Source organism: Bombus flavifrons, chromosome 12 (genome assembly GCF_040668555.2).
Source record: "Bombus flavifrons isolate JBK064 chromosome 12, iyBomFlav1_principal, whole genome shotgun sequence".
Taxonomy (NCBI): domain Eukaryota; kingdom Metazoa; phylum Arthropoda; class Insecta; order Hymenoptera; family Apidae; genus Bombus; species Bombus flavifrons.
The window spans coordinates 2,746,437-2,807,384 of NC_138453.1; the positions used below are offsets into that span (position 1 = coordinate 2,746,437).

Below are 60,948 nucleotides of genomic sequence, written 5' to 3' on the forward strand. Positions count from 1 at the left end.
CACATCCTTTATAGCTGGCTGGGTGGTTTCCGTTACAATTGTAACATCTAAGTTCCTCAATTTTTCCTGTGTATGGGCAGTGTTTTGTTAAATGGTTTTTTGCACATTTAACACATGCTGGGCTTCTATTGCAATAGTTTTTTGTGTGTCCGTATTGTTGGCACCGCATGCATTGAGGTATTTCTTTTTTGTAGCGTGGTGGTTCCACTGTTACTATAGTGTTTAGGATTTTTTTGACCTCGTATATTGCTTTATTGTTAGTTCCCGGTTCTAGTTCAATTAGGAGTAATGGTAGTGGTTGTTTGGTGTCATACCTGGTCATATTATTGATTTTTCTTGTTATGTGTCCTATTTTTTTTAGTTCCTCACTTAATTTTTCTAAGTTGGTTTTTGGATGTAGTCCTCTTATGACTACTTTGTAGCTCCTTTCTGTTTTGAGCTGGTACGTGTGGTATATGGCATTTTTCTCCTTAAGTTCTTTTATTACCTTTCTATAGCTTTCTGGGGAGTTTGTTTGGATTTTTACCTGTTCCAGTTTTACTTGTTTCATTATGTAATTTTCCTTCCCAGCTATGTTGTTTAATCTATCAATAAGCGGGTCTATTATTTGCGCCTCGACAAATATTGGTGGTGGTTTTGTAACGTGTGTTGGTTGAGTTGTGATTTTGCTTGTTGGGTCATCGTCAATTTCTTCCGTTAGCGAGCTGAAGGAATTTCTTAATGGTAATTCTTGCAGCCATCGCTGCTTTCCTGATTCTATATTACCTATAACTTTTCTTTTTTTATTATAGGTCGCCACCTTCCAGCTTCCATCCTGTTGTGTTGTTTCTTTGTTCGTTTTCATTTCCACTTCAGTTGTATCTGAGCAGTCCTGATCTTGATTTATTTGTTGACTTGGCTTTGTTGTGTCTGTTGTTTTGTTTATATAATATTGTTCGTCTTTATTAATTATCTTTATTGGTGTAACTTTCATTTTGTTTTTCTTTATAGTCTTCTTAATGAAAAACGCAGGTTTCCAACATTTAGCTATGGGCGTAGCCGTTCGTGTATTTATTTTAGTCACTTTTCGCACTTTTATGACGCACTATACCACCGCTGCTTCACGTCCTCTCAGCTCGGCTGCTCGGGCAGAACGCGTGGTACATACTGTATAATCAAGATAAAAATTTATCGCATTAAATTCATCGGGTTGAATATTTATAACTTTTTGCATATTTCACTTTCGTTTCCGCTTTATGGCTAAAATGAATCTTTGCTTGTGTCACGACCGGCTCAGTTCAAAACCGGAAATAAAGATGTGGCGGCACTCGGCAACAATATACAGGGTGGTTGGTAACTGGTGGTACAAGCGAAAAGGGGGTGATTCTACGCGAAAAAAGAAGTCGAAAATATAGAATAAAAATTTTTTTTTTAATTTTTTTAAATTTTTCAATCGAGACAACGATCTACAGTGAGATCCACTATAACGAGACGTGATAAAGTGCACGCGTACAGAGCGAAAATTCAAAGTCGATTTTCTCAAAAACAAAGCCTCAAACGAAAAATTTTTATTTTATATTTTCGACTTTTTTTCGCGTAGAATCACTCCCTTTCCGCTTGTACCACCAGTTACCAACTACCCTGTATATCGCCGAAGCGAAATGCTTAATGAACCATCAATATCCCAACGGTGCCTCTGTCACGTAAAATCGATACTTGGGTTGTAAGAGAAAAGAAAGCTGAGTCGTAACCCAACTATTAATTTCCTTTTATCGAACTTTATTATAATTTTGGCACTTACAACAGTAGAATAACGCTGAACCGAAAAAGGGGGTGTTGTACAAGAACAGCAACTAGAACAAGAACTGCCCGAACTGGGTGAAGTCTCGGTTTATATACGTTTCGGTTTTAGGATTTTGAGGGGCTAGGTGTAGGTTATGATGTAGAAAAGTGTCCGAAGGTCGGGGGTCGATATCCTATCTCTGATATGAATTAAGGTGCGTCACAGCTTTGGTGTATGCTATGATGACGATAAGGTGGTGATGTGTCCAAAGGAGTCCGAAGTTCGGCGGTTGATGTTTTATCCCTGATGTAGATTGAGATGTGAATGATGTCACACCTCCGCCGAATGTTCGAGAAGAAGGCGTGCGTGGCAACAGTCGCGGACGCCTAACAAACTCGAGGACAGTGAGGCTATTGAGGGGTGACAAAAGAAAAATAATCGAATCCGATCGGAAGTCGAGTTGCAAGAGTCAGTCTTGAAAAGTCACGCTTAGAGCTCGGAAGCAAATTGTAAACCAAGTGTTACAAAAAAAAGTAAAATTCCTCTTTTATTTTTCATCTTAAATTTGTTTTTTTTTATTTTTTTGTGTTATTTTACGTGACACGTGCATGTTTCGACCACTCGCGGAGAGACGCTATCGCGAGGAAGCACGTCAACGGGAGTCGTAAATTCCCGTTACGATTAGATAATCGACGCCATGAAATGATCGATCCCCTATTTCGGTTAGGATAATAGAGGTGGTTTAATTGAGTAGTTACACTGAATTGACAGGAATAACTTAATGTTTATTCCAACAACTTTGTAGAGAGATGATTACACTGATGCGTATGTACAAGTTAAGTAAGTAATTGTTTTAAGTATAGAAGCCCGATAGTGACATGTTGACTTTTCTAGCGGTGTAGAAGAAGTAATTGACTTGACCCCCCCCCCCCCCGATGTCGCAGAAGAAGTAAGGTAAAGTGACGATGCTGTTGTCACGACCGGCACACTTCAAATCCGATGGACTGACGATGGAGATAAAGATGTGGCGGCACTCAACGACAATGTATATCGCTGAAGTGCCTAATGAACCATCAACATTCCAACGGTCCTTCCACCGAAGGTTCTAGAAGAAAGAGCACGTGGCAACGGTCGCGGACGCCTAGCAAATGCTTGGACGGTGGGGATGTTGAGGGATGACAAAAGAAAGTAATTGGATCCGATCGAAAGTCAGATTGTAAGAGCTTCAGTCTTGGAAAGTCACGCCTAGACTTCGGAAGTGGATTGTAAAGTGGATTGTTGTTAGAAAAAATAAAGTTTCTTTTTTTTATTTTTTCACCTCAAATTTCTTTTTTATTTTTTTGTTATTTTACGTGACACTGTATCAGAGAAAAGCTTGTCGTTGGTGTGTCTAACGCAAGGGACCATCAGATTTCTTGATGACAATTTTGGTTAGGAAAGTGAGGGCAGTAGATATTGCTTCTGATTGGATAAAAGAAGGTTGGTGGACTAGGACGGGCCTTAGCCGCCCTTGATAGAATGTTGCTGGTGGGAAGCATCATACGTGAGAAAAACTAACTTTCCCGTGTCAAGCCGTAGTAGACAATACTCTTTAGAAGGCGATTTAGAAAAGGGATATTTGTTCAGTCTGAAGGATCTTAGCTAGTAAATTACTGAGATTTATGATGGGTCCTTGAGACTATTGAGGGTACGCAGTGAGGACGAGCGGACACCTGGTTACCATCTTGCCCGCGATGTGTGGCCTGGTCTAGGTAGAGTGTCGCTCGACGTAACAGTGCATGTTTCCAACCCTTCTGGTCATCTGAAACAAAAAATCCAACGGATTCTTAATCAGTAAAGATGTCGCTATCGCTTCTACCTCGGAGAAGTAAACAATTTTTTTCATAAAATGGTGGCCGTTTGAAAAAAAGTTTTTCACGTTTTTTTTAACAGTTTCAAATTTTTTAAAAATAGTAAAAATTACAATTTTTGACTTTAATCTGCTAAGCGATATAAAGGGATATATAGGGAAGGTTCACATAAAATTTCAAATAAATCGGTTCTTGAAAGCTTGAAAAAAGTATTTCTGCTCCATACAATGGACCTTCCTCCACTTCAAAATGTTCACTCTCTGAAGTTCTTTCATGTAGTCGAGCAGTTCTGGCTTCCTTTGAAGCACCCGAAGCTCGGATTTCAGAACGTTCGGTCCGAGTTTCGTCCCGTTCTGGACCAATCGTAATTCCCATAACGTCCAATATTTTTAAAATGTGTATAAAACCTTCATTAAAAATACTAACAGCGAGAAAAGTAGCAATTTCAATGATCCGCGTTCCTGCATGAATGTGTTTCGGAGCAAACGTCCTTATCAAAGAATTTAACGATTCGTTATTATTCTGAGTTTCAGAACCCAAACATCGTTCTAATAAGGTATTTGCAGACAAACTTACATCCTCGACGGAGCAGGGGATAGTGTTGAGAGGGCTGGTCCCTCCCAATGCCCGAACCAAGGGACGACTCCCTCAGGCAGGAGAAGACGCAGGAGTGCTCCGACAGCAATTCGAAAGAGGTCCCGGGGCATTCCAACTGAGCGTCGGACGGTCCACCGTGGGGTTTTAGTCGGTATAGTACGACACTACCCCGCCGCTTCCAAGAGCGGGGGGAGAGGGGTGTCCATGAGGCTTTCCCCACGTATAAAAAAAAAGACAAACTTTCATGCATTCGCAACGTCTACCATCTATTGTTCGATTTGTTCCGGTTGGACCAGTTTACTTACCGCGTCACCAAAATCATTGTAACTCTGTAAATAATTGGAATTTTGAAAGATCCCTTTGAGGATATACTATTGAATGTCTAAATTTTGAAAATATAAAAAAAATATTCGATTTTTTCAAATTTCTAGACTAAAATACCCCCTTAATGGAATACATGATTGATTTTAATGCAAAGCTCAAGGATTACTTGTGTGACGGCACTCGACCCTGGAAATTTCCAACGGCTTCGCGACACAAAGCGCTATACCTTCAAAGCGTAAGGCCGACAGGTCTTATGTACCACCGATATCCCTACGGTTCTTTCACCGAATATTCGGAAGAATGCATACGCGGCAACCGTCGCGGACGTCTAATAAACGCGCGCGTAGTGAGGATATCGAGGGGCAACAAAGGAAAGAATCTGTTTGGTTTTGAACCAAAAGATTTATTCTGCCCCGAGCTGCGAAGTGCGAAAGGTTAAGCGAAGCCAACACAATCAGAGAAACGGGTTATTGACTCTTGATGGTTAGTGTTAATTGTTATTTGTTATTAATCGTTGTTAATCGTTAATCGTGGTTAATCGTTATTTGCTGTTAATTGTTAAGAGCTTAATAAACGTTATTGTTGAAAATCAAGAGTATTTCTTGTGGGCACCTTCACCGACGATCGCCTCACTTGTACTAAAAATTCTGTTGCGATTCTCCTAGTAGCTATTAACCTTTAATTTGGTCTATCCTTTGGTTCTTTATATGTATATTTTAGCACTTTTATAGGATCAGAATTTAATGTAGTTTCATTCGTTTTCAATCCATCTCTTTAAATATAGCACGATATGATTCTCTTAATGGAATATGCTATATTTATTGGAAGAACTTTTTTATAAAAATAATATTAAATTTTAAGCTTTCATGATGGTAAAATGTATTGAAACAAATTCCAGGTCTGTCCTGAAGAAATAGAATGCAATGTTCATGAAACGTCGTATAACGCGCAACGTATAAGTGCAACATTGACATGAATGTTCCCGCGAAATCAATAACATGACACTGTAATTGAATAATTTAAGTTTGTTAATCAAGAAAATTTATTTTGTGCAACAATTTGCACAAGGAAGATGAAAAAGTATTACGTAACGATAAGTTTACAAATGCAAAGTAAGGGAATCGTTATTATCTTTAGTCCTCCAATTCTTATACCTCAGATTATGATACAATCAAAGAAGCGTTAATTCATATCTCTATTGACATAAAACAACAGGTTTCAGGGCGTTATTTTGAAATATATGTAAAAACATTTATTGGTAGTTTTATTGTAGTAATTACAAATTTTTTGTACGATATTTTTTTAGTACACTCACAATATGTATCAACATACAATATGTCCACGTAGTATCCCAAAACAAACACTTGCTAGTAGTATTAGTTTTTAAATATTAAAAAAAGATATTATTAGATATGTAATATGTTACGAGCACTTTGAGCAGTGCGAGAGGCCGACAAGCTAGTATTTTATGGAAGTATTTAATGCAATGTATGGAAGTATTTTATGAAATACGGTTCCAATATATTATCAAGTATGCGAAACGGACCTCGCACGAGATCAGAAAGCCGCTAGGATTACTGTTTATAAGGATAAACTGGATGCGAAATCAGGGTCTCTAGATATTTAGAGATGTACGGAAAACATGCACGGACGAGCATGATACTAGGTCAGCGAAACGCAGGAGTTTAAAACTTTGTGAACGAACCCAATGCGAAATCGGGGAAATGTTAGTACAGACTTTGTAACTCTGATTAATGAAAGTTGACACGATTTGAGCGATAAAATCGTGTCGTGTGAGGACGCTCAGTCAGATTGTACGGATTGCTGCTTGAATGTTAGGATTTAAAATAAGTTAAATCGAATTCATACCAGAACACAAATATATATATTCTCATTAAGAGACAGTTGCAAAATTGAGTATATATAGATGTAAAATATTACCTAGATGTTCGGTTTTGACGTACTGGCAATGCAAGGACTAAGAGCAGTGTCAAATGTTTGTTTCTAAAAGGATTAATTCTAAAAGAATTTTTATCCCGATCTCACTATACTGCCTTTTAACAAATGTGTTAGTTACACATAGACTTTTTGTGATGTTCTGTCCGTGAAGCATAATTCCCCAGATAAGCAGCATATAAACATAATATACTATATAAGCATATAGTATAAAAATCCGAAAATTTCATAGTGAGATAGGTCGTGAGTTTACCATTTATTCTGCGTTTGCGTATGAGAAAGAATTAATTCCTTCAAACTTTCTGGGAAATGGTGCTCTCCGGTGTCCACATGACGCGGCGGTCGCCTCAATCGCAGCTTTGTCTCTCGCATGGTTTAAAATATCGTTTAAACTGACTGACAATTGGGCCCAGACATGTACCGCAGACAATCCGCATCTGTCTTTCATAAAAAATCTACAGATAACGGAATACAAAATTTCAGTCCAAAGACAGTCCGCAGATAAAAATCTAGTTCACGTTGTCGGAAAAAATCCGAAGATAACAAATTGCTTCCGCAAAATGTAAGTCCGCAGAGAAGTATTTCGAATACGATTCTTGCACTTCTCCCTATTTTCGAGCCAACTTTTTGTAACAAAATTTCGATATCGCTTTCCAATCTCTACAGAATTCCACCACTCCTCGTCAAAGAGATAGCCCAGATGTGCTATGTTTAATTTCTCAATGACGCGTGTAAAGTTTTTCGTCTGTAACGTATAATATCAAAACATTATGAGCTCAGAATATGCGATTCGATGAAAATAATTAAAAGTATTATGAGTGTGTAGCAAAAAAAAATTGTTTTATTTTAAGAATGAAATGATAGTACATGTACAATAAGAAGATAATAATCAACATAAATTGTAACTAGCAATAATTACTTATCAAACGTATATACTTATTTAATAATGGGTACATCCCTCTTTATTTTCTATTACATCTATTGTACGATTTGCTATCGATTTATATAGTTTCTGGATGTAATTTTGACTTCACGTATCCCATTCGTGTACAATTGCATTTTTTAATTCTTGTACGTGTTGATACTACCTTCCATTCGCGTATACGCCGTGAACAAATTCTGCCCAGCAATTTTCAATAATATTAAGTTCCGGGGAGCGTGCAGGCCACGACAAAATAGATATATTATTTTCATTAAAGTATGATTGGACCAATCTTGATGTGTGTACAGGTGCATTATCTTGTTGAAAGATGTAATCAGGTCTAGGAATGCGTTCTGCATGATTATTTATTTGTTCTTTGAATAAATTTATGTATCGGACACTATTCATTCTCCCAACGATGAACTTGATACTTGTCTTGCCGAAATAACCGATGCCGGTGTCACGTAGAATAAAAAGAAATTTAAAAAAAGAAACTTTTTTTTCTGGTTTACAATACACTTCAGAACTCTAGGCGTGACTGTTCAAGACTGATTTGGATGATTTTAGGGGGAGTATTTAAATTCTTTTATTCGTGGGAGTGAGAAAAGACTTCGATCGTATTTATCATATACTTCTGAGAACGGATAGAGTGACCGAATGTTATCCCGATGGTCACTCATGCTAAGGCGCTTGGATTTTCGCTATCTTATCGCTTTGTTTAGTCGGATTTCATCTGTGACACCGGCCCAAACCATCACGCTGCCTCCTCCTATTTGTCGTCGAATTGCTGACATTGTCTCTTGTTTTGTATCATAAAAATAATATTGGAACCCATCATAACCATTCAAGCTGAATATTTTTCGTCTGAAAATAGTACCCTTCTCCATTTCTTTTTCCAATGCATTCTTTCTTTTGCAAAGCGTAAACGTTCTGCTTTGTGTTTCGTTGTTAACGAAGTTTTCTTTTTCAATTTTAGCCTCTTAATATCTTTGTAGGATAGTAAAACTCGACGAATACTTGAAACACTGGCGCTAACACTAGATTTTTCTAGAATAATGACGACGGCCGACTAGTACTTTTCTTTTTGTCATAATCTACAACAGTTTTTAAGAAATTATGTATTGCTTTACGACTTCATCTTATTACCTTCGATATTTTTGCTACTGATAACTGTTGCTATTTTAGTTCAAGAATTTCCTTTTTTTCAGACTCGTTTAATTTTATTCGTAGATAGATCATGAACTAATGAGCAATTTCTAAACATATTAACAGAGTGTGCTATTATTTCGTACTTAAAATAAAACAATGTTTTTTGTTACTATACACTAAACCTCATAATATTTGTAATTATTTTCAACGAACCGCATATTCTGAGCTTCTAATGTTTTGATATTATACGTTACAGACGAAAAACTTTGTACGCGTCATTGAGAAATTAAGGATAGCATACCTGGACTATCTCTTTGACGAGGAGTGTAATTCCAGGAGCGTCTTCTAGACTTACGTCTGCAAAAACATTTTTTCCATACTCATGGCTATTATAGATTGCGGGTTCCTATATGAGCTTATAATTTTGAGAATATAATTAAAAAATATCGATTCAGCAAAAAATTGTTTTACTTGCCAAGTATTATGAGAAACATTACGCTTTATATACTTCACATATTTTTTCATATTATGTGCATTCTGTGCAATTTTATACTTTCGAATTTCCTATAAATGCATAAAGATTCAGTCTACTGACAACCTTCTGTTAAAAACCTAGCTCTTTATAATCGTTTAATAGTTTTCTCCTTCTCTTTAAGCAAATTAAAAAATATATAATATGCTCCATAAAGCGATCTCACTCAAAGGTACGGCTGAAGACCTTAATTAAATGTGGGCACTAAGAATATTCTTGAGATTACGAGCTCGGGCGTACGTGAAGAAAGTGGGGCGGTTTTTAGCCCTATTCGGAAGCACTGTTTGCAGACAGTCTACATATATTATCCGCTAACAGTTGTCAACTTCTGTTTTTTAGATGTTTTATGAAAAAGAGTTTCACAAGTGTGGATGTAGAAAGATATTCTCCATCCGTATTGACTGTACATATAAATATGTTTTGTGGACTTTGTATAATAATGTAAATTCAAAACATAATTTATGTTTATCATTTTCTTGACACTGTAACGGGAAAGCTAATCAGGCAACATAAAATACGTACTTTTTTTTTAAAAACAACTGAAAACAATTAGAAAATAAAAGAAACAATTGAAAATGGGTATTGAAATTGATATCAAACTAGAATGCATTCGAATCTACAGTGGCTACAAAAAGTATTGGCACACCATTGTACTTATTATAGCATTTAAGTACTAATTCAATAGGTCTAAATATTTAAATTTCATATAGTTCAATGGTATCCTTAATAGACTACTAAAAATTTATACTGTAAAAATTAAATGTAAGATTTGAAAAAAGCGCTTTATTGGAATAAAGGGTGCGTACCAATAATTTGTGTACCCATTATATAAATTATTAACTTACTTATCTCATAAAATAGAAAAAAGATGATACTTATAGGTACGTATTGGAATTGGAGAGTTGAAACAATGTCATGGTATATTTTCATGCCATAGATATACTATGAAATACATTCTTCTTAATTCAGAACTAAAAATATACGTGCTTCAATCGTGTTATTATTAGTGCGTTGCAACTTTGCTCCGACGTTTCATGAACGCTCCAGTTCATTTCTTCAGACTAGATCTGAAAATGAAAGTTTCAGATCTTGATGTCATTACTTGTACCCTTACCGTGTATATACGCTAGCAGCAGAAAGTAAGTTGGCACCGCTTTATAAATTGCTATTTCTTGAATAACAATTGGCAATGAAAATTATTTTAGAGGTAGTTCTGTCATACGACATAATACGTTATTACAAAATTTTCCAGCGCTATAACGACAAGCTATTATAATTATACCGACACGATTCTAAAAATGATAGGCTTTGTTAGATATTTAGTACAAGTCTGTATATATTTTGCAGAGAGCACAAAGGAATTTAAATAATCATCCACGATATTGTAGTATTATAAAAGGAGTTTAATTTTAGATCGGTCAAAAATAGGAAAAACTGTGTATGTCGTCTTTCTGTGTTTCGTTTACATTTAAGAGCGCCTATGTGACTAAAGTCACTTAGTTCTTGCAGAGGTATGAGAAAAACGATAAACAGCGTTGAAACAAAAGACGGTTTCGGTTTTCAAAGATAGTGTGTTGCTAAGGGCAGTGCTAATCGAGTCGAGAGAGAGAAAGAGAGAGAGAGAGAGAGAGAGAGTACTGTATTCGTTGTGACGAATATGGCATTTAGTTTCGATTAAACAAACGTCGTTTTCTGTCCTATTATTATTTGCTAATAATAAATTGTAAGTAATCGAGAAAAATTTATATCTTAAATTTCCGATACTGCAATATTGAACACTACAAACATAAATAGATAAACTCTAGAGCAACATACATATTCCATTAAAAACATATATATTCTGTGTTGTACTCATTTTCACGAGGTTTCTTATTAAAGTCCAAATTTTTTTATTGGTTGTTATGATTTCAGTTCTATTCCTATTCAGTTCAATTATTACTCCTTCCTATGCCGTGGCTGATAACACTTATTCCATCCACAACGTTCTTGTCGATGTAAAGGGACTATCGGAGATAAATACGTCGGTGCATAATCCATTCTATATAGTTCTTGCACACGGTTAACTTTATAAAGGCATAGACCTTCTTGACGTATTATTCTTCTCGCCGATTCGTGTAAAATCCCTATTTGACGAGATATTCTTCGCAAACACATTAATGGGTACATACGTCCATAAACGATAACGTGCTCTTCCTTACGCTAATGGATACGAGGAGCGTCGAGTGAGATATTAGAGTCACAATTGTGGATCGCTGAACCCTTTGGAAATCATGACGATCTGGAACTCGATGCTGCGATCCTCTATTAATTCTTGTCAATTGCAGATATATTTCTCGTGCCAAAGAATAATTACCACCATTCACTAATAGCACAAAGCACCGAACAAATATTTCTATGTTTGCAGAGTATTTCCCAAAGGCGAGTGATTTTACGCTGACGTATTTCCATTATCCTCACCTGTTAATGGTTCATCGCACTTGAAGTTGTTCATACTGATCCAGACTATCCCAAATAGCCTTTTAGTGTTGGCTAATGGGCCCAAGTGGCGTTGTACGCATAATCTCGTAAAGGAGATTTGTGCCTGCGCTCACAATATGCCCTATCACGATCTCTTTGCTGTGTCGCTTCTCTGCACTTTGCTGCAATAAATAGCCAGCAAATATCTGTATTCCCTTACATTTATCGTGTATGCTATTTACTTCTTCATATTCATCTTATATTTTCACGCGAATGTTCTGTTTACTTCTATCGACCCGACTCGTCGAACAGGGAGAATATAGTAAATCGTTCTTTCGTTCCTCGCACTTGAAAACCGATCGCGGGGATGATAACTTAGACAGGCTTGATTTATTCCATATCTGATTGTAACATGTAAATAAAGTCAGTTTAATATTTTGAATGATAGATATCATACGTTCACTAGTAAGTAGATTCTAACACCGATGTTATTTTGTGCCATATCTTACTTCAAAATGAATAAGACCAGTTTAATGATTAATGAAGCTTTAAACATTTTTTCAAAGAAGATGATTTCGTGGGTTCTTTTCAGACATTCGTTCCCAGTAATGACTACCATATGATACAATAAAAATGTTTGACCATGAAAATCATGCTCGAGGTAATTTTCGCGAACCAGTTTTTTAACAGATCTCCATCGATCCGGAAGTGTAGGATTATCTTCCAGAGCCACGACAAATAATTTTTGATACCCTGTACATATATCATATCGTTTTCGTTTGTTTAGGAGACGTGACAGAAATCGAACTAGAGCTAAAGGAAGCTCCGGAAGACATGATTCTTGTCGGATCAATGCCATCCAAATTGGACGTCATCACTGAAATCAATTCGACCTATTCGGATGGTGAGTTTAAAATCACATAAAACGCAGAAGACGAATTTTCAATTTTTGTACTTAATTCGAAGATCACGCGTGATCCACGATTCAGAAAGACTGAAGGGCCGAACGTATTTTTTAATTTTACCATGAAAAAATAGACTTTTTCGAGTTTTAGTGAACTACCACATTTAACGCCTTGTTCTACAACAACGAGTGAGATTCGTGGTAAGAAATTTGGGCCAAAAACAATAAGTACGAGCTTGGCTCGTGGTACTTCATTCGGGACAAACATAAACGATACGAGTTAGACTCGTGGTTTAGTTGCTCTCGATATTTTTTTACTTTAGTCACGTGTAATTCTTCGTTACGTTCACACGCTTGCATTATAATTCCCTAAAAGAATTAGACAACCCTTATACGTATCATGATAGTAAAAAAAATCTAGTATTGATGGTAGTAGTGAGAAGTGTGTTACTATTGCGGATAGTGATTCGGTAGATCGTTCTTTATAACGATAGTGATGGTAGCAATATTGTGTTTCCTGTACGAAAATGTCCAAAAAAATTAACCATTGAATACCGATGATGAAGACAGTATCAATCATCAGTTATCGAAGCAATGAATTTGGAGAATAGAAAATAACAAGCCAAAAATCTAGAAGTATATACAGATTCCTGGCATAAGAGTAGCAATTTTAGATCAGTGGAAGTAAAAGAGTTAGACTTTTTTCATATAATGTTTGACAATGTGTTTTGGGATAATATTGTCACGGAAACGAATCGCTACGTAGGACAAGCAATAATCAATGAAAATAAAAGAAAGATATATATAATATAGAAACACCGATATCTAGGAAAACTATGCCACTGAAAAGATTTTTGCAAATCACTGAGTTTTTCCATTTTGTAAATAACGATATGACTGACGTGATGAATAAATTACGTAAAGTCAAACCTGTAATAAACTATTTTAATAAAAAATTCAAATAAGTATACGCAATGGAAGAGAACATCACAATCGATGAATCGTTAATGAAATTTAAGAGACTCATGTTTTATAAACAATTTAATCCCTCGAAGAAGACAAAGTTCGAAAGAAAATTTTATAAACTGTGCGAGTCAACATCGGGCTATTGCTATAATTTTACAATGTATTCAAGTAATGATAAAACAAATCTTGGTTATTGTGGATATGAAAGTGTTGTCATGGAGTTATCAAAGTCAGTACTATATAAAGGACACACATTGTATATAGGTAATTGGTATTCTTCGCCGAAACTGTGTCTAATTTTAATTGAAAATGGAACAAATGCTGTTAGGGCAATATGTTTTAATAGAAAAAATATGCCGAAAGATTTTGTTAAAGCAAAATTTAAAAAAGGGGAATGCAGGATAGAAAGTTGCAATGACATATTAGCGTTGAAGTGGAAGAATAAACGAGACGTCCATATTATTTCTACAAAGGTACGAAACTGTAGAAATTTTTTTTTTTTTTATTTAATATTTCACATTCACAATTTGTCCAATTTGGACATTTGGTAGAATTTTTTAGCTGATTGATTATCACGTGGGTGGCTACCCCCAATGGGGTACCATCTTCGTGTTTGTTAAGATATATCCTTTATGAGATCTGCTGGGTGTTTCCTTTTTAGTCTTCTTTCTATGCTTGTGTTGATCGTTTCCGCTGCCAGCCGGTTCGGGTGCGTTGCTATTCTTTCTCTGTACCTTCTTGCGCATCTGCTAATCTCTTCCTTGATCGTTGGTATTCCAAGGTCTTTCAGTATGTCCTCGTTTCTAACGTACCATGGGGCGTTTACTATTGTTCTAAGAATTTTTGCTTGGATTGTCTCTATTTTGGTTATATGGCTCATTGCTGCTGTTCCCCATAGTGGTATTCCGTACGTCCAGATTGGTTTTATGATCGTTTTGTAAATTTTTAATTTGTTTTCTATGCTTAGTTTGGATTTTCGACTTGTTAACCAGTGCATTTGTCGCCTTGCTGTCTGTATTTTGTATATTATTGATTTAATATGCTGTTAAGTATAATGTTTGGTGATATCTGTTTTCGCAGTGTGAATGTAATGTGGTTGCATTTATCGGGGTTTGCTTTAATTTGTTTATCTTGAAGCCACTTTTCTATTTTTGTGATATGTTCTTGTAGTAATGTGACTGCTGTTACCGGGTTAGTGTGCCTGACTAGTACAGCTGTGTCATCCGCAAATGAGAGTATTTTGCTATTGGTAGTTGTTGGTATGTTGGCCGTGTATAGTGTGTATAGCATTAGTCCTAGGACGCTTCCTTGCGGAACCCCCGCCTTGATATCTTTAACTTCGGAGTATGAATCTTTAATTTTTACTATGAAGGTTCTGTTGCTTAAGTACGATTTTAATAAATGGTATATTTGTTTCGGAAATTGTTTCCTGATTGTTTGTAGAAGGCTTTCGTGGTTTATTTTATCGAATGCCTCCTCTATGTCCATAAAAAGGGCTGTACAGTATTGTTTGTTTTCTAATGCTGGCATTATTTCATTTGTGAGTCTGTGCATTTGCTCTATCGTGAAGTGTTTGTTTCTGAATCCAAATTGGTGATCTGGTATTAATTTTTCCTTCTCTATTATTGGTTTTAAGCGGGCGTAAATTATTTTTTCTAGTATTTTAGAAAACACGGGAAGTAGTGATATTGGTCTGTAAGATGCTGTTTGGTGTGGGTCTTTGCCTGGTTTAGGTAACATTATGATCTGTGCTAGTTTCCATAGTTTAGGATAGTATTGGATTCTTAATATTGCATTGTAAATTATTGTAATTAGTCGTATCGCTTTTGGAGGAAGGATTTTTAGGATTTTACCATTGATTAGGTCGATTCCTGGTGCTTTATTGTTTTTTGTTTTTTCGATTATGTTTCTAATTTCTTGTTCTGTTGTTTTAGGTATGATGTAGTGTTTGTCGGTTGAGGTACTAGTGGTTACTGCATCCTCGTCGGTATGACAATTGAGGTTGCTGTTATTGATATAATGGGGTGTGAATGTGTTGCTTAGGTGGTTGGCAAATTCTTCCGCTTGTTCTTCATTGCTCCTTGCCCATGTGTTATCTGCTTTTCTGATTGCCGGGACTAGTTTTATTGGCTTCCTTATTTTTTTTATTGTTTTCCATAGGGAGTAGTTTGTGTTCTCGTGTGCGGATAGTGACTCTATGAATTCTGTGAACTCGTTGTTGTTGTGTTCTTTTATTTTGTTTTTTATTTCTTTTGCAAGTTTGTTTAGGTGTTTTTTGTTTTCTTTTGTTCTATGTTTTTGCCATTTTGCTTTCGCTTTTCTTTTTTCTCTGATTTTTTCGAGGATGTCTGTCTATTTTTTTTTTATTTAGAATTTTTATTTAGAATTATTTTTATTTAGAATTATTTTTAGAATTTTGTTTGTCTATTTGTTGATTCAGGTATGGTGGTTGCCCATGCTGCATCCTGAATAGTTTCTGTAAGTGTTGTTACTGCTTGTTCGATGTGTGCAGGTGTTTTCAGTGGGATGTTGCAGTTGATTTTGCTCTCAATTATTTCTTTAAATGTTTGCCATTTGGTGGTTTTATTGCATAGTGTCTCTGAATTGTTATAAAGTATTGGTTTGTTTCTGTATGTAATAATTATGGGTGTATGATCGGAGGTAAGCTCGAGGCTGGGTGCTATATTTAGTTTATTTGCATTTAGTCCCTTTGTAACTGCAAAATCAAGTAGGTCAGGTATTTTGCTCAGGTCTGTCGGCCAGTATGTCGGTCTTCCTGTCGATAATATATTGAAGTTATTGTTTCTAATGTATTTTTCCAGGGTTCTACCTCGAGTTGTGGTAATTCTTGATCCCCATAGCGTGTGCTTTGCATTGTAGTCTCCCGCTGCGATATATTTGTCACCTAAGTGCTGAAAGTACTCTTCTCACATTTGTGTTGTCATTTTGTGTCGCGGTGGTACGTATACTGCCGACAGCTGTAAATAGTTGCTGCTAGTTTGTACTGTAACGGTGGTTGCTTGGATATATTCCTTACTAACTTGGCTGTGTAAGTGATGTTTAATATCGTTTCTTATTATCACTGCGGTCCCTCCGTGTGCTTTTCCTGAAGGATGTTTGGTATCATATGTGGTGTAGTACGGTATTTTCATGTAGCTTTTTGGAGTGAAGTGTATTTCTGAAACAAGTAGTATATCGATATTATTGTTATACAGGAATGTTTTAGTTTCTAGGGCCCTTTGTTGTAGGCCGTTAGAATTCCAGGCTGCTATTTTAAACGTGTCCATTTTTATTTTTTGCTTAGCATGTTTGTAAGTAGTTGTAGCATAAGTGTAATTTGTTGCGTGTGCTGTCTAAGGACTGCGTTTTGTTCGCTTATCATTTTTGTTAGCATTTCCGTGTTTTTGATGGATTGCTTTAACAGTTCTTTGATTTCTGTAGCGTCGTCGATGTTATTGTTCCGGTTTTGATTATCTAATGGTGTTGACTGTTTGGCTACTTGCGCGTAGCTTCGGCTACCAAAGGTGTTGGTATTATTATGGTTGATGTTCATTACATGCTGTACGTTTGTTGATGTCTCGGTTACTGTGCTATTCTGTTGTGTGTGGTAATTATTATATGTCCTGTTACGAAGCGGCGGAGAAAGTTTGTTTTGATGTTGCTTTCTGACTATACAGCCTTTGTAGCTAGCTGGGTGATTTCCACCGCAATTGTAACATTTTACATCATTTATTTTTCCCGTGTGCGGGCAGTTCATTGTTAGGTGCTTTCCTGCGCATTTGACATACGCCGGGTTTCTGTTGCAGTAATTTTTTGTGTGTCCATATTGTTGACACCGCATACATTGTGGTATGTCTTTTTTGTGTCTGGGTGGCTCGACTGTAATTATTGTGTTTAAAATTTTTTTAATTTCGAAAATTTCTTTGTTGTTATTTTTAAGTTCAAGCTCTATTAAAAATAGCGGTAATGGTTGTTTAGTATCAAATCTGGTTATATTATTGATCGTTCTTACCTGATGTCCGATTTTGGCTAATTCCTCGCATATGTTATTTGTATTTGTTTTAGGGTGTAAACCTCTGATTACTGCTTAGTAGCTTTTATCAGTTTTGGGTTGGTAAGTATGATATCCAGCATTTTTTTCTTTTAGTGCTTTTGTCACTTTCCTGTAAAATTCTGGGGTATTTTGTTTGTACTTTTACCTGATCCAATTTAAGTTGTTTGATGGTGTAATTTTCTTTTCCTGCCGTGATGTTTAGCAGATCAATGAGGGGGTCTATTATTTTAGCATCTATGTAGATTGGTGGTGGTTTGGGAATGTGTGTTATTGGTTTTTCACCTGGGTCTGAATCTATCTCTTCTGGCAGTGAGCTGAAGGAGTTTTGTAGAGGAATTTCCTGTAGCCATTGTTGCCTTTCTGTTTCTATAGCCCTCCTAGCATTTGTGTTTGAAGTTATTTTTCGTCTTTTGCTGGGAGTTACATTCTTCCAGCTTTCGTTCCGATGTGATAGATCATTGTTGATATTATTCTTTTCGTCATTATTTTGTGTAATTTCCATTTCTATTTCATTAATAACAGAGCAATCCTGAACTGTTGGTTTATTTGGGTTTGTTTTATCTATAGCTCTGTTTATAGAATATGTTTCGTCTTTATTTAGAATTTTTATTGGTGGTATTTTTTGCATGTTTTCCATCAATTAGCGATTGGTTCTATTATATATCACTTTGTTTTCCCACTTGTTGCACTTACGGAAGCACTGATTCACACGACCGTGTAGCTCGACTGCTCGGGCAGAACTAAACTGTAGAAATGACTGAACAAAACGGAAGTCAACTAAACCCTTCTTTCAAGTCAGAATGTATTCTTGATTACAACAGAGGAATGATTGGTATTGAGGAAAGAATTGTTACTGATACATTATCAATTTTCAAATATTAAAGCATTTTTGTTCACTGATGAATCGATCATAATTACTTCCCAGACATCTTAAAAGTATTAGTTGTGCATAAAGGTGTTTATTATTTCACAATTCATTTCGTTGCGTCGAATACATGTCATAAGTCGCATACATTTTGCGCAAGTTGCAGCACACGGCTAAACAGCTAAATAGCTCGACGCGTGACCGACTTTCTTGTTTATTGTAGCCTGAGCAATCGGAAGTTAGCGGATAGGACAAAGAGTTAACTAAGGGAATGTGTTTCTATGCATAGTTTGACGCATATCTGTTGTACAGAAAATCCTAGATTTTTAAGTGTCTTTTGGTAATAGTTACACTGTTAGCTTCATAGTAAAATAATGTGAAAGATATGAAATTATAGAAGGGCATATGCGTTACGAAAAGTGGCACGTTTCGTTTGTCCGATTGTTATGCAGTAAGAGGAAAGATCCAGAATTTCGGCCAGAGACAATATCAAAAGAAACATTAAACTTATTTTTTCATAAACTCACAAGTTATTAAATTATATAGAGACAGTACAAAGCTGCCTCGCGAGGCGTGTATCGCGAATGTGTGCGTAAATAGCTGATCGAAAAAATTGATCGTCAGATTGCTTATGGTTCGCTAGTAGGTCGTAGCTGGATGAAGTTCGGCAGACCAAGATATTTTGTAATACTAATTTTTAATACTAATTGAACTCAATAATAGAACATGATTATATTTCTTGTGCTTCAAGACGTAGATATAAAGCCATAAAAATGGACCGAAAGTTGCTGTATTATAGCGGTAAGTTTCGTTAGAACAGACGCATGTTATTTATTTGCCGAAGATATTATCTAGCCTCATGACCACTTTTGGTCTCCCGCTTTGATATCCGTTTTGATATCCCGATAGAATACAATGATACTGTTGTTTATATCATCGGTTTATATCATTGCATTATCCCTGCCCCGTGATTTTGTTTCGAGCACTTGACTGAATCGTATATTTCGCTCTCATATCGGTGAGGTGAGATGAAATTTGTTCAAGTTACATATTTAGTGAATAAAAATTTCATGGACACAGATGGTAAGATTTTTCTGATTAAAATGAGATAAAACACGACATTATTATATTGCTCATCAGCCAATTGATTCAGAATTTCTTCTTTTTTACACGATACGTTTTGCTCTTCAATACACATATCGTCTAATCGTAACGGGAATTTACGACTCCCGTTGATCGAGTGATCCACGAGTGATCGAAACATATATCACTGCTATACTTAAATAGTGACAATTTTTTTCGCGTATAAATGATATTTCATTGCTTGGATTTTACATTTTAGAATATTACTCTTATGAGTAGGTCATATGAGTTCAAGCTTCCATTTTTTCCTCATATAAAATCTAGTCTAGGGCATACCTCAAGGTAAATCATATCACGTAGGGCATACCTTACTCGATTTATTTGTCATTCCCAGCCAAATTGATCATTTTTTCTTCTCAGTCTCGAATTTTGTTCAAAATAGAATATAGTGTAGTTCACATGAAATTGGAGGTGAGGTATGTGTGACCTTGAGATGCAATTTGTAAAATAAAAATTTGTTTATAATTTTTAATATTTCAAAAAGCAGTTCTCAACATAATAAGAATTTATTCAAGTAAAGCGATTTTACTCGGTTAAAACAAAAAATAGTTTATTCAGTGCGATAAATATTTTTCGAGATAAAAATTTAAATACACAATCCAGTTTTACTAAAATTGACAAAAATCGTAAAATTCAAAGACTCGTGTTTCTAGAAACGATGATTTAACTTCATCCATTTTCCTAATTTCACGCAAACCGCATCATATCCCATTTTGAACAAAAATGAAAAGAAGTGATTGATTTGGCATGGAACGACGCGAAGATGTTAGAAATAGGTTTAAGCAGTATTTATGATAGAGATGTGGCTTGAATACTATTTCTGAATTTCATATTTTTACATATACCTTACCATATATCGTTTAAGTTTGTTTTATAATTAGGAGAACTCCTAATTTCCGGGGATATCGTAAAAGTCGAATTTAAACGCCACATTTAACCTATTTTTATATGGCAGTTGTTTCTTATAATATTCTTCGATCCACCACCGTCATCTTTGCCTTATCTTTTTATTTCCCAAAATTCGGTGAATTTAAACGCGGTTCACCTTGCTTCGCTTACTTGTGTTGCGTAAGCTACACTCTACGTTAAAGTATGAAACAATTCAAGTGAAGCAGCTTTCGGGTGAAGCAGCTTCGTAGCGACCTCGCATAGCTTAAGACGATCGATCAACACGGTGTTTATTGGTTGGCATCGTTAGGAAGACCGGCCTTGAGACAGTGAAACAGACTTTGTTGTATATTTAAGTACTTTAGGAAAAACAGCATGACACATGCTTATTTAGTAGCTAAGGTTAATCAAGCAACTTAATGTTACAGAACTTTTTATTTTGTACTTTGGTAGAATAATTATTATTAAAATAATTTTATTTACATTAGTTGATAGTATCGTGATTATTACGTTCTCATTTCACTTTTCGATATACGAATCAACAAACGATGTCGGGTACTATCCATTGATTTTCAAAAGTAATGTTACATTATAAACAAATTTTACCCTCTAAAAACTGAATTATAAAAACATTAGATTAGATTTAATGAAGAATATTCGAGAAAAATATAACAATTTTTTAATACAAATTTTTATTGGAAAAAGTAAAATAAAATTTTTAACCGGTGTGCACATATTCAGAAATAAAAAGATATATTTTCCACCTACTTTGATCTTTATTTATTATAAAAATAATTAACTAAGATGGCAATTTTTTGTTTCATAGCGGACATACTCGTCAAAGAGAAAAAAAATTTGGTTTTGCTATTTAAAGTAATATTTAGGTGAACCAAGAAACATATTCATAATTCTAACACATGGCACTACGTGATCTTCTTTCTTTTCTTTTGTTTAAAAACAAATTAAAATTTTAATTTATACTTTTTCTTTTCCAAATATTTGATTATTTAGTATAAAAACATTTTTAGTTTCAAATATTGATTATTTAGTACAAAAATATATTTAGTTTCAAATACTGATTATCTGTTTTGTTTACAAATTAGTCAGATTTAAAATTCTGTGCATAATATTAATGAATCTTTAAACAATAAAGGTATACATTTTTCAAAAAGAGATAACTGAAAAAGTTTATCATTTTTTATAGTGTATTTCAATTTTACAGCTAGTGGCGCTTTTGTCGCGTACACGTGTCATATAGTAGATTAAAAGTAATTAATCATGCAAGTTAAGCAAACTTTCAAAATTAAGTAAAATACTTAAAGTGTTAATATACGTGTTGTCTCCAAAATATTGCTACTATTTGTGACCACATCCCCGATAATGACACAGTTATCTTCTTGCTTAAACTTTTCTTCTATAATCTTTTTTGTTCCATGTATCATTGTCTTCTTTCTTTTAATCAACATGAAAATTTACAAAAGTTTACAAAAATCAAAATTGCTAATAGTAAAGCTATATAAGGAACGCCACAGATTTGTGCACGCAGTATAAATATGAATATAATAAATATAAATTATTAAATTTAAATGCATATACAAATAATTGTAATTTTTATAACAATGAAACTTAACATTAGTTTCGGATGAGAGACTAATACTCTTAAAACAAAATATTACTAATGTTTTTATTTTAAATCAACTTTACTCGTACGTTGAATTAACTTTATGTCAGTTATTTTCGTAAAGTTAAATTGAGAATTGTTCTGTACTTTATGCTGGATGATTTGTGACAGACCAAAGTTTGTAACAAAACTGTCAACTTGTATACAGTCGCCTTTTTTATAGATCTTTTCAATCTATTTCGGTCTTCACGGCAATATATATAAGATTTGCGTGATGTTCTGTATGTTAACCACGATATCCAGCACAATTCAAATTTCGCCACGAACAATAGTATGTACAGGGTGTAAAGTAAATAAGTGTAAAGAGTGTCGTAGCGTGGTTCTAAATTTTCGAATGGGTGGAAATTTGTAAAAAAGTGTTTGCACAAGAGCAATCTTGACTTTAAAATCCAAGGTCAAAATTTTTTATTGGAACGTATTCTATTCATGAGGGAGAACAAAAGTCGCAAATGACCCCTTCTCCCGGAAAAAATGTTAAGGTTCTAATAATTCTTAAACTAGCTTTATTCATAATATATTTACATTCTGTAGTCAGATGTAGGGACAATAGCATCTATTGTTTCACGTAGATGCTCCAGATTCATAACTATGCATCCCGTATCTTCCTTTCTTTCATTCTTCCTTTTTTCTTTTTTTCTTTTTTTCTTTCTGCTCTCGAACTCGCATTTCTACATTTCCGTCAAGTCTTTCCCAAAGATTACGTATTGACCCTGTATGGTAAAACCACATCGTATTGGATGTTATAGTTGTTCAACGGATGCAGTCTGCTCACTCGAATTATAAACAATTTCTTCTTGTAAAGAAAGAAGTCCATTGCCGTCAGTTCTCATGGACGAAAACGCTGGATGTGAGGAGCTGCGCGACATTCTATCCACGGTAATCTAAATTTTTCTTTCAAAAATTAGGGTACCGATTGGGTATGACGAAGTGGAGCACCGTCGTATATAAAAGAGATGAAGTAATATCTCTATCGTGGTTATAATTTTACGTAATTCACTTAGAAGATGAAACCGTAAAAAGCGATGTAGGAAAAGTTGCCAATGAGTTTATGGTTATGGTTCTTGATTATATTTTTCAGCCATTGCATGTGGATATTTGTAAGCCCAAATCCTGGTATTTTGTCGATCGAAACTGCTTCCATCATCCGTAAATGATACACGCTCCAAAAAAATGTGGAACTGCAACTGTGTTGCAAAAATGTGTCTTGCAACATATGTAGTATCGAACAAGAAGAACTTCGCCGAGTAGCATAGTCATTTGGTTAGAGTGCTTGAATGCGACAAATTTTGTAAGGTTGTAAGCCGGCTTATTCGTCACACTGTCATGTGATTGATTCTCACTTGACAAACTACTTCATATAAGTCCAATAGTGAATAAGCACGTGCAAAAGCGATAATTAACTTGTTCTTCTTTACGTCAATTGGTACGGGTTTGACCTGCATTCAGACATCGCAATATTAATTCTTGAACCCCAAATTGTTAACATAGCCTTTGAAAATTGCATTGTCATGGAATGTCTTCTACACGTACAGATCTTTCGTTATTCCTGAATTCTGATATATTTCATAAGATACTCTGTAATTTCTGGTTGCTATGTAAATAACACGCTGCTTTCTCATTAAATGTGAATGTAAATGTAAATACATTGAAAATAAAGCCAGTTTAAGCTCATTTGCGACTTATGGCTCCTGTGAGATATTTGGTTCTTGTGATGAGTAGAATAGGTTGCAGTAAAAAAAAATTGTTTACCTTGAAAATCATGTTCAATAGATTTTGCGCCAACTTATTGTTCAGACATTTTCATCATAGCTTGGCACATGTCAGTACAAAAATTATTTTCTCTTCCTAACGAACCTACCTCATTTTGTGGATCGTTATTTGAAGCAATAAAAATAAGTTTATTATGCTGTGTAATATCTGTCCTGTGCAGTTGTTCTATTTGCGATTTTCTATCGCATCGAATCTGCTTGTTACATATTTTGCAATAAACATCTTCTCCCTCTACAATAATGACGTAATTCGGTTGAACACTATTACACATTTGCAATTTTTTTACTTAAGCATCTTATTAATACTTAAATCCTTAATCGCGAGTATTTCACTCTTAACTAAATGTAACCTATGTAATCTATTACTCGTGTAACTAAATTATTTAAATCTCTTCCGGAATGATATCGACTCGTAGCACAGTTTACTAACAAGGAAAACACAGTATGAAATAAAGACAAGGTAGGTAATTGAAGTGAGCGAGCGATGCTGCTCCATCTATTACAAATAGATAATTACACAAATAATAATAAATTATTAGATTTAGTCGGACTTGCATATTATTGCTTGATAAATTATCAACTAAATATGTACATATGCAAAATTATGCATTTATGTAAGAAATATTCACTTATGGATGACATATGTGATATACAAAAATGCAGAATAAACATTGTATTTTTAGAATCTTCTAATGACAAAACAAATTTCTAGCCAAGTTTCATAACTGTACTTACTTCCTATAAAAATATGTATTTGCATAAAGATCCGCAGTCTAGTCATGATAATATACTCGATAAAATTTCTAGCATGTACACAACTAATATAAATCTAAGAAATTATTGTTTAAATTTTCCTATTACTATTCTCTTCGTGACTCCAACTAATTACAATTTTTTATATCTTACTTAGTAAATTAATCCTCCTAACTTTTCACAAAAATTTACGTTCAATATTTAAAAAGCTATTCTGTTTTAAAGGATGTTCGAATACTTTCGTAAGCCAGCGTATTTCTTTCATTACTATTTTAAATAATTACGAGTGAGATTCAAAATTTGTAAGACTTTCTTAATCCATTAAAAATTAGTAAACGTTACAATTTATGGAAAAAAGACTTCATTAGACAATGTTAATTATTATAATTGCGCGTGATCTGGTGTATACTGTTACTCAGAAAAGTACTTGAATATTCGTAGAAACTTTATACCTGCAATGGCTCACAAAAATATTCAGACACCCTCAGAAACTTCTCGTGCATTGTATTATATAAAGCGTTTTGAGATCTCATTAGCACTGTAACGAGACACTGCTATGGTGATTATATTTGTATTTAAAACGGATTTAAACGGATTGTATCTATATACGTTACAAGATATTTTTGGGATATCATCAAAATATATGAATAGTCACTTATTCACTATACCGTAAGCAAAAATATGTAGCGAGATTATACTACTTTTTCACTAATTATATTAGTGAAAAGTAAATATATGTTTGCAATAAATGTCTTGCAATTTCTATATACATTTTTTGATTGGTTCCAAATTTTATTACTGCTATGTGATAGCGATAATCATGTCTCAGTACGACGCTAACAAAATTTCAAAAAATTTCGAATAATTCATGTAATACATTTTTTAAGATTTCCTGCGGTAAGTGTCCAAATATTTTCGTAATCCACTGTTCATTTAAAACTTACATACGTTACGTTTAAATAGAGAAAATATGAAAAATATATTAATCCATGCTTGCTCCAATGATAAATGTATAACAATAGAATATAATGTTGCAACAGGCATTCCGAAACCAAATGCAGTTGTAGTCAGAGCTGAGGAGGCTTTGATTGTTATTTTGGTCCTCCTTCTTTGGGCTGCGGCAATTGCGTTATTTTTCAATCGCTGGCGGAAGATTAGAATGTTGGAGCCATATCAACCGAAATTTCAACAAGAACATAGACAAAGCTGTACTACGACTGAACAAAATCAATTCCAGGTAATATATACTTTATTTATAGATCATAGGGAACAAACGTGTTACATTTTTGTATTTATCATATGAGGCAATATCAAAATCCTTATTAACAAATCACATATCACAAAAATTGTATTTTTAATAAGTTTTGTTATGAAGAATTTTTGAAAATTATTTACATGAAAAATATTCATTTCAATTATCTCGAAAACACTAATTTCAAACAGCACTTTTTGTTTGAACTGAAAATATTAAATAAAAGATGATTAATAACTTAAAATAAAATAACAAATAAATTTATTTGAAAATAAAGTATTAATAAATTCCAAAATTTTATTTAAGAAATGAATTATCAAATAATTTGTTTTCTAAATATTTTATTATTTTAAATAATAAGGGAAGTAAGAAGAAGACAGAAAGTTGTTTTGCGTGTATAAGAAATACATTAATATGAACTAGCAACACCCGTATCATACTTTTAATATCACGACTTTGATTTATTTTACTTGTAATATCTTGTACTTGTAATACTTGTAAATCTGTGTAAATTGTTTTAAAAGTCAATAAATATCGTGAGAACGTCAGAAATCGTTTACGAATAGTGGAAACATTTGTAGTAACTCTGACATACATATACATTACAGTTTTATGTACAAGACATACTCATAAAATCGTAAAAGTTAAGACAAAAATACCGTATATAAACTATTGTTTTGAAGCGAATCACACGAAAGAAAAATATGCTTAAATAATATTAAAAATATCCTTTTATATATACATAATTATATATAATACTTATATATGTAAATATACCATCAAAATATATTTATAGGTTTAAAAAGTCGGACTATACCCATGTTTCACATTTTCCCACTAGGAATACATCATTATCATTGACTGTCTGGAATAAATAAAGCTCACATTTAACCTTCCAGTGTTTACTAGTATAGAAAACCACGAACTACGCTCCTCTTTTGTATTTACAATCTGTTAAAATGAGACAATAAGTAAATATATGAAACTATTTTATTTCTATACCATACGATTTTTCGCACCATTGTGGAATTAGCACTTAATTTAATGTTACATGTTTAATGTGCTTTTTTCTTAATCTTCTAGGACAAGATAGAATTGCTGACTTGCTGTAGATACTTATCCTTCCATAGTGCTCTTTCGAATAACGGGTTATTTTCTCTTGCGCTGAAACAATTTTCAAATTCTTCGTGATATCATCACTTCGAATTTACCAGGATGCATTGGCGATCTGCTTAAGATAAATTGTTCGTATCTGTTCCATCTTTTTCATATTTGATTTTGCAACGATGCCTAATTGTTGAATACTCTTCAATCAATTGGTCGAAATTACGAAGAAAAAAGTAAATGCCACTTTTTGTAACATTTTAATCTGAAATTTTCATAATGAAAATTTAAATAACACATTTTGAAAATTTATGCCAGTTTGTGCACATACAGTAAACATCTTATCTCAATTTTTCACTTCAGAAATTTTGAAGCAATTTATGTTCAATAATATTTCTATTCCTTAACAATCTATTTAATAAAATTACATTCTGTAAAGAATTTTTCATTGAAGGTAGATATATTTGTTACATTTTTTGAACGATTGGAGATCAGAATAAAGTATGACATTCCATATAGATATCAATTGATTCATTGAAAATTATTTCACGCAAGCGTTGTCGCCCGCCTAATGGCGTCCAAATACTACTCTGGCCTAATGTATAACCCATTAATTTTTCTTCTTTATTTATACAATATTAAGATTGGTTATCACTTTCATTAATGAGTTATGTTTAGGTTGGGCTATATGAAAATGTGGCCGTCTACTCCACAATGAAGTGTAATCATAGCGTAAAATTTAATTAAAGTTTTTATCTTGGAAACTAAGGAAGAACGGCCATTATATGCATAGGAAAAAGTGGTTCAGAATATTGTTCTTGATAATATATTTTAAGCTTATTGAAATGAATGAGGTCGCCCTATCTCAATAATTACCTTAAAATTTTTGAAGACAAAAATAACGTCACTTTATATCAACCGTTATATGATATAAAAACATTTCGGAAGAGAAATACACGCATTGAGTATTTAAATGTTTTTGAGGAATAGAAATAGGAAGTAGAGAAACAAAAATGTTCCACAACTATCCAAATATAAAGGAAATTGTTGTAAAGTGTATCATTATATTACCACTATCTACTCGTATGAGAAGGTTGTTTTCATTTATTACAATGGTAAGTAAAATCACAATATAAATGTCTTTCAGGTGAAATGTTTGAAACGAGATCAATTTGGAGCACAAGTACGATTACATTGTAAAAATTTACGGATTCTACGAATAATGATTTATTATGGCCAAGTAAAAGCAAGTTCATTCAAATAAAGCACAGGTAATCTCATCACAATCTTTTATGTCAGATTATTTACTATTTTATTTGAACGATTTAATTACATTCATTAAAATAAGAAATTGTTTGAATATGATTTATGTGAATTTTAAACGAATAAAATTACTTCCTCCAAATTAGTTCTCAAATAAAACCAATAAATTAATTGAAAAAATCCATTATTTCAAATTGTTATTTTTTATTTCAGTCCAAGTAAAATATGCCCAAGTATGATGAATATTCGAGTGGCACACTGTGTGCATTGTATATTCCATTCTTCCATATTCTACAATATTCTATATTACTAACAAAACCAATATTGATTGGACAGATATTTACAATAGGTTCAATCACATTTTTAATATTTCCCATTGTTTATACGCGTCAGTAGATTCTATTAACCAGTTAACTGCGATTTAACTATTTAACGATTTAACGATCATAACTGGACGATTATACATGGGAAACAAAAACTTTTTTCGGTGCGTTTGAAGTGTATACTTATCGTCGCTTGTATTTATTTATGTACTCCACGACCTAACCCCATGAGAGATTTCTAAAACTAAATTTCGCAGTTATCTGGTGAAAATCCACGATGAGGCAACTTTTCTACAAGTTCGCTAATAAGAAATTGAATGTGAAGAAAAGTTAAAAAAAAGACAAAAATCAGTAATAAAGTGTCAAACTACAGAATTATTGATATCCAGCATGTGAACGAACGAATAATGTTTTATATTATTTAAAATCTAATGAACACAACGTTATACCAGAGAGGAAATGAGAGAGCCCACGCCTGTAGATCAAGCCCGCAAACACGCGATCATTGTTGGACACGCAGTTGCTTAGCCATTGTTCCGCTCACACAAATATACAAACATACAGTTGCAGGTACGGTTACCAACTTCAGCGAACTCGATGATTTTCTTTAACACCTTGGAAATATTAAAAATATTTAAAATTATAGTGAACTAGCGTTTGTGAAACGAGAATAAAATAAGTGCAAGATACTTACATGAATTAGTTTCGATATTATCTCTTTTTAAATTCTCTTCTAGTCGATCCAACTCGTATGGTGAACTGAAATTCTCTATATGCGCCACAATAATCGTACGTTATTCGCTAAGGCATGTTACCGAAATTGGGACAATATGGGTAATTATATGTTTTGTGACAGCATGTTTGCTTTTTGTTGAGAATTGTGGATCTTTGAAGCCGAAATAATGTTATAGGAACACTAAATTTACACTAACGATCCATATTAAAATAGTAATATATTTATTTCATGGACGATTCCTTATATATTCATCGATACATACTTGCACGCGTCTCAGCACTTTCTTCCATACCCGACTCTTAACCGACTCTTCACCGACTCTTCACCGACTGACTAGTTTACAGTCATCTGTTTTCCGAGTTCGCTGTTGAGTGCCGAAGCGTGCAGACGTGTGTCTAGTGCTCTGAGAAGTTCGTAAAACAACACGTGTCGCCCATTCGTCGAAAGTGAACACAGCCAAGTGTTTCCTATCCTTTAGAGGAAAAATCCCACACTTCGAACCTCTACCCGAATACTAGCCCCATAGCCTCTCGACTAGTTATTCAATCTGAATTAACTAGCTCGATGATGGCCCAGGAATCACGACCAGGCTCTCCTGAGCAAACCCATAATTGCTCCGCGCTACCTCCTCCGTGGCAAAAGTGCAACAGATCCCCCCGTACCAATGGCGCTAAAAACCCAAAGAAAAGGAAATTAGAAGTACCAAAAACAAACATAAACGCCACCGAGTTTGAACAGCCAACAATCAACACCTACAACAGGTACGCCATATTGGAAACCGCAAACGACTCCATGGAAATCGCTGATCCGCCAACAAACCAACATACCCAAAGAAATTCCCCCCCCCCCACCACTATTTGTTGACGATGTCATCGATATACAAACGATGATTAAGTCCATAGAGAGAGATATCTCCAAAGAGGACTATAACCTTAAAATCAAAAATAATCAAGTGAAAATCCTGCCGACAAATCCTGACGCATACAGAAGGCTCACCAAACTGCTCAAGACCATGAACGCCAACTTTCATACTTGTCAGCTCAAGCAAGGAAGACCTTTCCGAGTGGTTCTACGCAACATCCACCACTCAGCGGACGTGGATGAACTCAAATTCGAACTATTAAAACACGGCCACGAAGTAATCAACGTCAGTAACATAAGGCATAGAATCTCGAAAGACCCGTTATCCCTATTATCGACTTAAAACAAAAGTCGAATAACAAGGAAATATACCAAATCAGCCGGTTAATGAATTCTATAGTAAAATTCGAACCACCGCTTGTTAAAAAAGAGATAGTGCATTATAAAAGGTGCCAAAGACACGGTCACACGCAGAAATACTGCAACCATACCTTCCGCTGTGTTAAATGTTAAATGTGCAGGTACACACCCCACTGACTAGTGCGTTAAATCACCGGAAACCCCAGTGAAGTGCATCCACTGTCAAGGTGACCATCCTGCTAACTACATAGGCTGCCCAGCCTACAAAACCCTGTACACAAATAAGTACCCAAAACTCAGAGCAAAAGAGATAACCAACCAAATACCCAGTCCTCCTAAATTCACTACTACTTCAAGCTCTTTAACCAATCAAATACCCAGTCCTCCTAAATTCACCACTACTTCAACCTCCTGTGCCCAAGCAGTACAAGGAATTCAAAATAACCCGAATAGTCACAGGGAAAATTCTCAAAATAGTGTCCCCAATTCACAAAACACAGACAACGTCTCTAGACTTGAAAAGCTAATAGAAAAACAATCGGAGCAAATAAATAATTTGCTATCACTAATAACACTTATCATGGATAAACTAATACGCCCCGACGCAAAATAAAAACAAGACGCATAGCTCTCTGGAATGCCAACGGTCTAGCTCAACACAAATACGAACTACAACTCTTCTTAAAACAACAACAAATCGACGTAATGCTCATATCTGAAACTCACTTCACCGACAAAAATTACCTGAAAAAAAACGGTTATAACTTCTACCATACCCAACATCCCAGTGGAAAGGCCCACGGCGACACCGGAATCATAATCAAATCCAGCATTAAGCACTACGAACTTCCATCATTTCAGGAAGACTACCTCCAAGTAACAAACGTAGCAATAGAAGACTGCCAGGGAACAATCACCACTTCAGCAGTATACTGCCCTCTCAGACACTCCATCGCCAAAGAAGACTTTGATAACTTCCTTGGCACCCTGGGCAATAGATTCATAGCTGGAGGAGACTATAACGCCAAACATACCCAATGGGGCAGCAGACTTATCACAGTAAGAGACAAAAATCTCTTGAATAGCATAAACACCAACAGACTCAACTACCTCACCACATATGAATCCACTTACTGGCCCACTGACACTAACAAAATACTTAATTTACTTGACTTCTTTATAACTAAAAATATCTCGCCAAGATATGTCCAAATCAACTCCTCGGCGGAACTCTCTTCAGACCATTCCCCCGTTATTGCAACAATTAGCTCAACAATATTCGAAAATCCACCTAATGACTTTATTCATAACCAACTCACCAACTGGCAGCTCTTTAGAAAAGTCTTTAATCATTCAACATCAGCCTTAATTTCCCTAAAAACAAATGAAGATATCGAAACAGCCACGGAATACTTAAACAACAGCATAATAAACGCTATCCACTCCTCCACACCTACTAAGACTTCTATCAACAAACATGAATACCCCCATTACATATTAAAAAAAATCGCAGAAAAACGTAAACTTAGAAGAGTATGGCAGACCCATAGAACACCTGATGACAAACGCAAACTAAATAACGCAACTAGGAATTTAACCAAAATCATTAAAAACTATAAAAATGACTGTTTCCAGAAATATCTCGCCAATCTGTCTCCCACAACTGACTCCAACTACTCACTATGGAAGGCTTCCAGGAAACTCACGCGTCCCCCGCAAATAATCCCTCCAATCCGCAGTCCGCAAGGTGGATGGGCGCGTAGCCCTATAGAGAAAGCTAACCTGTTTGCCAAATACTTGTCTAACGTATTTAAACCCCATTCCTCCAAATCTGCCGCGGACACTACTGAATATCTGCACTCTCCCTACCAAATGTCTCTTCCTATTGAACCCTTCACTTCTGCAGAGATTATAAACTCAATCAGTCGCCTAAATCCCAAGAAAGCAGCAGGGCACGACCTAATAGGCAATAAAGCAATCAAGGAACTTCCCATTAAAGGGATTGCACTCATCACCTCAATTTTTAACGCTATTCTTCGCCTAGAATACTTTCCTAAGGCCTGGAAAATCTCAATGATTACCCTCATCCCTAAACCCGAAAAACCGATATGTGAAACTAACTCCTATCGCCCAATCAGTCTCTTACCGACCCTGTCTAAACTATTCGAGAAGATGCTAGCGAATCGACTCCTTCCACTCCTAGAGAATCTGAAAACACTCCCAGATCATCAATTCGGTTTTCGGAAGCAACATTTGATAATAGAGCAAATCCACCGAATAACCCATATGATAAGCCAAACCCTCGAAAAGAAAAAATATTGCTCAGCGGTATTCCTAGACATTCAACAGGCATTCGACAAAGTATGGCATGAAGGGCTGCTATACAAACTCAAAAAAATCGTATCACACACCTACTACTCCACCCTAAGGTCCTACCTAACCAATAGACAATTCATGGTCAAATGCTTAGACGCCACTTCCTCAACATTTCCAATAGAATCTGGCATAACCCAAGGTAGTGTCCTTGGACCCCTGCTGTTCTCCATCTACACGGCCGATTTACCTATATCAACTGAGATAATAATAGCAACATTTGCTGACGACACAGCGATATTAACTTCTCACGCAGACCCGGTAATTGCCTCATCCAATTTCCAGCGATGCCTCGACTCCATGGAAAACTGGTTTCATAAATGGGGCTTCCAAATTAATGAAAAAAATCCTCACATGTAACCTTCACGCTCCGAAAACAAACCTGCCCTCAGGCCCCAAGAACTCAGTCAGATATCTGGGCATGACCCTGGACAGGAGACTAACATGGCGAAACCACATCACAGACAAAACGAAGCAACTGAAGAACAAACTAAAAAATTTCTATTGGCTCACGGGCAGACACTCCAAACTAAACATACAGAATAAAATTACCCTCTACAAGACCGTAATAAAACCTGTCTGGACCTACGGAATCCAACTATGGGGAACAGCAAGTAACTCTAACATTGAAATACTTCAACGCTTCCAATCGAAAATGCTAAGATCCCTAATAGATGCACCTTGGTATGTTACCAACGAAACAATACATCGCGACCTCAAGATACCCACAGTCAAAGAGGAAATAGCAAAATATAGCGACAGATATAGCAAAAGAGTCAACAAACATCGAAACCCCCTAATCACGGAACTACTTGATACGACGGACCAGACCCGCAGGCTGAAGAGACACTACCCGCTAGACCTAAACACTAGATTTAATTAGATACTTATACTAAATAATATTTATTTATCTTTTAAGTAATATTTACCTACTTATAACAAGTACTTATAAATTATACTTATCTATAATAAGTATTAACTATTATAAATAATTAGCCATGTCACTGTGCCACGCTAGGAAAATTACTGAAAATTCTCAATGCGAGAATTGATTGTAAATTTTAATAAATAAAATAAAATAAAAAAAAAAGAAAAATCTGTTTTCCAGACGCCGCGCACACACATACTTCCACACACTGATACTCACATACAAGCATCTCTACTACGCATTTGACCCAGTCCAACACAGAAAATTATACATATCTCAACACTTTTAAATAGATTATAATAGGCAATTAACATTTAATATATAATAATTTGATAATAATACTTTTTATATTATATTATAGCTGTACCAGTTACATAAATAGTAATCGCTCCCACTCTAGCTTGATACCCAGTGGCTTCATCTAATCGTCAGCTAAAGGAACAAAGAGGCATAGATAATGCGTCCACGAATCTTAAAGATGCGCTCATCGATTTTCGGAGGAAGAATTCCTTCCTACTTCCACTATCATTTTCAATACAATCATAATGATAAGATAAAATCATACTGCTATAGCCAATGACAATGGCAGTGGGAATCCTGTTCGGCACTATTCGTTCGTAAGTTTTATGTTTTCGTAAGAATCCATACGTGATCGCGAGGACATACTTCCGTGATATTAAAGCGAAACACCTCTTCTATTCGTGATTCCTGTATTCCGATATCGTCTTAAAGCGAATATAACGCATATATTATGGAATAATAGCCACCGCATAACAGTCACAAATATTTAATATTATATCATGAATTGTTTAAGCATTACAAAATCTATACTAATATCTGCTTATACTAATATCTGCAAGAAGTGATGGTGATAGAAACTTATTCGAACGTATCGGGTATTATATGTTTAACCCGTTCATATCGGGCGAAACATTCGTCGCCCAATGGACAAGCAGTTTCTCCCGGGGTTGCTCGAATACCGTAATAGTATCGTACACTCCACTGAACTGAATTCGTTTTATTCATGAGAGCTTATACATTTATGAATCCTGAGTGAAAACATATATGGTGGATATTAGTGAATTACGACAATCTACAATCTTTTAACATAAGTCATAACGAAAATCAGTCCATGTCTCTAGACATACCACAAACAATTACCAATAAATTACTCCAACAAATTCTTCCACAAATTTGTAAGTTACCGAAACAGTCTCATCCATACCTAACATTGAAAACATAGACGTATGAGAAGAAATAATTGGAAGTATGGAAGATATGCTACAACTAGTTAAACGTAAACTAGAAGAACCAGGTAAAATGTTAAACTTCTACCAATTAAAAACCTTTCTTGAAAAATCATTTGGATCTTCCAGCACTAAAAAGAGATTGCCACAGAGTACACAGACGACGTAAAATTTCTAACAATTTTCATGAGAGAGCTTTGTCCTGCTGCTCAGAAGACGAATGTGTAGAGTAAACATAAATACAATACTATTCTAAATAATATTAATGCTAAGCAAAATTTTACAGTGGAATATCCTTAAAGCATGGTTTGAATTCATAGAAAAGTTACACCAAGATCACCGGCCATGCATGTTATGTCTCCAGGAAACAAATTTCAAAGCAAATGAGCTCATAAACATTAAATGTTTCAATGTAGCTCATCGAAATAGAACTAACTCTCCGATTGCAAGTGACGAAGTTGCAATCTATTTGAAACAAAACATCAATTGTACAGAAATATTGCTTAATACTAATATTAAAGCAATTGCCATTTTAGTTTAGTTTAGTTAACGAGAGATATGTATCTGCAATGTCTATATCCTCAACAATCACCAACTCGAAGAAGCTGAGTTGATCAAGCTTATAAAACAACTCGTTAAACCATTTTTATTAGTGGGAGATTTGAACAACCATAATATAATGTGATGTAATAATATCATGATGCAATATGATTCAACAAATGCAGATGTCAAAAGGAAAATAACTTAAAAATATATTATACAAATCAGAAATCACTTTCTATTCCGATTAAGACTAATTAAAAGAAGTCAAAGATTTAACACTACTACTAGCGCCGGTCAAATTGATCGTTCTCGAACTTCTACACAAATTTAACCATATTTAAACGTTATCATATCGCTTCATAATTTCTGACATATCCTAAAACTTGCATACAATATATTTTTCGGTATTTACTTGTCAGGTTCACATTATGATTAGGGTTAGGGGAGTGTAACTCCCGAACATGCCGTGTCCAGTGAGCACCTGGGTCATCCTGTATGTGAAAGGGAGGCCGCGGCGGCTTCTCCATGTCTCCCAGTTTGGGAGGACCGCCTCCGCGCCTCGATGTTCGCCTCCCTCGTTGATCAGCTGGGATCGCCACTGGTCCCACGCGTCCTCTCGGAGCTGCCACAGGGGGGGGGGGGGGCGCGGCTAGAGCGGTCGCCGACCCGTGGGACACCGTCCGGTATCTCCTAATGATTCTGATGGCGGTTACCCTGTGCAGCCTCCTCAGGAGCAGGATGCTGCGTCGACTCGCCATCAGATCATCCGCCCATACCGGGGCCCCGTACATCACTCGGGACCGAACGACGCTCTCGTATAGTTGGCGCACTGCAACTCCCGCCCCGCCGATGTTCGGCAGCAGGCCGCACAATGCATTGGCAGCCACCGACACCTTTGGGATCAGGGAGTCGAAGTGCGGCTCGAACGTCCACTGGCTGTCGATGACGAGACCCGGGTATTTCGTCTGCGAACGTTCGTAACAGAAGGCGCTAACCACCACTGCCGTCGTACGACAGTAGTTGCTGTCGAGTGCCGCTACAGATGCATCAACTGTTGGTGGAGTGACGAAATCGGCAATTTTAGAAGAATGACGATGAAGAGCAGGAGAAAAGCGCAGAGAGCCTGGATAAGAGGCACAAACGACGCGGCTCGATTGAGCGATGAATTTAAGGAGAACAAGAAGAAGTTGGCGAGGATGATTAAGAATTCTAAAGAAAGGTATCGGAAGGAATTCTGTGCGATGCTGGATCGGGATTCATTGGGGAGGCCATACAGGGCTATCGTGTCCAGGATGGCTCGGAGAACGAGGACGGAAGGTCACGTGGATAGGGCCCGTGACATACTTGACGAGCTCTTCCTGGCGAAGGCGACGGGAAATAGTGATGCTAGGTCTAGGAATCTGAAAGAAGATAGTGACGTGGATGACGACGGCTGCAGGATTATGGTGAAAGACTTGTGGGACGCTGGCAAGAAGATTAATCCGAAGAAGGCGGTCGGTGTAGACTGTATACCAGGGACCGTGACCAGAGTATTGATAGAAGAAAAAGCGGAGGAAGTACTGAGGGTATTGAACGCGGTGAACTCCGAGGGCAAGATTCCGGCAAAATGGAAGGAGGCGAGGGTGGTCCTCATTCCCAAACCGGGCAAAGACCCACCACTGACATCTTCATTCTGGCCGATCAGCGTGCTCCCGGCACTGAGTAAGATTCTGATCGAGGAAAGTCCGGGGCTGGACCCATTTCATGAAAACCAATATGGGTTCAGAAGGAGGAGGAGCACTGGGGACGCCCTGTGTCATGTGGTTGATCTTGCCGACGAAGCCAAAAGAACAAACAGGATAACTATGTTGGTTGCAGTCGATGTGAAGAACGCGTTTAATACCCTCAGTTGGAACGTGATCTTGAGAGAAGTGGTTGTTAGTAGGATACCCAAGAAACTGCTGACGTTATTATTTATTATTCGACGTTATTATTCGAAAATTATTTCGTGGTCAGAAGGATTATATTCAGAACGATGGAAGGAACAGTTAAGAGGAACGTGTACGCGGGTGTCCCTCAGGGATCAATACTGGGACCGCTGCTTTGGAACCTGGTGTACGACGGGTTATTAAAGGAGTTAAAGGCGATGCCTCATCTGAACGCGGTGGCATTTGCCGGCGACCTAGTGGTCATACTTGACGTGCCTAAGCAGGAAAGGGCGACCACAAAGTTATCCGATGCGATGGGCGTGATTTCGCGCTAGTGTGCCGATTGTGGATTAAGAATTGCTCGTGAGAAGACTGAGATGATATTCCTGACGGGCAAACGGACCTCCAAGGTAATCGAGATAAACATCGAGGAATACCTCCTGACGACGAGACAGGAAGTGAGATACCTTGGGGTCCAGATGGATTGCAAAAGAAGGTTCGGAGCTCACATGGAAATGGTGTGCGGGAAGGCCGACGCCCTTACGGGAGCATTTAGATCTTTGCTCCCCAATTTCAACGGGCCCACCGGCTCTGTCGGCGGTGTCATATGCGGTGCCTGTATGGGCCAAGGTAGTAAAGATTTAGAAGAATAGGAGCACCTTGAAAAGGGCCCAAAGGGCCGCAGCGACAAGAGATTCAACGGCCTACCGTACAGTGTCCCATGCAGCACTGTGCGTGCTTATGGGCATTATGCCCATTTACTTCACAGATGAGCTTCGGGCTGAAAAATATTGCGTTAAGGAGGATCATCAAGAGCAGTATAACACCCGTTCAAGAGCTGGTGAACGAAGCGACTGATAGCTGATGTATGATTATTTAGAAGAAATAGGAGGAATATTAATCACTTCACCATGCAGATCTTGACAGTCAATGGGATTTTTAATGTTTATCGTAAAATGATTTATAAAGAGGACCACTCCAGATGCTGGGACTGCAATGGCGAAGGCAATGACGCTGAAAATGCGCTTTTTCACTGCCCAAGGTGGATACGTGAGAGGACAGAGCTAAAAAATTACGTCGGCACACTACTAACAACGGAAATTTTAATGGAGCTAGTGGTGAAGAAGGAAGACGACTGGGCAAGGTTTCAGGCCTTGTGCAGAAAAATCATGCTATCAAGAATGATGCAGGAGAGATTCAATGAGAGGAGAAGAACAAGGGGAAGAAGAAGAAGAATTGGGACTCAAGTATAAGGGAGCGGTACGTAGTTAAGCCCAAACCTGAATTGATGCTTGCACAGAAGAGGAGCAGAGAGAGGAGAGTTTGTTAGTGGGTATGACAACGCCATCGGCCGAGTCCCACATAGTCCAATCTGGGCACACGTAACAGTATTTTCCGCTCCTCACGCAAAAATTTAAGTCTATAATTGAAATTAAAAGTAAATTTGTTCCAATATTTTGTTACCAATAGTCAGTGGTCAAGTATTGTTCTCTTCCATCTCACGAGGTTCAACGATTGTCGTCCAACCGCCGGAAATGGCAGAGTAGTTACATACGAGCAACCATTCGCCGTCTGACAGGACGGTCTGACCGTCAGACACAACATGACAATTCATATATATCACATCTAGAAGGGACAGTCCCTTAATAGTCACGCATCCAATAAATTTATACAGTCCACTTTGTAATCTATCTGTCTAGATAGCAACTCCTTTCCTCCGTCAACCCGCTCACAACTGTGAGTGTTCGGAAACATACAAATACCTTTGAGAATAACTCAAGTAATGTGAATTTCGATTGAAGATTTCTTAAGATCAATAAAAGTATAGAAGAAAGTTCAAGACACGCATCTTGATATCCTCATATCACCAGCAAAATAATCACTCTTTACACACTAATCCTGATCAGCGAACTCTAATCTACGATAAAATCTATCAAAGAACTCTAGTCCAGAATCTAACATCGTTCCCAACATTTTTTATTCAACAACTTCCAAACTCAGGACTAGTGTATCTGTTAAATATTTATAACCGCATGCGATTGGACATCTTTTCCCGTCAAATGGCAAGAAGCGATAATCGTCCACACATTACAACTTGAAAAAAAAACAAAATTCATCCTGATAGTTACAGATTTATCTCCCTTAAAGAAGATACGCCCGCTGGAGAGTATAGGACCCGGGAGAGGACTCGGCCGAACATGCGGCCTCAAACGATCTAAGAACCGCCGAGGAGGACGCGTGGGACCAGTGGCGATCCCAGCTGATTAACGAGGGAGGCGAACATCGAGGCGCGGAGACATGGAGAAGCCGCCGCGGCCTCCCGCTCACCTACAGGATGACCCAGGTGCTCACTGGACACGGCGTGTTCGGCAAGTACCTGAGGGAAATCGGACGGGAGACGGCGGACATCTGTCACCACTTAGGGAAGGGCAGGGACACAGCGCAGCACACGCTGGAGCTCTGTCCGGCGTGGGAGCTGTCCCGCTACAGCCTGCGGCACGTCATAGGCGAAAGACTGACCCCCTCGGCGATTGTAGAAGCGATGTTGATAGGGCCACAGCAATACGAGGCCGTCCGCCTCTTCTGCGAGCGAGTTATGCTCGCAAAGTAGCGAGCAGAAAGGGAGAGAAAGAAAAACTCTCACCCTTGTAGGATAAGACGATGGAGGAGGATGGCAGTCAGGTGGCCTAGAGTCGCTTCATCGCCGTCCCTGCGGACTACGACTACGCTAGGGGCAATGGCCCCCTTTAACGCCAAATTAAACAGACGGAGAATTCTTAGGACTGGCTCGAACAAGAGGATGCGGGAAGGGGTTGCAACAGAAGATAATTCATAAGAGGTTCCTGGAGCACTCCTGTCATACGCGTAGGATGGTCATCGTGGAGTTTTAGTCGGTAGGAGTCCGACACTATTCTGCTGTCACCGATTATTAGCAACAGCGGAGTGTCCATGAGGATATCTCCACGTGCAAAAAAAAAAAGAGATTTATCTCCCTTACGTGTTGTATGTACAAGCTGTTAGAAAACGTATTAAACAGGAGACTGCGATGGTAATTTGAAATCAATACCTTATTGAAAAAGACCAAAATGAGTTTAGACAATATCTTGTTATGCTTGACTCAACCATTTTTGAAGTCTTCCTTAACAAATAGCATCTAATAGCGATTTGTCTGGATATTGAAGAAATATACGACATGGCCTGGAGACACCGATCTATGCAACTCAAACAGTGGAACATAAATATGTATGTGATAATTATTTTATATGTCGGAGTGGCGTTGGGGTTAGGATTGTGGGTGTTTGGTGAGTCTTCATTGAAATTAGCCATCGTTGCGATATAATAAAGACACAGTTTATTAGCACAGGCACGGATGATACAAGTTTAACAATCGACTGTGGTGATTAGGCACCCGCGATACTAGTAACAATGGTCTCGGGTTCGATAACGAATCCGCGGTCAACGGGATGATGAACGAACGTGCTCGCGAGGTCTAAGTCTGAATAATAATAATTCGTGAAGACGTTACTCCTTTAGTCGATGAGATCGCGTGAAAGAATGCCTTTTCCATCCCGATGATGCCACAGAGGAAAACTATATCGGGGTGTGTCTAAGGGCACGAGATCATCGGATTCGTCGAGGATAGTCTTCGTTCAGGGAGTAAGGGAAATTGGCGTTGCTGCTAATTGGTCAATTTCCATATCGGTGGTTAGAAAAGATGCTAGCCGCCCTCGAGGGAAAGTTGCTAGTGGGAGACGCCGTTCGTTGAAAGAAATAGATCTCCCCTATCTTCCCGTAGTTGAGACAAAGACTGTTTATCTGTTCGAAGGACTTTAGGTAACTAGATATTAGTGTTTATAACGGCCCTCGGGCTAGCTGATCACGTACTGTGGAGAGACATCGACATCTGGCAATCATCTTTCTCGAAGAATAGGAACTGCGTGTGGCCACGGGACAGAGACCGTTGGAATGTTTACTGTCGTGTGTCGCCAGAGATATTTCTTTTAAGGAGAGCTATAGAATTACTTCATACCTTTGTTAGGCAAAACGTTCATCCCTTGACCGCGGGCACGTTGGCGACCGACTGTCGCCTCGAGCCCAAGCTCACTATCACAAATCTCGGACAATTACAATTAGGTTGAATAACTACAATTGTTTAATTACAGCTATAGTAGGCTCTAGGTTACAATGTTGCGGGATTATCCAGCATTCCAGAGGCTCCGGTGTTCTTTCCTCTCCGACATATATATGTATGTAATAAATTTAATAATTTGTATGAAATTTTTTAAAAGGCAGATTCATTTACGCCCGTGTCAATGGCAAACCATCAAAGAAAACCGAGATCTCAAATGAGGTCCCGGGAAGGTCAGTTTAAAGCGTAACCTTATCCTTGATTGCAATAAATGATATCACGGAAGCATATGCCAAACCAGTAAAATATGCTCTATTCGCTTATTATCGTATATTTTTTATTACTGGAAAGAACTTCAGCACTAATTACAAAATTCTTCTAGTTAGCCTGGATAAACTCCATAATTATGCCTTACAGATTGGTTTTAAATTTTCTAAAAGTAAAACTATCGTAACCATCTTCTCGAATGTTAAAGCAATTCAAAACCATTATCCGCAGATCCACCTGCATTAATATCAAATTATGACAACAGCTGCACCTAAAATTCTTGGTCTAATTTTTGACAGGAAACACACTTGGGTCCCATTTCTAAGAAATCTTAAAATTGAATGTTATAGAAGACTGAACATATTATAAATCATCGTATCAACAAATTGAAGAGCCGAATTTCAAGTTTTAGTTAAATCATACAAGGTCTTTAATCCTATCTAAAGTAGATTACGGATCAATGGCGTATGGTTCTGCTAAACCACGCATCCCAAAATCTTATAAGGTGTAAACAATGCTGGAGCTAGGATAGGAACCGGAGCTTACTGTGCGAGCCCGGTTAATCTAATTTCTTACGAAGTCAACGTACCTTCACTAAAAGTTAGAAGAAAACAATTGAGCTTATCGTTTTCGTTATTCGTGGCATTCATAAAATTTCAACACCATCGAATCCTATGTAAGAATTATTAACTGCTGATACCTTTTTTAATGATTTTGAAAAACAACCTAATGTACCGAAACTACACTTACATATAGACTTGAACAGAACAGAAAAGAATGTCTCCTAATAACAAATGTTCTTTCCTGTTACAAATGCTATTATTACACTCGTCGTCAAAAAGATAACCCAAGTGTGTTATCTTTAATTTCTCAATGTCGCATGTAAAGTTTGTCGACTGTAACGTATAATATCAAAACATTATGAGCTCAGAATATGCGGTTCATTGAGAATAATTAAAAATATTATGAGGTTTAGTGTGTACTTATTAAAATTTTAATATAAATAAATAATAAATATTAAATAATAAATAATAAATAAATAATATTAAATATAATAATAGTTAAATAATATTATAAATCAGTCTTAAACGTTAGAAAAAAAAAGTATGTAATTTATTTACTTTAGTTTACAATAAAGAATGCGAGATTGATCACTAGTTTGTTTATGTGAGGAATAAATATTCATCAGTTTTAAAAATTAAGTGATATTTGTTTTTAAGTTTAGCTGACAATGATCAAGGCTGGTAGTTAATTTGTTTATAATCTGGATGTTTACCAATTACCATTGATGTATGACAGTGGATATTCAAATATTGCGGATAATCCTTGACAAAACATTTGCTTTTTCAAGTAAAAAGTTTTAAATACAATTCATTACATATGATTTTTATTGAAATCTCAGTCCCCTGTAGATAGTTTAAAAAAAACCAATCAAGTCACACATCACAAATTTTTCTTCTGCGTGAATTTTCCATCACTACATTACCATATTTTAGCCATATCGAGGCAAGAGGCTAGAACAACACTTTTGGAAAGCGTTACTTGGGTGTATTGTGTGTGCAGTGCGTGTAGTGAGTGTTATATATAGTGTAGTAGTACTATACGTTCTTTATTATTTATATCGTTACATTTATTACAGAATGTCGAGTACATTTGGAGAATGTACCGTTTGGAGAACGCTGCGGCGGACAGCAATAGCACAAAAGCGCAACGTTTATACGGCGATAAATATCCTAATAGGACTATACCCAGCGCAAAGATATTTTGCAAAATGGACCAACGATTGTGGGATACAGGTACATTAAAACCTGCGAAATCTGGCGGACGAATTCAGCACGACGACCCGGATCTAAGAAATAGAAACTGTGCCATGTTCAAAAAAATCACAGGCTAAATACCAGGATTATTGCTGCTGAAGAATGTGTCTGCAACAACACCGTATGGCCCGTATTGAAGTGGAAAAATCTACACTCGTATAGCTTTCAGAAAGTTCAGGATTTAAAAGCAGTGGATGTTCTCAAAGGAAAAGATTCTTACAAATGGATGACAACGCAATTCTAATTTCGCCGCGAGAATATTATTTACTAATGAGGCAACATTTAATAAATGTGGAATAATGAATATACGTTAGCGAACATTTTTGGGCATGTGAAAATTCACACACATCAGGAGATGATTCATGGAGAATGATATTATATATCACCACATTCTACCAACGCAATGCAAGAGCACTTGACTAGCTGTTTTGGAAACATGTGGGATCGATCGAAGAGGACCTGTGTCCGGTGTCTACGGTAATTGATCTGTAACGCCGCATTTTCTCCGTGGCGGAAGTCGCACAGAATACATTGAGAAATTTTCGCACAATGCGGCAAAATTTGAAGAGAAGTGTCAGGCTCTGTTTACAAGAAGACGGAGAATATATCGAACAGCTATTGTAATTTGTTGTATTTTTCGTCGATACTCGCGACCGGGATAATCGCGGTGCGTGTGTAAACCTTTTATGAATATTGACAATATGCTTTTTTATTTAGAAATTATGGAAGCAAAGGATTAGGGGAAATATTAATCTTCCCTAATCTGAATCTTCATAGGGCGATTTTTAATATACTCCTATGGATTTCCATGAGCAAGTAGGTTTAATGTTCAATCTACCATTTCTTTTGCAAAACATCGCGCGGAATCATTTACGTCTCTGAATATAATAGTTTTCTTCTCTACGACTTGTACGAGATGAGCTGTCGCCCATGTGTCGTTGGGTTTGAGGATCACTGTGCGTCTCGTTGCTTAAACTGAACTCCGCATGTTTGCGTAAGGAGGTTTACTCGCGTGCAGGGATATTTTGGTCAATTTTTAATTGCCAATAACTAAAAAACAAAGCCAAAAGCGCATTTTATTTATTCCTGATTTTCGTCTTATTTCGGCTTCAAGAATCACTCCTTAAATTTCCTGGAACCTCTGGAAGGAAACGCTAACTAATGATTCTGAAAGTAGATGCTTTATCTTGTAAAATGAGTCTAAAATGATTGTTATTTCTTGTTACAAAATCATAACAGCTTAAATATCAGCAATCCTTTGCCGAATATTGAGTGTTTCTTTCATTTTGCTCACAAGTGTATAATAAAAGTCATATTAATTTTCAGTAAAATGAAAATAAGTGAAATTAACAAGAATTATTTCAAGGATAGCTGAACATCTTACCTTGTGTAGTCCACATATGTACAAGAATGCAAAAATAATAAATACATAAAGCGTAACATCATTCGGTGTTAATTTCATTGTTTGTTAGAATGAGAAATATAAACCGCGAAATGTAAATATATTTTTAAAATTAACATACAAATTTAACATACAAATTTTAGTATTGAGACAATTTTTATAGACAACGTATGATTTTGAGCTTTCAATAAAGCTGTAAATCATCTATGTTTATATAACGCTTTTGCTTGATTATACTCATAGAATATTCTAACAAGGTTTGGCTGCAAAATCTTGAGACATATTCCATACATATTTCTCAATGTTCATCCATCGTAACTCTCTTTCTTATAACTATCATTAAATGCAGGATACACAGATCTGTTCAATCCGTCAAAAATTTCTCTGTTTCGATCGTCAAGTAAAACTATTCATAAGTCATTGATTTGTTTGTTCGCAGAATCGGCGCACATTCTCGAAATGCAACATACTCTGCGGGGACTATCCGGCGGGGCACGAATTAAATTACATTTCGCGCCAAATAAGACCAAGGCAAAACAGTGTGTTCATTGGATCTAGCATGTCCTTCCTCCCTGGAGGTGAAGGTATACCGCGTCGCACAAAAAGCGCTCTCGATCTTCAGTTTTTAATGTTTTCGGAGAACAACACCTCCAACGAACAAGATGCTTTAAAAAACCTGAAGCCAGCCAACGAGTCCACGAAATTGTTGCGAGACGAACGAAAGGCTAGTGTCGGTCAATTGAACAGAATCGAAACGTCTATGTCTTCCTTTCGAGACAGAGGAATGAGTATCTGTCAATTTGATGCTTCCCCAAAATTATGGCGACGAGACCACCGGTTGAGTGTCTGCCAATTTGACAGGATGGAGGTACTTGCCAGACCGTTGCAAAGAAATCGTGGTGGAAGTATTTGTCACTTCGATAGAATGGACGTGTTAGCCAGACCGCTGCAGAGAGATCGTATAGGTAGTGCTTACCGTTTTGATAGAATGGATGTTCTGGCTAGGCCAAATTCTTCTCTTGGCAAAATTTTGACGAAGGAAAGACGCGTCAGCATGAGTAATTTTCTCGAGAAAGACGAGGGAGCAGCGAAAGGTAATCAAATAGCACGGCGTCTAAGCAGCAATAGCGTTGAGAAAATCGAGAAGGCAGCATCTGTGGATGAAGCGGTATGTGAAAAGAAAAAGGAGAAATTTGCCAAATATATACCCGAAGAAAATAAAAATACCTCTTATCAACTGGAACCGTCATGCAGCAAAGCACCCGAAACTGTGATTGATTACAAGACTACTTGTCTGTAGCAGGAGCAAATTATACGTAAAACTTATTAATATCCTATTGCTAAAAATCATGTTAAATTTTCAATAATGTAATAATCGTTTTACTGTTATGGAATTATATCAGGAAACGGTATGTAATGATATGAACAAAATATGAAAAAGTAATTACGTGATATGTACTTTTTATCCCTGTTTCGAAAAAAGAAATCTTTGTTACTATAAATTTACTATATATTTACTATATATTTACTAAACTTACTGTTATTATAAAGTTACTATAGAATTGAATACGTACGTTAAAAACTCGAAGGAGTATAATTATTTATATAGATTCTTTAATAATATGATGTACCAGGTGTGGGTTTACAATACTTCAAGCTTCTACGGAAATGAAAACGTAAAAAGTTATAATTTTGAGAGTTAACAATTTCTTTTTATATTAATACACAATGTTTGCGAAATCTTACACAAAATCATTTCAAAAATGTTTATTCAATAGAAACAAGATTTCCGATAAGAGAAAAGAAACTAATCCTATTTACATTATCTATAAAATTAAATATTTAAAAATGATAAAAATAGACCCACCTGCAAAACATAAAAGTTCATTTTATTAACAGAGATGAGTTCATTACACTGGTTTATTACGAAAACAAAGTTGTGTATGAGAAATCAAAATAATATTTTATTACAGAAGTATTTTAAATTGAACCAGACGGATTCGAATTAATGTGCGAATTATACCTGCACAAATTCAGACCCAACAGCGGTCAAGAAATAAAAGCTACTAATATAAGTAACTTATTTTCGGGAAATTCAATTCCACTTCACTTAATTACATTCTAACGAATTAATGATTTTCTATAATTTCATGACACATGCAAAATTATATTTTATTTTATTTAAGAACTATATTTATTTATAGCATAGTGAAACCTATATTTGTGCTAACTCGTACTAATTCGTACTAAGATAACAGAATGCTCAGATTTAATAAATTTTAACTCTTTTCCGTCTTTACAAACTTCAATAAAATTTATGTAGATTTTTGTGGGTTAAAAGAGAATGTGCAATACCGTTTTTTCTTATATTCGTAAATTTCGAAAAAATTGCAAAATTTCAACTTTGGAGATGTTTAATGCTTTTACAGTAGCAATTATCGAGTTGCATGAGCATTTGTTAACTGTAATTGTATAAACATTTATATATGTTTAAATAATTATTAAATGTAAAAGGGACACAATTTTTGCTTACATTTTCTAATTTATTAAAGCTAAGTCTAAGAGAAAATCTACCGGTAGCTCGCGATAGAGAGGATATCTGTGTAAAGAAAAGCATCAAGATCAACTAAAAAATCAAAATCATATGCTATTCCTATTGTAAAAACGAAACAGATTGGCAAGACATGCGATGGCGGCAGTGTTATGCAATGCTAGTAGTTAATAGCAGCGTACGGTTATGTTACGACAGGCTCGTCGTTTGTTCGCTACGCGCTCGGCGCGCTTGCAGTTTGAATACTAGAAAGTATCGTGTCTTTATAAAATTAGCAAAGCATTAAGCAATACATATGTATATATATCGATTCTTTCGATAATTTTTTGCCCCACTATTGCTTTCTTGAAAAACTACTCTTCCTTGACCATAAATACCTTAAAGTAGCTTTTGCGGATTTCTAATACATCTATTTCTTCGTCATGAAACAAACGTTTCATAAAGATCAGGAATTGAATGAAATTGATGAATTCTTGATAAAGGAGCAGAATATCAATTAGTGAGATGTTTTCATTGTCTAAATCTTAAATGTTGTTAGGATTAACTTTTGTAAATTAGACATTAATCTTCACATAGTATTGATATGTGCTGAAGAAAGTCGCTATGAAAGCGTTTTTAATCTTGACCTCCGTATTCCGGTTCCCAGACCATTGTGTGGCAATATATTTACACTGCAAAGGATTCGTACAGTTAAAATAGAGAATCGTTATGTGTATTTTTCCATGTTATATAAAACATGTTGAAATTTCATTAGCATTATAATGATATATTATATCAGACATAACTTGAATTTAAAAATATATATGTGTAATGGTGTAATATTTTTGAAAATCAGGCGATCGATTCGTGAAAACTCAAGAATCGATTTTCTAAGTCTTCTTCCGTATCTCCTAAAAACTCTCTGCTTCTAATCTCTCTTCTCTTTCTCCTTCTAACTCTTAACTTGCCTTTCTTCTTCTTTGTTCAATCTTCGCTTCTTGAAATTCTGTTTTATTCTCTCTCCTACGTCCCCGTCCTTCTCTATTTATATTGTTCGACCGACTCCCAGTAAACACAGGGAAAGTGAACCCGTTGGTTGGTGTTCTAAATTCTATAGAATTTACATATATATATTAGAAATATATATTACAATTACAAGATATTTACTGCAAATTCATATTTCGTGAAAAGTCGGTAAATAGTATGAATAATTACCTGAAGCATGTAATAGGTGTCAAATATGAAATAATACTGAGTACTATGAGTACCTACTGAATATTCAGACTTATTGTAAATGATTGCCTGTTTAAATTCTTTTGTCCTGTCTGCAAAATGTATACTTATACTAAATACCTTTATGCAATTATAACTACATTATACATTTTCAGAATCGTTTATTCTCCAATATAATCGTGACAATTGGCTGCCGTATCAATTTCAAAATGTTTTATATAACATACATAATAGGTCGAGAAAAAGTGTCGACAAGTATACGAATAATTTTGTGACCCACTGTAGTTAATAATGAGAACAAATTGTCAGTACAAGGTGTATAAAAAGTAGGTATAAAAACCACCGTAGCATGATTCTGCATAATTCTGCACCTCTGGATCGATGGACATTTGTAAAAAATAGTTCGTGCAAACCTAATCTTGGACATGATTTTTAAAATCAACATTTTTTTATTGCAACAAATTTATTTTATAAGGTTATTAACATGATCAAAGTTATTAACAAAAGTTTCAAAGGAACCAGAGGTCGCAAGTGACTTCATCTCCCGGAAAAGAATATTAAAGTTTTAATAATTCTTAGACTGGCTTTATTCATAATATGTTTATATTTCACATTTAATGAGGAAGTAGCGTACTATTTACAAAGCAACAGGAAATTAGAGATTAGCTCGTAAAATATATAAGAATATTGATCATAAATTAATATTGCGACGTCTGACTGCAGGTCGACCCTGCATGAATTAAAGAAGAACAGATTGTACAAATGAAAATCAATCACATGATAGATCCAACTAGTATGGTATTCGACGGAGTTTCTGATATTGAATGCTACATAAGTTGTAACACGATTCACACTTTTTCGAGCGTGTAATATTTACGGATGGAGGTAGTTTCTCAAATTGCAGTATCCTCGATCGACAAAATGCCAGGATTTGAGCTTACAGAAATCAACATGCAACGGTTGAGAGATTTAACCCAGGACAATTTACCATAAATGTATGGACAGGAACTGTCCGAAACTATATTCATGTCCCTATGTTTTCGCCTCTATAACATTGATAACAAGTGAAACCTAATTGCGATTTTTACACTCTCATTTTATAATGTCATCTTCTAAACAAATTACGTGAAATTATACCACAGCAGAGTCATCACTTCCTCTATTTTATGCACAATGATCCTCCACTTCACAACAGCCCACCGATACCCCAACGAAAAGTTTTTGAACGAAAGTTTCGATCACTGTAGATAGGATGCCAACGTGGAGGGTAGCACTTACTTGGCACGGCAGGTCTTCTTATCGCGATAGCAAACGTTATCGATATTAAGAAACCGCACGGGTCTGCAGGCGGTCACCATCTTGGTATGGAGACCCCGTTACTCAGGGCAGGGTTATAGAATCATCGTTAGCCTGGTGCCGATGTACGAATTGATGGTGCCACCTGTACGTACAAGTTACGATACGTAGCATTAAACGAGTACCCGGAACTTGTCGTGCCATCTGGGGACTATTGCTAGTCACGACAGTTAGGTATTCGAGCACCGAATAGGAGCTGGGCGCATACTACGGTGTATCGAGAGCCATGTGATAAGCTGCATTGTTAAGAGTATTTATTCTCTTCACTCTTTGTTATTGGCCTATCGCCCCTTTTAGTTTAAGATTGGGAGAGTAGGTCTATTCCAATCACAAGAGTTAATTACATGGAATTAGCTGGAATGGGAGGAATTTACTAAGCGAAAGTTCCCAACAAAATGGTGGTTTGCGAAGTTTCGTTCTCGAGACGCCATGTTGTTGTACGGGTCAGTATGTTTCCAGGCGCGGTGTTCGTTATCCACTTGCAACCTCGAGTAGAGGTCGCCACATTACGGACCTCTTGTTTGTTGACAGAAGTAGAGTCTGCTTTAATTGAGTTCCACCGTTGTTGAGCCGTTACTTTGGAGATGTTTTTGGGTATTTCTGAAATTTTCTCGCGGTTCAAATCTATTTTAAATAATGGCTTACAGTAGCAGCTATCTATTTGCCAAGTCACGTTTCAAGAAAAAATCTGAAAGCACGGGAAATTACATTGGAACCCTGAGAAAGTCAGCCTGATATAGTCGGCTGCCTGAAAGTTCCATTTTGATATTTCATTTATAAAGGCGGCAAGCGCGGTTTTCTCTTAAATTTTTTGGTTGATTGGAAACATTGTCGAAGATGAAAACATAGTTTAATGATGCATATACAGAAAGAGCTTCCTATTGGCTATACGTGGCAGTAGGATATATTTGAAAGTCTTGGATGCTACGAGCGATGCTCTGTTCTTATCGCCAAGTTACTGGACTCTTCTAGGGGATCGTCACACTTTTATTTCGTGAAGTGAGAGGAGCCGGGTCACTGTTGTGCAATGTTGCTGCGGTATAAGCGTGAAGATTTCCCCTACAGGTGTAGAGCTTGTACCCTGGGTGATCTTCGACGCGTTGATTTCGTGATTTAGCTTTCTATTGTGGTATTTAGCCTGTTCCACGGACAGGGTTAGGGTTGTGGCTCGTATTTGCCTTTAGATATATCGCGATGAAATAAGGGAATACAGGGCCAAGGACCGCACGTATTGACGGACTTGAGAAGACTCACTTGGACTGATTGGTAACGAATTTGGCTACGTTTTAAGGACACGACATTGGTATAACTCAATTATGACAAACGCGGCTCTGTCCCTGGACAATGCTGCCTTTTCTTTTTTGATAAGATAATTATGCATAACACACATAAGAGTATTAAGGTTACGGCACAGGGGGTTTCGGAGCCCCCAGGCCCCGTCGGTGTTTTGCGTGGTGTTCTACATTCCACCCGACGGTCATCCTGCGACTGGCCAAACGACGAGAGGAGGCTGGGTACCGTGGTCCCCTCTCGTTTGGTAAATGCGACCAGGGACCAGAGTTTTGAAGATAGCTAGAGCGAAGTTGGAGGAGGCAAAGAAAGGCGTAGAAGAACAATAAAGAAAAGGGCGTCAGGTACTCGCCCCCTACCTCGAAGAAGAATACGAAACTTCTCGAATTTGTATGACATTCGAGAAGTGGTGAAGGGAAAAGAACTCGGCAGCCTAGAAGTAAGCGGCAATGACGGAGGGATAGCGCCGAGTATTGTCACCGTCATCACCGTCAAGGAGGGGTATATGGCTCCGGCAGTGGAGGAAAACTCCTTTGTAACTTGGTTGAGTATAACTGGGAAAGCTCGGTTAGCAAAGCCATCGACGAGGAGGTCAGCACATCCGAAGGAGAGGTTTCCGTATCGGATAGTAGCTGTTACAGTACTCGGATGGTAAACAGAAATAGGCGTTAAAAGGAGCCGTTTATCAAATCGGCGCTGAAGAAGCAAAAGAGTACAACGAGCGCGGAACAAAACAAAGAAGACTGTGTGATAGTCAGGATCAGTGAATGGCATCATTAAGGGGTCTTTCTGAATATGAAAGATATTGTGGAGAGACTTCATTTACTTTCCAAAAAGGACCCAAAGATCAGAAAGTTAGCCGACTCGTTCAATAGTAAAAAGAACAGCGACTGGGAGAGACTGGATAAACAAATGAACAAGAAGGGATGCAAAGTTAGGCGACAGGTGGGAAGGCCCGGAGAGGTTAATGTCTCTACGCAAATTTCCCCTCCGACGGATTAGATCGGGAAAAGAAACGGCGACTTGAGAAACAAGATGCCTGTCGAACTGAGCAACAAGAGAAAAACCGTGCCATCGCTCGAGGATAGGAAGGTTGACAGGAAGAAAAGGGCAAAGAGAGAGGATAACTCGTACGCGGGGGTATGTAAGAAGAGAGAAAAGGGCGACGGGGAAGCTAGGGATAAAGAATCTAACGACTCTGGAGATGAGTGGATCGTCCAGACGAGTAGGAGAGAAAGAAGACGTGAGAGAAAGAAGAGTATTAACGAGGGAAGGAGGCCACCGGCTAACGAAGGCCGGAGAGAAAAGTTGACGAGAACTCGAAACAGATCTGAGGCCCTCTTAGTGTAAGTCCGGGAGAGTGAGGAATAGCTTCAGGCGTACAAGGAGCTTATGGTAGCGAAGGAGGCGCTGTGCGAGAGTACGGACGTCAGACGCGCTAAGAGCGGGGGTATCCTCGTGTAATTGAAAGTGGGAGTTAAAGGGGACGACACTGCCTTCAAAATAAAGGAGTCAAGAGGGGGCAAGGTCCTTGTTTACCTTCTGCAGAGTAGGGCATCGGTGGAAATTGGGGACATCGACACGCTGGAAACTAGGGATGGCCTGAGACAGGATATCGATAATGGGCTGAAGATTAAGAATGCCAACGAGGTCGAAGTTAAATAGTTGAGAACGGCACCGTGAGGCACGCAGACGGCGATTGCTGTGGTGCCGGCATCTTATATCACCGGCAAAAATGGGCACATGAAGGTAAGAACTGGCCTCACTATAGCCGCAATGCGGGTCCTCCTAAAGGTAGTGTGATACTTTTAAGCTCCACGAGATTGGGCAGACTTCTAATAAGTGCACGCTGATCAGTCCTGGCAAATGCGGCGTGAGGAACCACACGATCGCAAACTGCGGCAACGATCCAGGGTGTGCGATGTGTAATAAGGGGTCTGAGACACGGACTAGACACGTTACAGGGTCGTCAGCGTGCATCACGTATAGGAAACTGTTTAAAGAAGGGACCGCCAGAGGACAGACACCCTGAAAATATTGCAGATCAACCTTAATAGAAGTAAACTCGCACAGGACCTGATGCAGTAGTTTGCCTGGGAGCGTCTAGTCGACGTCGTGATTATCTCAGAACCTAATCGACAGCTCCCCTTCTAGTATAATGATACGAGGGGGACGCGTCCATCTGGGACACAAGGTTCAATAGCCTCCACCCCAGCGAAGATACGCTGGCTGAAGAGGAGCGATATGTCGGAATCAAGATCGGGGAAGCGTACTGCGTGAGTGGATACTGCTCACCAAACGTCAGTCTGAACATCTCTGACGAATACCAGGAGAAACATACCCATAGGGGAAGCCATGAGGAGATATAAGAACGTTATCATCTCAGGTGACTTTAATGCTACATCAATGTCATGGGATGGTACCAAGACTGGGAAAAGGGGAAGGATGCTGTCGGAGGTTCAAGATAGGAACCACCTTACAGGAAAGTACCAGGAGGAGTTTCCTAGATATTATGGGCGTTAGTGGGAGCCTCCTTAAGAGACATAAACGGATTATAGCGCCTCAGATCACAGGTACGTGTTATATGAATTCAAGGGATTGGTTATGCCCAAGAGTAGGGCATAACCATAGTGCCTGAGATGTTTATAAAGAACTTTGACGATATGAAAGTTAATTTTTTGGAGCTCGGACAGGAAAATCAGGAGGACTCCCTGCAGAGGATTACAGAGAAAACCTGCGAAGTATCGCACAAGAAAGTCTTTCGCCCCAGGGGAGCAGGAACCCGAACTACTGGTGGAAAAGAAGAGACCCTCAAGAAGAGGAGATTAGCACAGAAAGCTAGACTAAGAAGCGAGGAGTGCGCCGAACAAATGAGTTTGAGTTATAAGAAAAGCAGGAAAGAGCTCAGGCTAGCCATCTTCAGGAGTAAGAGGTTGGCCTAGAAGGAGTTCACGGCCACTCTCGACCGGGATCAGCGAGGCTTCCGTAGGAGGAAAAGTACCATCGATGCCAATTCGCACGTCAGCAAGTTTGTCGATACGTGCAGGAAGAAGGACCTAATTTGCATAATGATGTGCATCGATGTTAAGAATGCTTTCAACACGTTGTGATGGGAGGTCATTTATTGAGGCGAGGCGTAGGAGTCTCTCTTATAAATTGACGAGGGGAACTACCTGAAGGACCGAGTTGTAGAGAGAAAGATCTTTGCGGGAGTTCCCCAGGCCTCAATGGTGGACCCGTTATTGTGGAACATAGTTTACGATGGCCTGTTGGCCAGATTTGACAATCGAACTAATTTAATTTAAGAGCCATTGCTTTTGCGGACGACCTTGTTATAGTGGTGGGCCTGAATAAAAAGGAGAGTGTGAGGAGCGCTCTGAATCTCCACACGAGAACGATCATCAGCTGGTGTGAGAATTCGAGTCTACAGATAGCAATGGAGAAGACCGAAATTTTATTATTGACGAGGATGAGAGTTCCTAAGATCTTTAATGTCACAGTTGCAGGTAAGACACTGACCACACGGGAGTTCCGGAAATTTTGTGGGATGGTGATGATGTCCAGGAAAGCCCAGGAAATCGCAAATAATCGGGCTAGTAGGAGAAGGGGAAATGTGACTGCGAGAAGCAACTACTGAAGAGAATGCCATGAGCTTAATTATACAAGAAGTCGATGCGCCGTGGGGTCTCGCCGAAATATGCTTATTTAGCGGTTCCGGCGAGACTCTTCGCTATTACGATGGCTTCGGACGAGAATGGGTTTTCAGTGGGTATGGCGTTGCCATCTGCCGAGCCCCACATAACCTGGTGACGCGGGCCACTGGGCATGCGTAATGCATTTTCCCCTCCACGCGAGAAAAGAAAAGAAAAGATAGGATGCCAACGTGCTCCTCACGAGAAGAGCAGGTTTCAATACATGAGATCTGAATGTTTTTCTTTGAGAGAAGTAATTGTTTATAGTTCGAATAAACAGATCGTATCCGTTGAACAGTTATAACATCCGATTCAATGTGGTTTTTACCATACAAAGCAATACGTAATCTTGGGAGGGGGGATTTGACGGAAATGTAGAAATGCGAGTTCAGGAACAGGAAGAGAGGAAGGGGATAAAAGGAAGGAAGAAAGGAAGATGTAGAATATACAGGGTACATCCGAATAACATGTATAAGCGGGCGCGAAGTTATTCCTTATGAAAAAAATAAAAATAAAATGTACAATAGAATCTTTTCATTTAAAGTTTAGTTTTCGAGAAAATCGAGTTTGAGAATTTATCAAACATACTAGAACATGGCTAATTACTGACTGAATATGAGTAAACAATCAATGGTATGATAGAAGCGAAAGTATGTAAAAAATATATAATAAAACTTTTCCATTTAAGGCTCTATTTTCAAAAAAGTAAAGTTCGAACATGTTTAAATAAGAATCGATCTAGTACTTACATGTGTATGATTAATTCGTTAATTGATGTGGGTTTGGGGTTGATAATTAATCGATTCACACAGATTCGATTTTCTCCAGTAGGTATATTTCTTCGCCTCGTACAACACGTCTTAACTCACAGAATATACTTGGTCAATTAACACGTGGTCGACTTCTAAGACAAAAGAGCGTCGCTAGAAGTCGTACCAACTTAGCTTGTAGTAACTAGCGATCATACCAACCTAACTTTTCTCAACACTCCCCTTTGATCGTAGTTTCTACAAGCCCCATAGCTTTGGTGAAATACTGAGTCTTAACTTTATTTAAACCTTTGGTGAGAATGTCGGCGACATTCTCAGGACTAGGTATATATGTATAATCTAATATCTCCTTCGACTCGCAGTTCTTAACATAAAAGTAACGCACTTGGACATGTTTAGAGCTTTCGGCAACTACTTCATCCTTTGACCATGAAATAGCCCCGATATTAACACAGAAAATTTTGCAAGGGCGAGGGTAATAAGACAATTGACCCAACTCCCTTAAAACTAAGGAAATCCATATGGATAGTTTCCCTTGCTGCCTCCTGCATCACCACGAACTCCGCACGCACGTCGATTGAGCTATGATTGGTTGTTTCTTAGACAACGAGGATATTGCACCACCAGCGAGTATGAAAGCATACCCGCTCCTGGATTTCCTATCTACCGTACAGCCCGTAAAATCCGAATTGCAGAACACCTTCAAAGGTTGTCCTGTGCTTTGGTATACTAGCCTTAAGTCTTTGGTTTTCAACAGGTACTTGAAGATCCGCCTCATTGCTTTCCAATCGGATACAGTCGGATTTGCACATCTTTGGCTTAATTTTCCTATTGCACATGCGACATCAGGGCGACTAGCAGTTGCGGTATACATTATATGCCCCACAGCTTGTTCGTACAACTTATTATCGAAGGGCTCATCACACTCAATGTCGAAACCGGCTTCACATTCCTTCGCCACACGGTGTCGACACCCCAACCTCATGAGTAATGTCAAACAGATCCAGCATTTGACCTATCTGTACGGATTGATCAAATACAACAGTGGTACTGTTTGGCTTACTCAGGTGGATGGATAAAAATTGAGTGTCTGTACCTAGCATCCTAACGTCTAATTTGTCCTTAATTCTAGTCTTAAACACTTCAACCCAATCCTTCGTATCAAATACAAGAATGTCATCCACATACACAGCTACAATCAGATCTTTGGACGCATTTACATACACACACGGATCACTCATACATGGGTTCAGACTCATACCTTTCAAGATACTATTTATGTACCTAAACCACATTCTCCCAGTTTGCTTCAGTCCATACAGGCTCTTTTTAAGTTTGCACACAAATTGAGTTCTGTCTTTTCCTGGAACTTAAAAAATTCTGGTTGCTCCATGCATATATCCTCATCCAGAGGATTGTTGAGATATACACATTCCACATCAATATGCTCGTAAACCCACTCATTCTTCGCACACAAAGCAAGCAGAATTTTTAGAATTCTGCGTTTCACTATTGGACTGAAGGTTTCTGAGTAATCTACTCCAGGTCTCTGCCAGAATCCCCGAGCTACAAGTCTGGCCTTATACCTATCAGGATCTCTCTTTATCACAAGCACCCACTTACAGTCTATAACGTTTCTATTTAAGGACCTTTGCACAATGTCCCACACATCTTTATTTTTTAGATTGTCTAACTCCTTCATTATTGCATCAGTCCACCTTTGAGCATCTGGCCCCCTCAGGGGTTCGTACACATTCACAGGCATACACATGCTTTGAGCTTTACAAACGATCGCAGTATGAGCACAACTATCACATGTCTTTGGTTTGTGTAATCTTGCCGACCTCCTGGGCACAATCGGTACACTCACAGCCTCCCCCGGATTATTCTCACTCGCTAAATTGTCTATGAAGTAGTCAGTCCCCCCTTCATTGTTTTCGCCATCGCTTTGTGTTTCGACGTCAGTCTGGCCAACTCCCCTTCCAAGTTTAAACTCTTCTACATTCCATATCCATTCTGAGGATCTCCTTTTTATGTTGCTCGTTTCCAACTTAACACTCTTGTATGGAAACGTGTTCTCCTCGAACCTGACAGGACAGGATATTATCACTTTCTTGGTCTTCGGCAGGTAAATCCTATAGCCCTTGACCTGTCTGTCGTATCCTACAAATATCCCCTCATCTGCCTTGCTATCGAATTTTCCTCCGCTTGGACTTCTCAGGTACCAGACTCTGCACCCAAATACTCTCAGTCTGTTGATCTGCCCTTGGATGTCATTTGTCCTTGGATGCCCATTTTGCTCAGGGTTTCTAGGGACGGTCTTCCTGTGTAAGATGCCTTTCTCTTTCAGATAGTTTTCAAAGTTTTCCCCTGTGTAGTCACCTCTGTTATCAGTTTGGAGAGCACTTATTTGGACTGGTGTAAAGCATCCACTTCTACCTGGTATTCTTCGAAGCACTTAAGTACTTCACTCTTCCTACTGATGATCCTAACGTACATGAAACGAGAGAAATCATCAATGAAAGTCACAAAATAATTACCTCCGTCCAGCGACTTGCATTGAGTTCTGCCATTAATGTCGCTGTGAACAATCTCTAAGGGGCGCTGACACATGTGGTGAGCTGTCCTCGGAAATGGTACTTTGGTCATCTTTCCTTTCACGCAGACTCCGCATAGTTCCTCATGTTTCCTCAAGTCCTCTTTCACACTGCTTACAGGGATTTTCCTCATCGCATTTCCATGCAAGTGACCTAACCTCTCATGCCATGATACGACACTTTTGTAAGCCTTCGCTTCAATGACCTCAATGTTTTCGTCATCCTTCTCAGGTCTCTCCTGATCGTTCTCCACGGAAACGTTTGCTATATGCCCTTCAGATGGTATTGTATTATCTAGGTAGTACACATTGTCTGTTGAGAAATGTTAAGTTGGTATGATCGCTGGTTACTACAAACTAAGTTGGTACGACTTCTAACGACGCTCTTTTGTCTTAGAAGTCGTCCACGTTGTTCTATTGACTTGAAGACTCCTGTGTGGTAAGACGTGTTATAAGACTGAACTGTTAGACTAAATATATTGGATAAAACGAATCTGAGTGAATCGTTATTTTATAAACCCAAAACCTTATTAAATAACAGGTTATGGGCCCAGGGCAGTAAACTGCGGGGAAAAAAGTTATTATTTTTGAGTTTTTTTGTGTTTTACGAGATAATCCGAGAAGAGACCACGCCATGGCCGATCACGACAGACTAAGTGATGTGGACAGCGATATGAAGCCGGTCCTAAAAAGTGACAATTACGAGTATTGGAAGACAATGACGGAAGCCTCGCTGGTTTTCCTGGGTTGCTGGGAGGCAATAGAACCAGGATTTACGGCAGCGCAAAAGCTGGACCCAGAATGCATGAGGAAGGACAGCATGGCACGTGCGTATCTTTTCCGACATGTTCGCCCCGAATTTATCGGAGATATTAAGTCCTTGAAGACAGCGAGGGATTGCTGGAAGGCGCTGGAGGATGTCCATGGGAGGTCCACGTCGATGGACACTGTCCTATACATACGAGAACTGGGTACTATGGAAAAAACCCCCGATATGAAGATCGGAAAATATTGCGGTAAGATACACGATCTATGTGAAAAAATTTCCAACGCAGGTCTAAGAATCGATGATCACGTGATGGCGTGCTTCATCTTAGCCGGCCTCGTGTCGGACCCAAACTACGCGACATACCTGAGGACGGTAAGGCTCGATAAGAATCTAACATCGAGGGCCGTGAAGTCCGATCTCCTACTTGAGGAAAGGAGAATGGAAGCGGCTATGGGTCCATCCGAAAGGAATAGTGCAATGGCGGCTTGCAGGCAATCGCAGACCAAGCCCCAACAAGGTCAAGATGGCGCTAAGAAGAAGCAGAAAAACCCAAAAGATAAAAAATGCTACAAATGTGGAAAACGAGGCCACATATCGTACAACTGCCAAGAGGGAAAGGAAGACAAGGAAGGGAAAGACCCAGAAAACAAGGTGGAAGATAAACCGAGATCCAAGGGACTTATCTCCACACTGGCTTTATCATCTATCAACCACGTGGAAAGGGATAGGATCAGCTATCTCGACTCGGGAGCCTCAAACCATATGACTCCGGATAGATATCGGTTCGTGGACTTCGAGCCTGCGGCCGGACAGATTCGGATTGGTAAGGGGTACCTGGAAGTCAAAGGAAAAGGCACGATCGTCGTGAAGATGACCAAGGCTTGCGGCGGGTGGAGTCTATCCTTGTCGAACGCCCTGTGGGTACCCGATTTAGATGTAAATCTAATATCGATCAGGCAATTGGCAGTGAAAGGCGTCACCACTGTATGTACGAAGGATGAGGCCGTCGGCACACATGATGATGGGGACATGGTATTCAACTTTTGAGTTTCAACCTTTGGGTAGGAGACAACGTGTACTACCTAGAGACAATACCACCTGAGAGGCATGCAGCAAACGTCTCCATGGGGAACGATCAAGAAGAGCCTGGAAATGACAATGACCACGCCGAGATTATTGAAGCTAAGGCGTACAAAGGTATCGTATCATGGCATGAGAGGTTAGGTCATCTACATGGGAATGCGATGAGAAAAATCCCTGTAAGGAGCGTGAAGGAGGATTCTAGGATGCACGAGGAACCATGCGGGGTCTGCGTGAAAGGGAAAATGACGAGAGTACCTTTTCCGAAGACCGCCCACCACATGTGTCGGCGTCCTTTAGAAATAATTCACAGCGATATTAGTGGCAGAACACAATGCAAGTCGCTGGGCGGAGGTAATTATTTCGTAACGTTCATAGATGATTTTTCCCGTTTCACGCACGTCAGGATCATCAGTAAGAAGAATGAAGTACTCAAGTGTTTCAAGGAGTACCAGGCGGAGGTGGAGGCCTTACATCAATATAAGATAAGTGCACTTCAAACAGATAACGGGGGTGAGTACACTGGAGAAAACTTTGAGAACTACCTA

The 60,948-nt window shown here is 37.7% G+C and overlaps 2 protein-coding genes and 1 long non-coding RNA gene across 3 annotated transcripts in view; 2 read left to right on the forward strand and 1 right to left on the reverse strand.

Moving 5' to 3' along the window:
* LOC138185595 (uncharacterized) overlaps window positions 1-2,366 on the reverse strand; it is a 5,306-nt gene extending 2,940 nt beyond the window's left edge. The window contains exons 1-3 of the long non-coding RNA XR_011174673.1: window positions 2,099-2,366; window positions 1,613-1,673; window positions 1,148-1,306 (exon numbers count right to left, since the gene is read on the reverse strand). This is a non-coding gene — a long non-coding RNA (uncharacterized LOC138185595). The remainder of the gene's footprint in view (window positions 1-1,147; window positions 1,307-1,612; window positions 1,674-2,098) is intronic.
* A 23,256-nt stretch (window positions 2,367-25,622) lies between these two features.
* LOC138185587 (uncharacterized) lies at window positions 25,623-46,545 on the forward strand. Its single transcript, XM_069124644.1, has 2 exons — window positions 25,623-25,809; window positions 45,524-46,545. The coding sequence occupies exons 1-2, from the start codon at window positions 25,732-25,734 to the stop codon at window positions 46,382-46,384; spliced, it is 939 nt and encodes a 312-aa protein (XP_068980745.1). The 5' UTR covers window positions 25,623-25,731; the 3' UTR covers window positions 46,385-46,545.
* Window positions 46,546-59,185: 12,640 nt separating this feature from the next.
* Window positions 59,186-60,367, forward strand: LOC138185728 (uncharacterized). Its single transcript, XM_069124891.1, has one exon. The coding sequence runs from the start codon at window positions 59,186-59,188 to the stop codon at window positions 60,365-60,367; it is 1,182 nt and encodes a 393-aa protein (XP_068980992.1).
* Window positions 60,368-60,948: the final 581 nt, after the last annotated feature.

Coding starts and splice junctions, on each gene's coding strand:
- LOC138185728 (XM_069124891.1), top strand. CDS start 59,186: ATGGCCGATCACGACAGACTAAGTGATGTGGACAGCGATATGAAGCCG.
- LOC138185587 (XM_069124644.1), top strand. CDS start 25,732: ATGTTGGAGCCATATCAACCGAAATTTCAACAAGAACATAGACAAAGC. Junction 25,810..45,523: donor CTGAACAAAATCAATTCCAG/GTAATATATACT, acceptor GTTTGTTCGCAG/AATCGGCGCACATTCTCGAA.